At 41.7% G+C, this 72089-nt stretch overlaps 1 protein-coding gene across 1 annotated transcript; it reads left to right on the forward strand.

The window, feature by feature from the left end:
• Window positions 1-30639: 30639 nt before the first annotated feature.
• Window positions 30640-53531, forward strand: LOC148016029 (dihydroneopterin aldolase 2-like). Its single transcript, XM_087664116.1, has 3 exons — window positions 30640-30871; window positions 52839-53024; window positions 53127-53531. Exons 1-3 carry the CDS (start codon window positions 30804-30806, stop codon window positions 53329-53331), a joined length of 459 nt encoding a protein of 152 aa, XP_087520242.1. The 5' UTR covers window positions 30640-30803; the 3' UTR covers window positions 53332-53531.
• The last annotated feature ends 18558 nt before the right edge of the window (window positions 53532-72089 follow it).

Here is a 72089-nt window from a genome sequence, read left to right on the forward strand (position 1 = left end):
GGCCCTTTTTTCCATTTCTCACCACTCTAATTTCATCCTATTCCCAACTAATGCATACAATTTGCACAGGAGCGAGCCTAGCGCTCTTTTACAAGGATTTGGGAGCGCTTCCATATTTAATGGTGCGCCTTTTACTCTTTTGTTGCCTCCGGGCGACACTGAGACTTTTTGAGGGTCGTGCCCAAACATTTAAATTTTTCAGGGTCTGGTTACCGATCAAGGCGCCTTTTTGGCTATTTCCTTTTTTTTTTCATTTTTTGCTCCTCTGTGCTGCGGGAAACACGGTAACAATGATCCACAAAGAACGTAAAGGGTATCACTAGAAGATAATATCTAAACTTCTTTACAGCAAATTCCATGGCTAACCCTTCCCTCTTTGTTGTGGAATATTTCATTTTTGTACCAGTGAGTTGTCTTCTAACAAAGCTCACTAGATAATCAAGGTTATGCTCACCAAGTTGGCACAACACTATCCCCACAGCAAACTTTGATGCATCAATGTGCACATGGAAGGTAATGGTCCAATCTGGGGCTCCTAGGATAGGAGCTGAAGTTAGATCCTATTTAAGCCTTTCATAGGCTTACTGACACTCTTCAGTCCACTCAAATACTATCAAAGGCTTGTACAAAGTTCTAGCATCAATTTTAGCACAAATTGCCGGTAGTACCCTATGTGGCCTAAGAAGCATTGAACTCCCTTGAAGTTGGCCGGAGGGGAAAGGTCTACAATTACCCTGACCTTTGAGGATTTTGTGGCTATCCCATCCCTCGACACAACATGCCCTAAAATACAACTATGCTTCACCCAAAATTGACACTTTAAGGGGCTTAGTGAGAGACTATATTGCCTACACCATTCAAAGATTATCCATAGCTTTTCTAAGTGATCTTCCCATTTGGTGTGGGTGCATAAGTCATCAACAAATACCTCCAACCATTTTTTGAGCATGTCCTTGAAGATGGCACACATGAGGTGCAGGAAGGTAGTAGGGGCATTTGTCAACCCAAATGGCATGTCTATGTAGGCAAAGTCCTCCCATTCACTGGCAAATGTCATCTTGTGCCTGTCATATGAGTGGAATTGCACTTGGTTATAGCTTGAAAGCCATCTTGGAAACTGCAGGCTTCCTTTCCTACCACTCTCTCTAGCGTGTGCTCAGTGTATGGTAATGGTGGGTAGTTGTCCCTCTTTGTAGCTACATTGACCTTTTTATAGTTTATGCACACTCGAATTTTTCCATTCTTTTTTATGACTATCACTATGGGTGATACGTGGTCTGTATGCTCTATCTCATAAATAAATCCTGTATTTAGTAGCTTATCAATCTCTTCCTTCACTGCATGTGCACGCTTAGGGTTCATTGCGTATGGTCATTGCTTAATTGGTACTGCATCAGGGTCATGGGAATATTATCAATCACGATACTTGGATCTATTCCTCTTAACTCCTCTAAGGACCATGCAAATATGTCAAATAATTCCCTTAAAAGGTTTATGAGGTTAGTTTCTTCCTACTTAGTTAGGTCACCTACTATGTACAAGGTTCAAGGCTTGTCCCCTTCCCTTGCCAAGTTGACTTCCTTAACTTTGGCTAGTCCTTTGATGGGTTCACTTGCCTACCCTTTCCACTTGGCTCCTACCCTTTCCACTTGGCTCCTACCAACACTACTATTCAATCACCCTTCTTAAACTTTCTGAAGCGCTTGGACAAGTCCTAGGGTTTCTTTCATCTATTAGCTTCTAAAGACTTCAACAATTCTTCTCTCTTTCTTTAGCCTCTTGCACCTTAGATGGACAAGGAGGTCCCCCTTGGTCCATTTGGTTCTAGGTGATTGAGGCATTTTGGGGTCACTATTAGAGCATAACTCTGACTTGGATTTGTACTCGCAATCCTCACTTGAAGAGGTTGTCTCCCCTGTTGCTAAGACTGACTCTACTCCAAATAATGATGTGGTCCATGCTAGACGACTAATCCCACTTGCTCATAAACTACTAGCTCTAGGTATCTAGCCAATTTCAATTGCAATCTACCTTGGCAACTCCTTCGTTCACTCTAAAAGCATTGATCTCTCAAGTTTTGGAGTCCACTCTGATTTGGTCAATTACTCTCCCATTCGTGCCATATTCTATTGTCTCCACTTCATCTTCGCTTTCCTCATTGTTGGAATAGCAGTCTTCATACTCATCATTGGAATCCTTGTACTCAAAATGTGCATTGTTTTCAGGGATCTTGTCCTCAAGTTTTTGTCACTTGTAATAAGAGCCTAGTTGTACAATAGGTTTAAGTCATGTACCTTAGTCCATCACCACTCTTTACTCTCCATGATATACTTAAGGGGCTTTAGGTTTGTAGTTGGATTGCCAGCTAGCTCACTTAATAGGTACTCAAGGATTCTATGGAATTCTAGTTTGTTAGCCAAAACATGATAGGTGATTGGTGTCAATCGACTAATGGAGCTCATGGACATGATGCATAAGGGCATTGTGGGTAGGTTAAAAGTTGTGGCTTTTTTGGCTTTGCTAGCTGAGTCTACAACTTGTTGCCTATATTCATCCTCATCATCCGAGAATGGTAGATCAATGGTTGTCAATACATGCATCCAATCGCGCTCATCCTCAAGACAATGAATGTACTTTGTATAGGTCCATAATCTATTTTGGCCTTAGGTCACCCTTTAGCATGGCAAAGATGGAATCTAGGTCCACTAGTGAGGCTTTCCAAGTGTCCATCTCTACTCGCACTACTTCTAATATATTACCTAAGAATATTAGGTCATTGCCCCAATCCTCTATCACTCAAGCATTCCTCATTCAAGGTCTCCCTAGTAAGCAATTCTCCTTGTGGCAATGTTACAGGAGTTGATATAAGCGTGTTTAGCAAATTGCCAATCGTCTTTCCCTCCTTTGCTTCATGGGCTTCATGATAATGCTCTTGAGTAATTCATCTATTCATGGCATCCATGTTTTGCCTATGTTGTTGAGCATGTGATGATGTTGCCTCTCCTCCTCTTAAGTATGTGGGAGAGACTGATGGGCTCATGGTTGAGAGTTCATTAATCTTGTCCTCAATGATAGATTCAACATCTTGCAAGTGAGCTTGCACTTCTTTTATCAATTCTTTGACCTTGTCCATAGCCTTTAGTTGCTGGTTAGGATCGGGGTACTCTCCAACCTTAGCACTTCCCTTTTTCCTCATCTTAAAAGTATGTGTTTCTACTTCTGCATCAGTAACCTGCTTTCCCTTGGTTAAAGTAGTTGCACTCTCTATTTTGAACATTATTTTTGCATCGACTTTCTTCTCCTTCGTTGACTCTTCTTCCCTATAGAGGTTGCATTTAGATTGCTAGGTCTAGGTAATAAAATATTAGCCTACTTCATTTGGGCTCATTGCATGACATTTATGGGGATGGGTTTGGCATTCTTGTCAGGTGAATCGATACAAAAGTGCTCAAGTAGCACAAATGACACAATTGCCAAACTAGTGGAGGGTTTTTGCCTATGGTAATTGGCGAATAGGTGTGTGACTCCACATTTGGGACACCTCAAGTTGGCCTTCTCTCTATTTGCTTGCTCCTTTTCAGGGCAACGGGATGAGATATGCCCTGAATGGTAGCCACATGTCTAACATGCTATGGGCTCATGGTTCTAACCTCCTCCCATGCCTCTACCTCTTCCTTTGCCTAAATCCATGACCATGGCACAAGCCTAAAGTCCATCTATATGGGATTACCCTCCTCATCATCATAAGATACATAAGGGTTCGCGTATGAGTCTTCCTCTAGTGATTCCTCTACAAAGTGCATTGGGGTGGTATTGCTTGCCGGATGGGTCATTATAGGTCCTAGTGGTCTAGGAATTCCTATTGGGTTGATGTCAATCCTTGGAGCGATGAGTAGAGCCAAAGGGGCTCCCCTTCCAAAGTAAGGATGTCTAACTCCTAGATAGTATGGCTAAGTATAGGGTTGATGATATTGCAACCGTCTTAACAATCCACAACACATAATGTTATACTTGAATCTTTCGGAGTTGGCACAAGGCCGAGATCTAGGATTTGAACACTTAGATGGTAGGTGGTTCCCTCCACAACAATGCACACAGTGCACATTGTCATGCCCCTATGTGAACACAATATGTGAAAAATCTTTAAGTGCAACATCATCTGACTTTCTTATTGATCTAGAGAGTCAATGCTATATAGTGTTAGTGTCCATAGTATGGATAGTTCCAAAATACTAGATTTTTGGATAATTTTAGTTTATTTTTGATATTTTGGATATTATTTCTTGTAAATGTCCTAAAATGGTATAGAAAACTTCTAGAATAGGGTGACATGCAAAAAGCCTGTGGCTTTTTAGCCAATTTTGGGAGCTCTCATGAAAAAAAAAAGGGGCTTCCAAATTCACACGGCGTGCAATTGCAATTTTCAAATAGCAGCACTCTGGAGACCAGGACAAAGAAGAAGGAGCAATCTTGGAGAATTCTAAGCAGATGTCTGAGCAATAGAGAAGAAGCTAATGTTTGGTGCATGTTTTTGGTCTGTCAGGGAGGTCTAAGAGATCTAATGCTTGGAGATCACTTTTTTGAGTAGTCTCAGACAAGGATTTTGTTTCTCTTCTTCTCATGGTTTTTCAATACATAGTGCTTTGATTCATTTAGCTTTGTCTTTATCTTGTGTACCTCTTGTCTATTCTTTTTCTTCTCTTCTATCTCCTATTCTCTACTTCCTTCTCTCTCTGATTCCCAGTGGATATGACCTTTTGACTAAAACCCCTCCAACAACGTGAGGTCACAATGGCCTTCACAATGACTCCTTTAGTCTGGTCAACTCTAACTTTAGATCAGCTATCGCTTGGGTCTGGTCTATATTATTTCCTTTATCTTGCTTGCTAGGGGCTGATTTTTTGCTAAGTGTCACGGTTCTCTCGACATTTCTAAACATTTTGTTCTCTTGTTGCATAGCCCTAGAGCTTGTCTCTGTGACTAAGTCATCCACTTGTATAGCCTCCTCAAGGACTCTTACCAGCACATCCCTTTGCAGATTCAAGTTGCTCACTAAGGCCTTATAGAGTTATTCACTTCGAATTCCATTGATGAATATGATGAGATTGCTCTCTCATTGGGTTGCTCAGCTATAGGTATTCTCTTATATGGAGACTCCTCATGTGAGTGACATAGTCTCGTATGTCCTCTTTGTCTTTTTGGCTAACATTCATCAGTTTAACAATGAGGTTATCAGAGTATCCTGCCTCTGAGAATCTCTTAATGAAGAGATCCTTTAGAGTGTTGAAATTATTGCATTTGACATTATCTAGACTGGTAAATCAAGTTTGTCCCTTGTCTCCTAAGCAAATACGACCGAACACTTGTGTCCATTGAGTGGGATTGATGAGGTTGTTAGCCTCACACACGTGCTCAAAGTGCTCGACAAAGTTGTAGGGATCATTGCCTACTTGATATTTATTGAGTTGCTTGGAAACTATGGGTATCTTTATTTGGCTTCTGGTATTTAGGGTAACTCCCAGTCCAGCTAGCAATGATGTTGCCAAGGCTACCCCATTTTTCTTGACATTGATGTTATCTAGCAATAGATTCGTGAGCAACTTGCTCATTGTAAGATTTGCTTCTAAAGGCTCTTTTCCTATCAGCATTGCCTCCCGTTCTGTTTCTACCTGAGAGATGGCTAGGATCATGTGAACCTCGTTAAGCTCTTTCACACGAATCAACTTGAGTCTCTATTAGGAGCAAGCAGCCCATGATTAGTAATTTCAGTCACTCCTGAACTATTGGGTTTAAGTTCTGGGGACAATCAGCTATGTGGTCTCGTCTATAGATCTAGGTTCAAACTTGGAGTACGAGGCAACTAGATGTTGGCCCTAACAAGTCTTGGAGTGATCAAAAATGGTCAAAATTTGTGTTCTAGACAACCCATCTAAGTCCCAGACTCGACTATCCAAGTGGGCGTTGTGCGTGTCCGAGTGGTTAGACTCAAACTATTTGAGTCCGAATGGACTATTTGAGTGTCCGAGTGGACTTGGGTTGCTCAGACATCCAAGTCCAAGTGGACCATTTGAGTCGGACATTCAAGTGGACTAAAGCTCCTCAAGTGTCTGAGGCCTATGGGCCACCATTTGAGTGGCGGAGAAAAAATAATGAATGTCAAGGATTCGATCAAACCAATCCAATGCACTACCTATTGATGCACCCAGGGTTCTAACTCCATGCAATAAACATCATAGAGGACCAAGAGCATTCATGGAACACACAAGTGTACTAATACCATAGATTGGTGTTGTTGCTACCTCTTGACCAATAGCTCTCTATCTCTCTCTCAATCTCTCAGTGTGCAAATGAGCTCTCTCTTCCCCCTTTCTCACCTTTTGTTTCTCTTTTTTCTCCCTTGATATTAATTTTCCTTCTCGGGCATTAAAAATCTTTTATCCTTTCTCTCTCTGTTCCCATGTTTCCTGGTTATTACATAGGCTTATCATTTCCTTCTTTTTTCATATTCTCCAATCTTAATACATCTTACTAATGAAAAACAACATACTACTTATCTAACTAATGCTCCTAAATCTTCCAACATCTAAACTATCAAACAAAGGAGATCGGTAGATGTACTCTTAGCTTGGCTTCAAATCTTCCTACCATCTAATTTGAAATATTAGAGTTAGCAACAACAGTTTGATTCTCCATTAACATTGTGATTTTTTGCTAGCATATTATACTCAAGGGCCAAATCATCCTCCATTTGCAACACTTGGGACTCATGATCTTCACAAATGACAATAACATGTATAGTTGTATAGTCACATGTGTCTTAATCAAGGCACAACCATTCACCCTTGAACACTTCACTTGTTATACTTGAATGCCAAGCATAAGTTTATTGTACAACAATGTACTTGTAATTAAAAAGGAAATTTAGCAAAACAATCCTAAAGTGATAATATATTTAGTGTAGAGTATTAAATATTACCTAAAAGTCATGCCTCTTATTGTGACTCAATATTGTATTGTGTCAAGACTATGAGTGATTTGTAACATCCAAGTTTTGCCCAGAATTCTCATTAAAATCCTCTAATGCACTTTTTACTAGTACGTACTTTTAGTGCATCTCAAACCCTTACATTCCTTGAATATATGTGTAAAAATTTCAATTGGGACAAACTAGTTTAGGTCTATATTCTTTGAGCCAACCTTAGCCTATCAAGATTTTGTACATGCATATGCTCCAAGGTTCCATATTCTTGATCTTGGTTAGTATGTACATTGAATTATCAAAAAAAAACAAGCCCTTTATACGCATATGCTCAAGGTTTCCATATTCTCAACCTTGAGTCATATGTACTTGGAATCATAGAAAAAAACAAGGTCCTCTACAACCTGCTCGAGTGTATACCCCTCAAAAAGTTGTGAACCAATTTTGATATGGTACCACTTGAAAGCACTTATAAAGCTCTCAACATTTTGCCACTCACAACAATTCGAAGGGTATATTTCTCTAAACATGATAAAATTAGTTATGTAAATAAATTCAATTTACTCATCCTTAATGTACTATAAACACTTACTATTTACAATGTTTGGTTGAATACTTACTATGGGTGTGACATGTATTTGTTTGTGTATGAATACATGTTGCACCAATACCTTTGTGATAAGATGAGAATCAACTTTTCTTTGCATAAGGGCTAAAATTTTACCCTAAGAGTTCTTCAATGCATCTCCAAGTACATATGCTTCTACCTTGAAAGCTCCCTCCATAGTTGGATGCATGTGCACCAAGATGAATAATGATATATATCAATAATTTAGTCTCCTTCCTCATCTTTCCTATTATGCACTTCTATTGAGAGTGATTATTTTTCTCTCTAGCATTATGACCTAGGCAATAGATGCAGACAATTATGTTAAAACCTAAATGATATGCATTTTAATATTGGCTAATAATCACAAATATGTCATACTAATCAAGTATGGCATTAAGAGACATTAGAACTTTTGTATAATCTGATGCCAGGAGGCATAGTCACAGTGGATTCCGTAAGATTTTATGGTGGATTCTATAAAATTTATTTGTTGATCGGGGCTCATACATAAGGTGGATTCCTTGTGCAAGAAGTTGATGGGGATGCCTGTCCTTCTCAAGTGTTTTATTAATTAATGTGCACGTGGGTGATTCCACAACAGATGATTCTGCAAAATTCATATTAATTAATTAAGATTTTATGAGTTTAGAGTGCGCACTCTAAACTCATAAAAGCTTAATTCAATTGATTCTAATAAGATATAAAACTAGTGTTAGTGCCATAGATGTCTTTCATGGGAGTAAGAGAGTCAAAAGATAATACAAAAATATTATGAATGCTAGGTCTCATACTCAAAGCATCGAAAATAACAAATAAAATTTTTATTCTAGTTTACTAGTAAGTAAAAATTTAACTAAGAATTCTAGAAAAAAAAAATTAAAAGACTTACCTATCTTACCTTGATTGGAGATCTCTATCTTTACTAGAAAGCGTGAATTCGCAACAAAATTAGGAAGTTGAAGAATTTCCCAAAGTACTTTTAAGAAAAATTTGTTAGTCTCAATGTTTATCAAATCGAAAGATAACAACATTAAAGGCATACTATAATCGTCAAAAACTAGAGTGAGAATCATATTGAGGGCCTACTTTGAATAAAAACAACTTATATCTTCTTATGAATCAAGTTAGTCTATAACTAGAGAGTTGGAGCTTATAAGGAATTTTACAAAACATTTACTTATGACTAAGACTAAAATTTAAAAAGAAACATATTAAAGATAAGGCTAAAGTTGGATAAAATACTAGTCTCTTGGTAAAAAATAGTAATATTCAAGTTCTATGGCATATTTAGATATGATTATCTTTTAATATATGCATATTTAGACAAAACCATGTCTAATATAAGTTTTAGATCTTTGTACAAGCTAAAACTTTTTCTTTTGGGAGTATACTCAAAATCCAAATGGATTAAAAGCTATCCTACTAGGAAATTAGATGTTTGTATAAGTTGAAATTTACAAATTTCACCAAGTCTGGGTTAATTGCAAGATGTACTTTTAAGATAAATAAATTTCTTTGTATAGTCATGGTGGATTCCGTGAGATTTTATGGTAGATTCTGTAAAATTAATTTGTTGACCAGGGTTCATACATAAGGTGGATTCCTTGTGCGAGAAGTTGACGGGGACGCCTGTCCTTCTTGAGTGTTTTATTAATTAATGTGCACGTGGGTGATTCCACAGCGGGTGATTCTACAAAATTCATATTAATTAATTAAGCTTTTACGAGTTTAGAGTGCGTTGTGGCAGGCAACACCCACCCCATGGAACCCGCCTCATGTGGTATCACCCAACAATCAGCGGTCCCACAGTTTTGCAAAAGCATAACACGACACGACACGGAACGAGGAAGTGTAACACAACACGACACAAAACATGGAAGTGTAACACGTCACGGGGCAAGGTAACACGACACGATATCAAGGTAACATGGCATGAAAAATCACGAGTCCATATGAATGCCTGAATATGTATTCCCAAGTGCAACTAAGGCACGAGAATATTTACAAGAAAAGTCGGAAGGCTTGCAAGGCTAGATTTCACGTGCGGAGGGTGGAGCTATCAACACGCATCACACGACACCATCACGTGAGTGAGGGAGCTCAAAGGAGGACTACCCTCATACACACCGCACTCTAAACTCATAAAAGCTTAATTAATTTATATGAGTTTTGCAAAATCACCCACGTGCACAATAATTAATAAAACACTCGAGAAGAACAGGCATCCCCGTCAACTTCTTACACAAGGAATCCACCTTATGGGGTATGAGCCCCGATCAATAAATAAATTTTACAGAATCCACCGTGAAAATTTCACGAAATCCATCGTGATTATGCCTCCTGGCATCATAATCGAGCACAAACATCATAACCAAAGCACATATAGATATATATATTGATACAAAGTGAAAACTAAAATTAAAATCACCACATTGATCATCATGTTTACATAAAAGAGAATGAAATGAATAGCACATAAATACTCAAAAATATAATTTCATAAAAAAGAAAAATCATTATAAGAAATGGAGTTTGGTTTGACTCAATACATTGCATGAATACATGGGTAATACAAAATACTAGTTATAAGGACACAACCAAATGGTATATAGATTTGAATGGACACTTTCGATTGATGCTTAATTCTATAACTCATTACATTGTGTAATATATAAAAAACATGCTGTAGGAATTACATGGATGGTAGCCAAATTGCATGCAAATCCGAATAGATACATAGGACTTACACTTCAAAAGATTTCTAAATCTCCACTTCCAACACACCTAGTTTGTTTGACATAAAGGAAGTACTCACAACAATAATGTAGATCAAGAGTTATGTGCTTCATCTAAACCTTGTACTACACTTGCATGTTCTTAAAACATACCAATTCAATAGAGACTAAAAATAACTAATGATTTTTGGCAATACGAATGAAGGTAGATTGACCTATAAGCTAATTTGCAAAAGACAATATGAATCTTTAGGCTACTCTATAGTGATTGCTACAAGAATAATAGATTCTAAAGTTATGATAATCAAAACCTATTGATAACTTTAAATATGAGAAAATAAAGACGGAACTATTTAAAACATCAATATCTCTTACCCAAAAATGACTAATTCACATGAATTTGGCAACATAAAAGAGAGCAAATTTACATGTAAGCTGATTTGTAGAAGACGATATGGAATCTTTGCTCTACCATGTATTGATTGTAACAATAACCAATTCTAAATTTATGATCATCAAAACCTTTTGAAAATGATAGATATGAGAAAATGAAATATAAATCCCTCTTAGCACAAGGATCTAAATTGATTAAAGGATTGGTATGATTGTGAGATGAGGGAGAGAAGTTTGATCTTATCATAGATAATAGTAGAACTCACTAAACACATATCATATATATATATATATATATATATGTATGTATGTATGTATGTATGTATGTGTGCATACATTTATTTTTTTATTACTTACTCGCAATCACACGGAGACTCTTGCATATATGCGTGTCAACCTAATCAATGTATGGCTCTTTATTTGAACCATTGGCCTCATTGCTACCTCTTTCTCTCTCTCTTTCTTATCACACACTCACTCTTTCCCCATCAACAAGGTGATGGTGCAATGCTTTAGGTTAGGCCCTATTTTATACATGTGATTGCTTGAGGATAGGACATTGCAAGAGGTATCATGCATGGGTTGTTCTTTGTTTAGACCACCCTTCTTTCCTTTTTTTACACCTTGTAATGGCTTGCTCGAGGATAAGGCATTGCAAGAGGCATCATGCATGGCTTGCTCAAGGACAAGACATTGTAAGAGGCATCATGCATGGCTTGGCCTCTACCTAAACCACCCTTCTTTCCTTCTTTTATACTCTTTAATGAGTTGCTTCTTTCCATCATTTATACTCTTGAGTAACTTGGACATCAAGCCAATCCTTTCTTTAAATGTCACGATCTACCCTTGTACCTTTAATTATCCCACCCTCTTTCTTATGGCAATCAATACTTTGTATTATGTAGTATGATTTCCAATGGACAAACGTAAAAATCACTACAGATTTTGAGAACTTTGGAGACTGTTGGGGGTAAATGCGCCTCCGCCTAGTTGCCCATGTATTACTACACTGACAATACCCACCACTGCACATTACAGGTGGCGAGCACCCGTCACAATCACTTATTCTTTATTCTTTTAGTGATAGTTTGAATAAAAGAAGGCCCCGCCACACATTGTGGTTGTTGGAGTTTCCACTTTGAGTTTCACTCTCTCTCTTGCTCTTGCTCTCCATCCGCCATAGCTCTCACCGCCAAGCTGCTTCCTCCTGGGTTCCATTTCCCTTTCAATTCGTATCAGAGCAAAGGCATTGGAGCTTGCCCAGCATACTCTTCAGCCTAGATTTGAAGAGCTTCAACCCGAGCTTCAGTGGCAGCCATGGCACCTTCACTTGCAAGTATGTTTTGATCTCCCACCTCCTCCCTGAGCTTCTGGACTTCCATTGGCACCTTCCAGGGCTGCATCGGAGCCCCCTTGACATTTCCAAGTGCTTCCGAGCACCGTTGAAGACCCCCAAGTCCCCAGGAATAGCCAGCGCAAAATGCGACACATTTTTAAAGGGTTGGGCTAACCTGCTCCTAGCATTTCCCGCTTCTTCCCCGGCTTCCTGGCACTCTTGGCAACCTTCTCGATCATTGTTGGACTCCTCGGCATTAGTTCTTGGCTCTCGATGATCTATTCGAGTGCTTTCCCCCTTTAGCCATTGTTGTATATACAGTCCCAGGACTATCAAAACAAGGCAGCACTTGACATTTACTATTTGATGCTTCTTGGCATTGCTTGTTTCATGCCTATTGATGCCCGATGATGCCGGATGTTATGGGATGCTATGTCTATGCTTTGGGACTGATTTGGAGTAGATTTGGACACCGATTGAGCTTCATTTATAAGTAAATATGTTGCTATAATATAGTGGGCTGAAGCTCATTTACTTGGTGTATGCATTGGTTCTTGGATACGGGGTGGGGTGCTCACTATGATTTAAATGATCATACTAATGTATTTGGAGATTGTCAAATGCTTCTTTTTGGTTCTGGAATGCTTTTGAGCTCCGACTTGGTCATCCTTCACTGGCATTTGGCTTCAGTTGGCATGCTTTGGACCGGTCTATGCCTATTGTCATTGCTTGACATTTATGCTTCTTGCATTTATGCTTTGGTTAGATATGGATGCCACTTGGTTTGCCCATGCTTGACAGTTACTTGGAGCTTCATCTTCAAATGTATTTGAGCATTTTGGACCTACTGGGCATTACATTTGGTTGTCAGTTACCTGCTCTTTGAATGTTTTTCAAGCTTATGCTTTACGGGTCTGAGATAGCTTGGGATTTATGCTCCGAATGTTCCCTACTAGGATTTGGCATGTCTGATGCTATGTACTCCATGTATTAGAGTGTTTCTTGCTCTCTTTGCATCTGACTTTACTTCCAATGGGAGCCTCTTGGTATATTCGGATGTACACATAGTCTTACTTACACTTGAGCTTGAGTTTGTGGGACAATTACATGCATTTGCTCTCTTGAGAGCTTTATGTTTGCAGTTAGTCTGTAATGGGCTGATTTGATACGCCTATTGGGGCAAGCACCTATCTCATAGGTTTGTCAGTTTTGTATGCATCTTGGATGGTTATGTATTAAGCTTCTTGCTCTATCAGTTGTGCTTGTGCTTGGTCTCTTCTCTTACCCCGAGACCCATTACATGCATGACTTCTAGACCTATGAGATGTCTCTTGCCTGACAAGTTATTGGTTTGACAATTCTTGGTACCTTCTTGCCCCTTGACACTCATTGTTGGATGTATCTTGCTACCTGGAAGTTGCAATGACAAATGTATCAATGATTACTTCATTTTGGGACAATTTTACATACTGCTGTCATTTATTACAGCAAGCTGAAATCTATAGATTTCGACCACTTCTATGAGGGTGATGCTTACTATTTGATGTTACCTTGGTCATATTTGGTGGACATATGCTTCTCTTGGTGATATCCACTCTTTCAGCCAGTTTTACCAGTGGTTTTAGTTCATTTTATGCTAATTACAACAACCTGTAATTTTGCTTTTTTGCTTTGATTTGCGACAATATGGCTGGTCATTTGAAAGACATAGCTCTCTTTAACATTGCCAAGTTTGGTGGTACCAACTATGGGTATTGGAAGTCCTAGATATGGCAGGTTTTGGTGCAGATATTGTAGATTAAACCCTTGTGTTTCAAGGGTGTTAAACTCGAGGATATGGATCATGATGTTTGAATGGAAGTTGATGAGCTATGCGAGTCTACCATTATCTTATCACTCTCAGAAGAGGTCCATCATAATGTTGTTGAAGATGAAAATCAGAGTGCATGGGATTTATGGGAGAAGATTCAGGAGCTTTATGCACAACAGAGTCCTGCATCATAGATGTATTGGTTGAAGCAATTAATGAACCTTCGCATGAAGGAGGGGACATTCCTATTATCTCATTTTAGTCAGTTTCATGCTATCATGAAGAATATGTTGTCACAGAGTATTGAGTTCAAAGACCACTTGCACCCGTTGTTTCTGCTTGGCACCTTGCCTAAATCATGGGATGTCTTCCGTACTGCCATATGCACGAACAAGCTTGATAGGCTGAAAATCAAAGAAGTCGAGAGTGCTTTATTGACTGAGGAAATCAACAGGAGAAACAAGGATGCTTCCCGCTCTTCACATGTATTGACCGTTAGAGGTGGTAGATATGGCAGGCATGATAATGATCATAAGGACAGGGACTCTCAGAAGTCTAGGTCCAAGTCACATGGTCGCAGTAAGTCCCATGGATGGAAGTCTGACTTTACCTGTCATTATTGTGGGAAAGCAGGACATATTAGGCCGCAGTGCCATAAGATGCATGATGATAAGCACAAGGAAAAGGGAAAAGAGAAAGTGCAAGAAAAGTCTTTTGAGCGCAGTATTGTACTTGCAAAGTCTAGGAAATGGTACCACAAGTTTGATGCATTCATGCACAGGGCTACAGCCGCAGTGCTATGGATCTGTGCTTGTACACGAAGAAAGCCCGTGACGGTTCTTTATTGATTTTGGTACTCTAGGTGGATGACATGCTTTTAGTGGGGACAACTCATGAGGAGCTAAATGCTCTTAAGGCTCATCTCAAGAAGAGCTTTGAGATGAAAGATCTGGGACATGCCTCTCATATACTTGGTATGTGCATTATATGCGATAGATCTCAGGGACTACTCTATCTATCATAGAAGGAGTACATTCATAAAGTCCTTGGGCGCTTTCGTATGCAGGATGTTAAGCCTATTACCTGTCCATTACCTTCTCATATGAAGGTTTCACAGGCCGATTATCCACAGATAGATGAGCAGAGGGCTGAGATGGCCAAGATTCCCTATGCATCAGCCGAGGGCAGTCTTATGTATGCCATGATAGCCACCCCTCTAGATATAGCTTTTACAGTTGGGGCTGTGGCACATTGTATGGCTACACATGGCAAGAAACATTGGGATGTCCTTAAGGGTATCATGGGGTACGTGAAGGACACAACAGATATGTGTATTTGCTATGGCAGCCAAGATATAGGAGTCGTGGGGTCCACTGACTCTAATTATGCAAGACATGCAGATAGTAGGAAATCCACTTTTGGCTATGTGTTTACTTATGCTGGAGGGGCTATCTCTTGGATATCCAGGGCACAGAAGTGTACGTCCCTTTCTACTACAAAGGCCGAGTATATTGCAGCCGTAGAGGCTTGCAAGGAGGCTGTTTGGTTAGGCCGTTTGATTGCAGACACCTTGATATGATAGATGATATGCCTACATTGCATTCAGATTCTATGAGTGCCATTCAATTGGCCAAGAATTCGGTCTTCCATGCGAAGACGAAACACATTGAGGTGAGGTATCACTTCATTCGCGAGGTCGTTGAAGACAGGTCTGTTGACCTTGTCAAGATTCTGACTGAGTAGAATCCTGTAGACTTGCTCACGAAGAGCCTCACTACAAAGCGCTTTGCCTTCCTCAGGAGATTGATGGGCATTGGATGAGATGATGTCTTTTTCCTCATCCTGTTGTACATGTGTACATGTTGTACTGTCTTTTCTTTTCTCTCTCTCTCTCTCTCACTAAGGCAGATTCGCCTTTAAATGGGAGGTTGTTGGGGGGTAAAGGCACCTCTGCCTAGCCGCTCGTATATTACTATACTGATAGTACCCACCACTGCACACTGCAGGTGGTAGGCGCTCGTCACAGTCACTTATTCTTTATTCTTTTAGTGACAGTTGAATAAAGGAAGGCCCGGCCACACATTCTGGTTGTTGGAGTTCCCACTTTGAGTTTCACTCTCTCTCTTGCTCTTGCTCTCCATCCGCCATAGCTCTCACTGCCAAGCTTCTTCCTCCTGGGTTCCACTTCCCTTTCAGAGACAACAATATATGTAAAGTTTACTCAATCTATAATAGGAAGAGCACAAACATTCATTATTAACATAGGTATTTATTACCACTTCTATTGAGAATGTATAGAATTTCTTTGAAGTTTGAATTATAAAACTAGGGACGCATGAAATTTTTGGGCTTATGATTTTGGGGGGGAGGGGGCACAGAGAGAGAGAGAGAGAGAGAGAGAGAGAGAGAGAGAGAGAGAGAGAGAGAGAGAGAGAGAGAGAGAGAGAGAGAGAGAGAGAGAGAGAGAGAGAGAGAGAGAGAGAGATCCTCTGAGCTTTAGTGCAAAGCAGAGACAATGCTTACATGAAGCACCAAGAGAAATGCATTAACTAATAGTAACAATGGTACTTCAAAGTTTGGCGTTAAGACAGAAGGCACATACTTTACTCAAAGTTTGATCTCTAGAGAAGACAAAAGTAAGAGCTACAACAAACATCAAATCCTACTGTAGAATAGTAGAAAATAGAAAGCATAGAAAGAGAGACACAAGTAATTGAAGAGGTAAGTAGAGTGATAAAAACCTTCATTATTCTCACTATAGAGCTTCAATGGTAATGAAAATACATCAGAATAGAGAGGAGAGAGAATAAAGTCAATTGCTCAATTTTTGGGTTAAATTGATTTTGTGGGAGAAAAAAATAGCAAAATTGAAAATGGGCCAAAATAGAGGGGAGTATGAGGGTATTGATACTCAAATTTTACATATTATTCATTTTTTACTTTTTAAATCTCCCAATACTCCTTTTCTAAATTAAAAACCCGAGATTTGGAGAGAGAAGATTCATTCTTCATGGATGTCAATATCCTACCTTCCTATTGGACAATCCAAAGGGCCCACCTCTTAAACTATAATATTTTCAAGGGACCATTTTTTAGTCCAATTTTTCCGAATGCTTATAGTCAAGTCTTTCTATTCTTCAAATTAGAACCAAGCATGTGCTCTCAAATTTTATCAAGTGAATGAAAGATAATGCAAGTGGTACACAATAGAAGCTAAATTTTAAAGAAGACATTAACAAAGTAAATACGTCCCATAAATAACCCAAGGCACGAAAAATTAAGGATATAAGACTATGCACGAGCCTTAACAAGCTTCAAAGACATGCAAGAATTATCAATATCAAGGCCCTTACTTCTATGTTAGCTTGAACCTTAATAATGATTGATTTCCTCAAAAGGATGTGGAACTTGCTCCTCCAAGAATATAAATATTTACAAGCAAATGTAATTCTTCCTCAACCATATTTATTCCAACATCAAGGCTTGAACTTCAATTCCATTGGTTCAATATTCATGATATGTGCTCTAGTATAGAAACAATACTAAGAGCTGCCATTACCATCTAAACAACTAGCCACTCTCTAGTATTTTCATTTACTCTATATATGATTGGAAGGCTCATTGTATGCACTTTGTATAGTTATTCAAAAAAAAAAAGAGAGAAAAGAAAAAGAAAATAAAAATTCTTTCAGGGAATCTAGATCATACCTAGGGGTTTAAGCTAGGTAAATCTAGTTGCGCCATGCCTAGGGGTTTAAGCTAGGTACATCTAGTTGATTGATTCATGGGTACCTAGGGGTTTAAGCTAGGTACATCTAATAGCCTTGATCAGTCCAACAAACCCCCCTAGTCCTTCTTCTAACTTCCCTTGCATTCACTCAAGGCCCTTTGAGGTTAGGACACACCTAGGGAGGTCGACTCACTTATGGGCTAGACCTATCTCCCTAAGTCACATCCACTCTTTCCCCTTATGTCTCATTCATCTCAAAGTTAGTAAACCAACCTTGAAAGCAAGGCCAAAAAGGCACCTAAGGAAGAGATTACTAGCTTCAACTTGCCACCTCCAATTGACCCATTGGAGACCCTATCCTTTAGAAAATTCTCTCCATGACATGTTCCTCTCTCCTTGAAAGCGTCTCTGCACAACATATCTCCTCTCTCCTTGATATGTCATGTTCTCTTACTTTGATAGCACAAACTCTTCGTCATACACTTTAAAAATTAAAAGAATGAAAACTTTAATGATTACATACATGTGTAACGTTCCTTCACACTCAATGATGGCCTACAATGACCATGGAGTGGAAGTACCTTGGGCCCTAATAATCAACACACCAATAAACTTATGCCAAAACCCATTACACAATCTTGAGCTTTAGAATTGGGCAAAAACAACTTCTTATCATACACATCTATTACAACATGCAACTCCATGTTCACCCTTTTTGCTAATAGCATCCCATACCACCCTACTCGAGACGAGTGATCTCTCAGGCATGGACCATCACGATCTTGCAATTAGACTCATGTCTTAGCTATCAAACCAAATCCAAGCTGAGGGCTAGCAATGTAATGTGCCACACTTGTATCCTAAGAGTTTTCATCCCATACCAAAGACTCATACTGTCCAATGTATGAACATGACCACCATGGGCCTAGAGCTTAAGCATAGTGATCAAATAATGAACATGCACAAAATGAACATTGAGTCCTCTTTATAGCACTTAGCTACCCCTAATCCTAAAGTGCCCTTACTCTATTCATACTAATGCTACATGTGCTCATCTTAGATGTCTAATTACGTGACAATAGCTAGGGAAATAGTTAAGATGCCACAAGGCTTCTAACAGAAATATAACACAAACACACGTCTATTTCCTTTTCTTTAGTCTCTCTCTCTCCCTTCCTCCCCCTCTCTCTCTCTCTCTCTCTCTCTCTCTCTCTCTCTCTCTCTCTCTCTCTCTCTCTCTCTCTCTCTCTCTCTCTGTCTGTTTGTATCATTATTTGTTCACAAACATTGTGAACTTGGAGGTAGTCAAAGTGGACATACATATTACCATAGTTTTGGACTCTTAGCTTACAAAACAAGTTGATCTATTTTGATCAACACACATGTGCAACCAATGCATGTTTTTAAAAAAAATAATGAAGTAATTATTATGACTCATTGTGCTTTCAATCTAGTCTCACTACAAGATATAGACCTTATACCGACGTTTAAAGCGACGAAAATACAAACAACAAAATTTTCCCCCGTCATCGCAAAAGCGTCGTTATTGACGACGCCATAGAATCGTCGCTATATGCGTTGCTATTTGCGCAGCTATCTCCGTCGCATTTGCGACGCATATAGCGACGGTTACAGAGAATTTGCGACGCTCATAGCAACGCCAATAGCGACGCGAGCAGTAAATTTGTGACGCAAATAGCGACAGTAACAGAGGGAAAAAAAATTGTGGATATAGCACTGTGTGCTGTATGAGAGCCATACAAAATAGTTTCTGCACTGCTGCATACGAAGCGCTTGCAAACAAAAATAATGTATACTGAAATCATAAAAATGATACATGAAATAAATACATGATCGCATAAAATGCGATTGGTACAATCATGAAATGATATCACTAATACATAGAAAATGTCTACATAGATTAGACGACTAAAAACTAAAGGTGTGTGAGCTCTAAGGATCCAAGGGCGAGCTACAAATCCTCGTCCCCCGAAACCTCGTCCCGCCGCAAAGGAGCATCAAACGGATTCTGCAGAAAAAAAAACAACATATCAATCCACCATACAATAATGCATTCAAATATCTCATGGTAACTACGGACAAGAAAGATGAGTGACTTACAGGGCCGCCGCGTCTATACAATCGATCGATCAATGCCCTGAGACCGTGCCTCTCTGCATATCGAGTCTCAAGGCCTTGCGGATCGCGATTTGTAATGGAGTGCTGCAAAGAAAACAAATTGCTAACTGTTAGAAACATGATTGTCAGTACAAAGAATATTTCAAAAAAACAAATAAGCAAAACAAAAGAAAAACTTACAAAGTCCTCCAAATATGTCCTGTGGCCGCCACTCCCAAGATGATGCACCACTCCGGCCTCAATTCATGCCCTCGCCACCTCCCGCTGCTGACTCCAACGTCCTGGCGAATCTGTAGCCTCCTCCCTCAGTCGGCGCCAGTCGTCTACATCTAACCACTCGGGCTTTGGAGCCCCACTCTTGATTGCCTTGCATGCGTCGGATCGTCTATGTGACATGTATGCACGCATGCAATCCATCATCCAGCCCGTAGAGAATCTATCTACTGCGGCTAGCACCGGAAACTCCTCGTGCAAGGATGCTACTATGTAGTCCTTGCTCCCCTCCGGTATGTTCCTCCAATGATCCAGGACGTTGTGCCGAAAAACTTGTTGGCACAACTCCCTCATGCAAGCCATCACCCTCCTCCCCTCATCATTCATGATGATGGCTCCTGACCTACTATCCTCTAGGTTTCCATAACCCCTAGGAATCTGCCTAAGATGGGCCCTCTCCCATCTCCGTCCACGCTCCTAGGCATATCCAGGAGACCCCTGTACATCCGGTGTACCGACGGGGGTACTCTCTCCCGGAGTGCCACTCAAAGGGGTGCCACCAAAAGGCGTGCCACCTGCCAACGGCTGCGCAAAAGCCGGATTAACTGGAGTAGACGTCCCCACAGGTGTGACAAATCCTGGAGGTGATGCAGCTCCAGCTGAACGACGAGACGGAGACACCACGTCCGTGTCTCCACAGCAGCACCCCCTGATCCTCCTGCAGTCCCTTCCTCTGGCCCAAGTCGTGAGTGTCGAGATCGTCTGCTCGAAGCTGAAGCATCTAATCGCGCTGAAGCAGATCTAGCAGAGCGCCCTGAGAAAGAACGAGACAGCTCCTGGTCTGCCATCTCTCTGAATCTCGCGAGCTGATCTGGAGACATGCGTGCCATCATGTCCTGAAACTCGTCATCGCTCATCCCTCGACTCATCCTGAAAATGTCACTTGCACAGATAAAAAATGATGTTATAATAATCAATTTAAACTATACAAAGCACAGTAATATAAATCATTTTTGAAAAATCCCTCTTAAAATGCATATCTTATCTACCTTTATGGAAGATCTAAACAACGAATTGAGTAATACAATTCTCCAAGAATGAAGTATTCTATGGTCCCATGTTAATCTCTTGACACAACTCTGCATACACTGGAAGGTCGATAAACATGTCACCACAAAAGAACGAGTCTGCCTCGTTCTCAAAAAATTCTACGACTTCTGTATTTCCATCATTGTTAGCCGATGCGGGCTCCAAGATTGCGGTGGCCTCCACCCCTTGTAATATCGACCCCTCTATTTGCATATTTTCTTCATCTATGCCTGGAACATCGCTTTGATCATATACTCTCACACCTCGAGGAGTTGAAGGTATAACATACCACCATCGAGGTTGTCGGGGGTTTGGATAGAAGATTACCTGTTCACAAACACTTACAAAGCGAGTTCAAACCATTGTGACATAAACCATGTCGTATTACAATTAGCAAGCAAATGACTATTTGCACCTGTTCACAATGGGCTGGCAACACAAAGGTGTCACGCAAATCCATCCATTTTTTTTTGGAATCTATTTCGAGAAATCCAGATGGACCTCGTCGAACTGTTGCTCCAGTTCCTCCAAGTACCACTTTGAACCACTGCATATCGAATAGTATCATGGAGAAGCTACGGTAATCCACCGTAATAATACTTTGCAAGTTTCCAAAATACTCCATCTCATCCACAACCGTGTTTGGATCCATTGCTCATCGCCGGCTCTCTTGCTCAAACCTTGCCATGATACCACAGTCCATTGTGGAGCGCATTTTGTCAATACGCTCCACCCGGAAATGCCGTCCGCGCGACCACGCTGCACTATATATTTTGTACTGTACATTGAAACACTCAAATTAGATGTAGCAAGCAAATTTAGATACGACACATTCTAAACCCCTCATTACCTTTGGACTACATCCCCTCGAGAACTCCCACTCCTCCATTGAGACCTATGTCCCTTCACTAGATGCTGCGGTCAAGGCTCCATGCAACCATCGTGTTGACATAAACCGTGGCATCTCCTCCATGCCTTCGGGATATCGAATCGGTCGGTGACGCGTACTGCGTCGAAATTCAGCTCGCACTTCCTCACAATCTTGCCTTGCAATCTGGTACTTGGCGAGCCACGTCTCCATGGAGGCATGGTGCAACATACAAAAGCGATTCACCTTCTCTTCCATTGAGGCATCCATTCTTTTTTCTAACCCATTTCCAACCACCACATCTCCAGTCAGTCTATTATCGTCCTTCAGCATCCATAGCATTTCATTGTCTGGTTCCACCGTCGGTAGCCATTGTGAGATATGCACTAACGCCTCTGACACCAACCAACCTTCCACCATGCTACCTTTTGGACGAGCTCGTTGTCGCACAAAGCCTTTCAGGGTTTTCATGAAGCGCTCCAGGAAGAACATCCATCGCGTATGGACAGGTCCAGCAATCTCCACTTCGTCCACAAGATGCACAAGAAGGTGAACTTGTATCGTGAGCATGCTAGTGGGCATGTATTTCTCAAAGAGACAGACCGTCTCAACTGCTCCCCGCCTTGTGGATTCAATAGAGGACGTCTTAATCTCTTTCTGTGAGATCCATTGCACTAAAGTCGACAACTTGTAAATGGCCCCGCGAATTTCTGGAGTAAGGCATCCTGCGATCGCGATCGGTAGAACAAACTGCCACAAATGAGAAAGCATTATGAATAATGGCCACTTTTCAAATTGCAAAATGTCCACACTAATTAAAATCCATTCTGTTCACAGACCTGACATATCTTATGCCAATCATGGGATTTTAGCCCAGACATTTGGTTATCTTTAGAAAATGCGGACCTGAGAGAACGCATCATACCCGTCGAAGTGCGGATAGACTTGATTACTTACTTCACAATGCGCTCTTCTTTGGTAAACAAAACCCAGGGAGCGCAAGGAAGCTGCACTCCCCCTTCAACACTCGACTGCGGCCAAAGCGCCTCCATCTTACCTACCTCCTTTAAATCCATGCGTGACCCTATAGTGTCTCTCTTTCCTGTGATGTGGTCCCATAGCAAGCTGCCCACATTCTTGAAAATATGCATGGGATCCAACAAGTGGTTGACCTGTAAGTGGGTCCAATATGGCAACTCGTAGAAAACTGAGAACCATCGCATTCCATTTGGATGTGATTCCGGGTTTACCATTTTCAGCTCATACCAGCTTGTAGCGTTCATACGTGCTGGAAATTGTCCAAGAAAACCTTCCCTGAGTTCATGATCCTCCGGTAAGAAAGCAGCGTGTCCTTGATATACCATCTTCTTCATGGTTCGTGACCTTCGGGAGTCTAACTGTGGCCCACACAATGGACATGCATGATAACCTGAGGTAACCAGACCTGTAAGGCGAGCCACGACCTAGTGAATACTTGATTGAATGAAATAAAATATAGATATTACCAGCGAGAATAAAGGTCTGCTCACCTGAGTACTCTCCCAATCCCGAAAAGTCATGCATCGTCCACATGAGAATGGCTCGAATGTTGGCTGACCACCGACCATCGCGCCTACTCATATATTGCACAATGACCTCCTCCCACAAAATCTTAAGCTCATCGACTAATGGACGAAGATACACGTCCATATGTTTTACTTTGTAGTGGCCCGGGACGAGCAAGCTAAGGATGAGATGTCCTTTCTTCATAGAAAGCCATGGAGGGATGTTGTAGTTGACAAGCACTATAGGCCACACACTGTAAGAAGTCGAGTGCAGACCGAATGGGTTCACACCATCCATGGCGAGACGGAGCCGAAGATTCCTTGGCTCTCGCGCAAAGCCTGGGAAGGTAGAGTCGATGTGGCTCCATGCGCGCGAATCCGCTGATATTCGTTGAACTCCATCCGTGGACCTATTCTGCACCTGCCACGTTGTCAAGCTTGCCATGGCAGACATGCGAAACATGTGGTTTATGCGGGGGATGAGTGGAAAGTGTCTGAGAACTTTTTGAGGGATGGTTTGCCCTTGCAAGTCCTGTCGATACATGTGAGCACCACACTTTGGACATGTCTCCATAGTCTCGTATTCATCTCAAAACAATATGTAGTCGTTGATACATGCATGGATGTTATTGTAGTCTATGCCAAGCTTCCGTAAAACATGTCACGCATCATCACGAGACTCATGCATGGTATTCGTAGGTGGTAATATATGATATTTCAATAACCTGAAAAAAATCATAAAATACCTTGAAAAAACACAAATGTTTGCAATAATACTGTTTAAAAAAAAATCAATGAAACCTATGCACAAGGTACCTGAATAACTCAGTCACACTCGTATCGCTCCAACCGTATTTTACTTGCACTCTTAACAATGTCTTCAACCGAGATACTCGGCACCCATCATATAATGGTATGGATGCTTCCTCTCTAAGCGGGTCAGATGTCTCAACATCCATGGAAATCAATGCATCGATCATTGCCTCCATCTCAGGCTCCGAGATTGTAGATAGGTCAGGAAGGTTGTCTGTCTCCTCTGGCATTGACGGTATAGATGGGCCTTGCGAGTGGTCGATTAGCTCCTGCAATCCATCCATCGCACGTCCACGAACTCTTCTAATTGGCCGCAAAGGGTGCACTCCCCCTTGGGTCGAGACATCACTCCCTTGGATAGAAAGTTTGCCAACAATACTCAATCTTATTGTGTATGGTTTTCAATTAGCTTGAGGGTACAATGCATGATTAATATTAACTTCAAATTACCGTTTGCTGAAAATCCGCAATCGCCTGATTAATGATCTCAGATTGAAACTCGCCAAATCGTCGTACGTGTTCTATAGACAATCGGCGTTTTCATTTAATTGCTAACTTGCATTGAGAGCAAGGACATGGGACACGCTGATTAAGATACGTCTCGCGGTCTTGAACAATAAGACCTTCGTTTTCCATCTTATCTACATTACAACAAACGAGGCTTAAATGGATAGCTTTATGGAGATGTACGTCAAGTTGCAAATTGACCATAAATCTTGCATTGTATATAGTAGTTGAGAGATTTTCTGATGTTATATCTCGGACTTGTATCATGCTCAAGGATTTGTTTGTCCCGGTAGATAATTATTTGTTATATCTCGGCTTTGAGTATAAGTAATCCATTTTGAACATCATTGAGGATCTCTTAGTCTAATAATAAATCAGTCCCAACAAAAAGCATATTAGAAATGTGGTTTTTTTGTCCTAGGATCGCATATTAAAATTAATGCGCGTCATCTATGAAATTTAATAACTATAGTAATAAAATTTATTTCAATCAATTCTACTCATAGTCATAAGACCTGAGAGAAAATATCCAATACTCAATTTAAGGGTTTCTTCTTCTATAACAATACTTTTGGGTTTATTTTGATGAAGTACCGTAATGACCATTAGCTAGGTATCATTTTCTTTTAGTCCTTCTGTTGACTAGTTGGCATGATTTCTAATTCGTTATGCCTATAAAGTTAATACAAAAACAATGAATTATGCATATCATAATTAGATCCCCTACTTGGACATTATGAAGGAATTGACCATTTTTAAGCCATCTTAAAGAGTCACCAATGTACGTGGCCCATGGCAAAGCACATTGCATACCATTATCGATAAGTCTATTATCTTAAATTTCCTTCCCCTCCCTCTCCCTCTCTTTCTCTCCCTCTCTTTTTTGCTTGTTTAGGAGAGGAAATGAGAGAGAAAGAGAGAAAGGGAGGGAGAGGGAGAGAGAATGCACTCTCCCTCTCTTTCTCTTTCTCTCCCTCTCCCTCTCCCTCTCTTTCTCTTTCTCTCCCTCTCTCATTTCCTTCCCCTCCCTCTCCCTCCCTCTCTCTTTCTCTTTCTCTCCCTCTCTATCTATTTTTCTCTCTCATTTCCTAAACAAGCAAAAAACAAAGTGATTTAAACATTAAACAAACAAAAGGGAGAGGGAGAGAGACAATGCACTCTCCCTCTCTTTTTCTTTCTCTCCCTCTCTCATTTCCTTCCCCTCCCTCTCCCTCTCCCTCTCTTTCTCTCCCTCTCTTTCTCTCTCATTTCCTCTCCTAAACAAGCAAAAAAGAAAGCGATTTAAACATTAAACAAGCAAAAGGGAGAGGGAGAGAGAGAATGCACTCTCCCTCCCTCTCCCTCTCTTTCTCTCTTACTCTCTCCTTTCCTCTCCTAAACAAGCAAAAAAGAAAGTGATTTAAACATTAAACAAGCAAAAGGGAGAGGGAGAGAGAGAATGCACTCTCCCTCTCTTTCTCTTTCTCTCCCTCTCCCTCTCCCTCTCCCTCTCTTTCTCTTTCATTTCCTCTCCTAAACAAGCAAAAGAGAGTGATTTAAACCTTGAACAAGCAAAAGAAAGAGAGAGGGAGACTCACCAATGAGATATGGAGAGCGCGGGGCGGCTTCTCTTTGCGATGAAGGCTCCTCCTCTCCTTCGTGAACAACGGCGGCGGTGGCGGTGGCAAGTCTTCTTCCTCTTCTTCTCTCACGACGGTCGCTCTCTCCCTCGCTCTCGCTCTCAAAACTCGAAGCAAAAGAAATGAAAACCGCGCTCGGGTTTCGGCCGCGTTTTTTCCCTACGGCCCGTCACTATTGGTGTCGCTATTTGCGTCATTAGCGACGCCAATAGCGACGCCGCTATCCGCCGTCACTAATCGGCGTCGCTAATGGCCCAAATCCTTGTAGTGTCTTTAGATAAAACATTGGGTTACAAATAAGATTGTTACTTTTTGGTTAAAATCTATACTAATTATTTTTTAATCTACCAAGCAAAAAAATATCGGAGTCTACATGGCATGCGATGGATGCATCCCAAACCTCTATTTATTATCTCATTTTATTCTTTACTTTTCTCTACTATATATATATATATATATATATATATATATATATATATATATATATATATCGAGATCATTGCTTCAATTACGTACACCACCTATGACTCTCTCTCTACTCTTCTAATGGATTCATCTCTCTCTCTCTCTTTCTCGTCTTGTATGAAATTAAGGCATCCTAGTCCTTTTTTAATTATCTCTTTTCTATTCTAATTTTCTCTACTTTTTAAATAGATTCATGTCTCTCTTCTTTCTTTCTCTCTCCCTTGTCTTGCATGCGAGCTTGCATGTGGACCACCTATGGACCATTGTTTGAATTAGAGTCGGGTCACACCTATTTGAATTCTACTTGCTCAACTTTGCATGATGGAGTTATCAACCACTTGGATCTATTATTTGAACTTTGTTGATCAAATGTTAGAACTTGTATGAGTTAACAGAGTATCTTCAAAAATAGAGGGACGCCATTAACTGGTTGAAGTTTATACATGTGGCTTTACATGAATGGTCAATAAACTCTTTTTCTTAGCTTGGTATAGCTTGGAATTTGAACTAACTTTCGCCAGAACTCACGTACACAAGTCGATGACTTAGGTGTGTCTTGGCTCTTATATGCGCTACTTATGGCTCTCTCTCTACCTTTTTAATATATTTCTCTCTCTCTCTCTCTCTCATCTTGCATGCAATTAATGCATCCCAACCTTTTTTTTATCATGTCTTTTTTCTTAGTTTTTTTGTGATTTTTTATATGAGTTTTTGAGTTCATATGTATTAAATAAGAGCAATCTATAAGCATGATTTGCACTCATAAGCATTAATCAAGTGTAAGCAGTGTGCAAAATGTAAGCATGAATCACACCCGACCAATGCAAGCTGACTATATGTGGTTGTTTTTCTTCATTATGGGGTAGTTCAATGGGTGTAAATTTGACCATTGGCCTTTAAACCCCTAAGTAATTAATTAAAAAGTTACTCAAATCAATCAATCACACACACACACACACACACACACAAAGTAAAGACCATCATATTATATGACCTAATGACTCACACTTGAGTGGAGTAAGTTTAGATTCTAGGAAATGTTTTTTTTTTGGGGGGGGGATTGTTTAAGAACAATGCTTTATAGGTACCTTGCCAAACCTGTGTTTGCATGGGTCCTACGTGTGCAATGGCTAGTGTTTATTTATTAATAGTAGGTAGGTCCTTTCTTAGGTTCTAACCAAGTTGTGAACAAGGTGGTCATTTTTGTGGAAGGCTATAATTGTAGGATAAACCTAAAGTAGTCGCATAAATTGTAACTAAAATAGCCTCATCTAGTTTAATCTTTACAATTTCTTAAAAATTGTGATAGGTTTATAGAATATAACTAGTGCTCTGTGCATGCTTCACGCGCAAAGAACGCTAGGCCGCTTCATGACAGCTTCGAAGCGGCAACTTCACTCAACAATCCATTTCTAATCTCTCTCTTCTCTTTTTCCTCTCTCTCTCTCTCTCCCCCAAATTTCCTGTCTAATTTTTTTTTCTCTCTCTCTTTCTTTGCCTTCTATTTTAGTTTATTTTTTATTTTTTCATGTTCTCTCTCTCTCTCTCTCTTTTCTCTCCTTGCTTTTCTTCTCTCTCTCTCTCTCCTTTTATTCTCCCCCCTCTCTCCTCTCTTTTCCTTCTCTCTCCCTCTTCTCTTTTTTCCTTTTTTTTCTTCTTCTCTCTCTTTCTCTTCATTAACTTTTTAAAAATTTTCTTTTCTCTCTCTCTCTCTCTCCTTTTCTTCTCTTTACGCTTTTCTTCTCTCTCTCTTTCTCTCCTCTCTTTCTTCTCTAATTTTTATTCTCTATCTCTTTTTAAATTTTATCTTTTCTCTCTCTACATGTTCTCTCTCTCTTCTTCTTTCACTTTCTTCCCCCCCCCCTCTCAGTCTCTCTTAAAGTATGTAAATTTTATCTTTTTCCTATATATAATTCTCTCTTTATGTTTATATTCTCTCTCTTCTTCTCCTCTCTCTCTCTCTCTCTCTTTCCGCCCCCTTTTCTTATTCTTTCCTTTCTCTTAATTTTCCTTTTTTTCTTCTCTCCCTCTCTCCCTTTTAAATTTTATATTTTTCTTCTCTCTCTTTTAAATTTTATATTCTCTCTCTCTCTCTCTCTCTCCTCTCTCTCCCTTTCTCTCTCTCAAAAAATATTTAAATTTTAAAAGAATTTTCTTTTTTCTCTTTTTTCCCATCTCTCTTCCTCTTCCTCTTTCTTCTTCTTCTCTCTCTCTCCACTCTTCTCTCCTTTCCTTCTCTCTCCTCATTTTTTCTTTTTTCTTATCTCTTTAAATTTTTTTTCTTTTCTCTTTCTTTTAAATTTTGTATTTTCTCTCTCTATAATTCTCTCTGTGATCAAATTCTCTCTTCTTCTTCTTATTTTCTCTCATTTTCTTCTCTCTCTATCCCCTCTCTCTCTCCTCTCTTTTCTCTCTCTCTCTCTCTCTTAAATTTTATATTTTCTCTCTCTATAATTCTCATTCTCTCTGTTCCCCCTCTCTCTCCCTCCCTCTCCTCTTTTTTTTGCTATTTGTTTATTTCTCTCTCTGTCTCTCTTCTTATTTTAATTAAAAAAGTTTCTTTTTTCTTTTCTTTTTCTTTTCTCTTTCTTTTAACTTATATATATCCTTTCTCTATAATTCTCTCTCTCTATGCTCAAATTCTTTCTCTATAATTCTCTCTCTATAATTATTCTTCTTAATTTCTCTCTGTCTCTCTCTCCCCCTCTTATCTCTTTTCCTTTCTTCTCTCTCTCTCTCTTAAAATTTATATTATCTCTCTCTATAATTCTCTTTTTTCTTTTAAATTTTATCTTTCCTCTCTCTATAATTCTCCCACTATGTTCAAATTCTTTCTCTTCTTCTTCTTATTTCTCTCTCTCAATTTCTTCTCTCTATCTCTCTCCTCTCTTTTTCTTTTTTCTTTTCCTCTCTCTCTCTCTCTATAATTTTATATTTCCTCTCTCTATAATTCTCTTTCTCTTTGTTCCCCCTCTCTCTCCCTCCCTCCCTCTCCTGTTCTTTTTTTTGCTCTTTCTCTCTCTCTCTCTCTCTCTCTCTCTCTCTCTGTTAAATTAAACTTTTTAATGTAAACGTTTTATTTAATTAAAATAGAGAGAGAGAGAGAGAGAGAGAGAGAGAGAGAGAGAGAGCTTAGGCCCTACGCATAAGAGAGAGGGGGAGGGGAAGAAGAAAAATGTTTAATTAAAAAAAGACTATTCTCTTTCCTCTTTCTCCCCCTTCTTTATTCGTCTTCTTCTTTTTCTTCTTCTTCTCTCTCTCTCTCTCTTTCTCTCTTTCTCTTTTATTCTATCTCCTTCTCAAAGTATGTGAAAATCTATGTTCGAAAAACTTTAAATTAAAAAAAGCTTCACACACACACACACACGAGGAGAGAGAGAGAACCTAGGCCCTATATATGAGAGAGAGAAGGGGGAGGGAGGAAGAATTTAATTAAAAAGGGGATGGGAAAAAGAAAGAGAGAGATTATAAGTGAGAGAGAGGGGAAGGGGTTTTAATTAAAAAAAAAGAGATTAGAGGGAGGGGAAAGCTTTAATGAAAAAGGGAAGGGAAAGAGAAAATGAGATATTGCACTTGAGAAAGAGAGAAGGGGAGGGGGTTTTGATTGAAAAAGGAAGGTTTGAAAAAAGGTAGGCTCGAGAAGCCCTCTGGAAGTTCGGGGCTTTTCAAATCTATAACTAGAGTAATATAGTAGTAAGATTAAAATAGCCTCCTTTCAATCTAATAGCTAAAATTTAACTATAAAAAGCCTCATTTTAATCTAATCTCTACAATCTATTGAAAATTGTAATAGGTTTAGGACCGATGGTTGGAACCCAACCTAATTCAAACGCAATCTTATTCACTCGAAGGCAGATCGTGCCGCTATTCGTTGGCATCACCCCCTGTAAAGGTCCTTCGATACAAACCCTTGAGAATATTCGACAGGTTGAAGCACTTTGTCTGCGTCCAAAATGGCGGAGGAAGGTGAAGCCGGAATAATCTGTCATGCAAATTCAGCTCCATTCCCCGGCATCCAGAGGTCAGTGCATGCAGACATGTGTCCATACCTTTCTCTAAACCCTCTGATAGTCCTTTGAACACTGTGACCATAAACAAGAATGGTAGGATTAACTCAGATGAAAGTTGTTCTTGCAGCTTAGGGCGAAATTATATTGACTTTCTTAAGATGACTGCCAACGTTCATGCATGTGACGTCGCTAGTCTGGAGGGCAGTTGACTGCATAGAAGGTGGAATGGTTCTGTAGCAAACCCAGGCGGCAGACAGTTGGATCTCACTAGCAATGCGATCATGCAATCTTTGTTTGTCGAATTCGGGGCTGTATTAGGTCATGTAGACTGTTCTGAGCCCAAATATATGACGAGCAGTTTGCTACTGCAGCTCTTTGCCTAGCGGAATTCCTAGTTGGTGGTTCTGACCAATTGTGTGAAGGGTGCAATAGCCCGTTAGAGGGGATGCAAGGACCTCTTTGAAAGTTTCTAGAAGATTTACAAAATTGGTGCCCCTTGTGAAATTGTTAAGGGGTTTGGTTAGTGTCTGATCAAGCTGCTTTGAATTAAAGCCTTTGTGAAGACATCAACACATTATGCTGGGCAGGCAGCGGGGCTGGTGTGGTGGATGACATGGCAAGAGAGTTGCGTGGATGGCAATGGCAACAATCATGGTGTGGAGGGTTGTGAGAAGCAAGTCGCCAAAAAACAAGTGTTGGTTGGCAGCTTGATCATAAGTGCTTATGACATGGCTTTGTTGGGAGTCCCTTTGTGGGAGTAAGCCCCTATATGTACAATGCAATGGAGGATGAGATAACCTAAAAGGGTAGAAGAGATCCTCAAATAAAAAGAAGAGATCCTCAGTTGCCTCAGTGTCCTACTTGGGATAGCTGTGGAGGGTTGTGAGAAGCAAGTTGTCAAAAAACAAGTGTTGGTGGGTAGCTTGATCACAAGTGCTTATGACATGGCTTTGTTGGGAGTCTTTTTGTGGCACTAAGTCCCTATATGTACAATGCAATGGAGGATGAGATAACCTAAAAGGGTAGAAGAGATCCTCAAATAAAAGGAAGAGATCCTTAGCTGCCTGAGTGTCCTACTTGGGATAGCTCTTCAATGCCTATTCTCGACCAATCTCTCAACAGTGATTATCCACAAATGCTCTAGATCACCCAATCTCATAAACACTCCAATTTGTTGCTGAGACATATCTTCTTGCTCCTTGTAGTATGCACGAGCAAAAGGGAAGAAAAAAGATGTTGATCTGACCATGATGCACCATGTCAAGGAATGTAGGGTTTACAAGGAGGAACACAGAGTGTGTATGACAAAGATTGAGAATTAAAACTCAAAAACACAAAAGAAGAATAAAGTAATGAATCATGAGCAATTAATCATGTTGAATTCTGATACCATGGAGTGAGTCTTAGAGTACCATGTCTCTAGGATTGGCATTGAGGCGAGCAAGTCAAGTTGATGGCACTGATCAGGGCTTGTCCTTTTGAGAGAAATTGTCCTGGTTGATTAGACGGTGGCTTGATGGAATGCTTTAAGGAGGGAGCAAAACATAGTCCTTTGGGTAAGGGATGTCAAGGAAGACACCGATGATGAAGGGCCATAGTAGAGCAAGTGAAACACAGTCTTGAGGAGCTGTTGATGACAAAGAAGATGTGGATATGTCTCTGAAATGACTGCTGCTATTATGGTGACTGCTGGGCAGCCAGCTGAAGGAGAAAACACAAAAAACTGTCTGACGCCGAAGATCAACAGTCTACCAAACATAGCAGTAGGAGGGATGCAAAATGGTCAAGGACGCTGTGAATGATGTTGCCAGCTGTCAGAGGGGCCTCTACGCTGAAACACAGGTGTAGACAGGCTGTAGGCAGCTAGGAGAAGCTGGATGTCTGGCTGAACTGTGAACAGCAGTCAAAATGCAACAGCAGTGATGCTGAATATGATGTCAACTGATCAAATGCAGCAGCTGTAGATCAGGTGTTGAGAAACCCTTTACCTGTACTTTTACATTCTATGTTCTGTGTTTAGGGTTTCACAGTGGACAGCCCCAAAAGGGGTTGGGCACCCATAGTGGGGCACCACCCTAGACAGTCGGTGCCTTCCTTCTGGGTGCCACCCTAAACAATCTCTTACCTATTTATAGGCTGCCTTTGTCACTCATTCTTTACAACTGATTCATTCAGTCCGTCACCTCTTCTCTCCAGCCTCTCCATTGTCCTCACAACCCTTTAGGAGGACGTTGTGGTTCGCGGTTCGTGGCTGTCTTCATCATCTTCCTTGCGCTACGGCATCCTTGTTCCCTTTATCACATTCACTCCATGATTTAGATCTTCATCATTTCATTCATCAGAGTTTCTTCATTCTTTTCTTCTCTTCTTAGTGTTTGCCGAGTTCACTCTCTGTTCCTCCTTGCAAACCCTATTGTCTCGCTAGTATGTCATCTTTTGACATGGTATCAGAGCTGAATCTGCTCAAACAGCGGCAAAGATCCTCCACTTCAGTGAAGGCAAAGACCGGGTGTTGGGTTTGGCATTCACTTCTCTTTTTCTTTCGTTGCATCAACACCTTACTTGGTGGCTGCTTTCCCTTGTACCTGCTATTTTCTGCTTGTTGTTATCTGCTGACAATTGGTGGCTCCTCCCTGCTGCTAGCGGCTTAGGTAGATTGTTGGCGGCTCCTCCTTGTTGCTGGTAGCTCACTATTAGTCCTTCACTGCACTCATACCCCTTTTGACACACATTGTGCAAGGCACACTCGTATCCATGGCTTATTCCCCAACAGATGACCAGTCTACTAGGTGTTTCTAGTGCATTTCACAGTGGACATTCCCAAAAATGGGTTGGGCGCCCACAGTGGGGCACCACCCTAGACAGCCGGCGCCCTCCCTCCGAGCGCCACCCCACCCTAGATAGTCTCTTGCCTATTTATAGGTTGCCTCTGTCACTCATTCTTTATGGTTGATTCATTCAGTCCATCACCTCTTCTCTCCAGCCTCTCCATTGTCCTCACTCCCCTTCAGGAGGACATTGCGGTTCGTGGTTCATGGCTATCTTCATCATCTTCCTTGTGCTACAGTACCCTTGTTCCCTTGTATCACATTCACTCCATGATTCAGATCTTCATTATTCCATTCATCAAAGTTTCTTCTCTCTTTTCTTCTTTTCTTAGTATTTGCTGAGTTCACTCTGTGTTCCTCCCCACAAACCCTACTATCTTGTTGGTACGTCATCTTTTGACATCAGGTGCCAGCTCAAGGAGCACACAAGATTGCTAGGTGGCTAGGTAGCTGACTGAAAACACACAAAACGGGTTGCAACCAGTTGCTCTGATGTTACCAGTTGCTCTGATGTTGCTAGCTGAGGGATGATGGTTGCCATGCTGTTGATGATGATGCCAGTTGTTGAGATGGTTGCCAATAGTTGAATGATGGTCGTCGCACTCAATTCAGAGTGGCTTGAGACAGCCCTAGTTATAGAAACATGAGCCAACAAAATGTTCTCTTAGGTTGTGCCTGGATGATCTCAATTATGCTTGATACTTTTAGGTTGCGCTTGGATACTTGAGGTGCATTTAATATTTGAGTTTTGGGGATGTTTAATGAGTTGAAAAAGGGTGATTATGTTAGAGTGCAGCAACTGTGGAAGCATATGACTGGATTGAAAGAAAATGAATATGGAGAGAATAGAGAGAGGAAAGGAGACAGTAGAATGTGGAAATTTGTAGTGAATGTTGAATAAAGGGATTAGATTTGTACAATGGTCTGTCCAATGTATTTATCAGAGCTCTCTCACTTGCACACATTAAAATTGGACTAATGTATGACCTCGGGCCTCAATCCTTGCATCACGGAGTGCCATATGAGCCCAATAAGGAGGAGGTCAATACTCCTCTCATCGCTTTGCCTTTGCTGAAGTCTTTGGAACATGTGGCGGTGGGGAATCTGATGGAGAAGCAATCTCATCATATGTAGGTGGCTCGTCAAGAGGCATAGGCTTTGATGTGTCACCCAAATCTCCAAGAATAGAGTGCTCCTCACCTCTCTCTATAGAGCTAGAAACTCAAAGAACTGCACATCTCGGCTTGTAAGGTGGGATTATAAAGCATGTATTGTGATTGAGAGCTGTAGCCAACGAACACTTGTTTCTTGGATGTAGGCACGAACTTATGTCTTTATTATTTGGGATGTAAACATAAGCATCATACTTGAATAGTCTGAAATAAGAAACACTTAGTTTTAGTCCAAAATATGCCTCAAAAGGAGTCATACCAACAACGATTGATGTGGGTTGATTGATTTAGGATATAGACTATGGTGGCCATTGCCTTGGCCATAGACACTGAGTTGTCTACCAATGCTTTATTATAGTTTGAGCCATCTTGGTTATACTTCTATTATTCTGCTTCAATATACCATTTTCATGAGGAATATTGGTGTTTGTAAACTCTTGATGAATCACTTGATCCAAATAGAATCGAGCCAACTCATCGAAGACAAACTCTCCATCTTGGTCAAATCTCATGATCTTAAGCTTCCACCCTTAATGATTCTCCTTGAAGATAAGCCAATGCTTAAAGTGAGAGAGAGCATTCATTTATTCACTTTAGAGTTATCCTCCTCCTTTGTTTGCATTTTTGTGTTTTGCATTCGTGATTGAGTTCTTTGTGTTTTAGTCTCGATTGTACACTCGATGTTTTCTTTTGCAAACCCTAGTATATCTCCATGGTGGTTGCTCCTTCATCAACAACCTCTCTTCATCTAGAAGTGGTGAGCCTTACATAGGATCTGGTTGATGCGGCATTGATTGCCCGATAGTCTTGAGAGTGGATTATAGATAGTGGCACTTCCTGCCGCATGATCCCTTCTCTAGATGGTATTGCCCATACGCGTTTGATACATGGCCGGCCCAATGACATTCTTCAAATATTGTGAATATGGCTTTGTCGATTTGCACAACACCCAATGGCATCTCCCACGAGGGGTTGCAAACTGCTATTGTTGACTTGCTGTTGCACCTAGCCGCATCTTTGAACTACTACTGTAAACTTTTGCTTTGCCATCCTTCCTTGTGTCCAATGGTATCTTCCAACTGCTTCTGTCCACTTGCCTTGGTGCCGATCAAAGTCATGTTGCTTTCAATGCTCTAGAGGGCCCAAAAATAGCAGGTGACAGCAATTGGAGGTTGGCGCCAGTCATTTGTTAGGCTTCATGCAGTAGACGACAATAGATTGGAGTTTCGAGGTCAAGGCCGCAGCAAATTGGAAGTGTTTCTGTGATGAAACTTTGAATTCTCTTTTTCTACAGTATTATCTTTCTTCCTTCCACCTTTCCCTAGCATATTTTTGCAATTGACAAATGGTAGCAGGTCGGCCAGCAATGAATACCCAAATAATCATTATAATGGCCACAATAAAATGCCTAAATACCCTAGTAAAGTCTTGCATAGCATAGACTCGTATATGAGCTGACTAGATTGTAACCCTCTCTCAAATCATGGGTAATGTGATACAATACAATGATACAATGATAGTGAATCATTATAGTCCATACAACAAAGACCACCATAATAGGACCATGGATACCCAAACAGTGGGTGAACAAGCCACCACCAAGGGGCCTTGGAGAGAACTTGAGTGTCGATGTCGATCGTACCAGAACTTGAAAAATAGAGAAGACATAAGAGATCTTTGTGTTTGTCAACAATGTCTTGCAGTAGTATACAAGACCATCTTGTCAAAAATGCCTTTGAACATACGTGACCATGGATTCCCCGCCTTTGGCCAAGACCGCTAAAGTGGCCCCTCATGTGAGCTTGGACTATGAGCCAATCCCGCTCTTTGTCAACTAATAGGCTATCATGAACCTGGATGTCAATCCTAGCTCTAGGATTTGAACATGCTAGACTTTAGTCGATGCCTTAGGAAAGTCCCTCTTTGGAACTTGTGCACTTGTATACTTCTATAGATGAGGTTGACTTGTCCCATTTCACCACCCTCTCACACTCCCTCTGGCTTTGGAGAGTCGTGAGGGATGAATGTATCACCAGTACTAGAAAGTAGGAGGGGGGGGTGCCAAGCCCTTTCTGCTACTTGAAGAAGATGATCTGTGCCTTGGCCAGAGAATTTGAGTTGGAGTGTGCGCATGAGGATGACTCACTAGGGGAGTCCGGATCTTGCTTCCTTTTTTTCCTTGAAGTTGCTAACTTTTTGCAATCCTCATACAAATGTCCCTTACCATAGTGATAACATTGGTCCTTCGACTTCTTCTTTTGATCACCTCTCTTTGAAGCTGTAAAGGCCTCACTGGAACCACTAGACATGTTGGAAGCCTTTCTTGTAATTGCAAAGACGTCTCATGCTTAAGAAGCATCGAGGACATTTGTAGAAAACTTATAGGTGTCGATGACATTTGAGCCCTCAAAGCATTGGCTACTCCATCAGACTGTGGGGGGGAGTTGATGGAGCATAGTCCCCACAAGATGAGCCTCTAGAAGGGCGGACTGCATGTGTTGAAGCTGGTCTTGTACTTGTGTGACACGAAGGAAGAAAGACTAATAGTATCCTTCGGCTCGAACTTTATCTGTTGGGGTTGTCCATAAAGGGTAACGACATGTATAGGTAAAGTAGCCTCGTACAACATTTGAAGCTTTGCCCAAATCGCTGGAGAGGTCTTGCAGGAGGTGACCATCGGAAGGACTTATTTAGAGATGCAATGAAGAAGAGCAGAAGATGCACGGGCATCATCAGTATCCCATGTGAGCACCACTTCATAGTTGTCCTCATCAAAATTAGATGAAAGAGTAGGACGCTCACAAGCTCCAGACACAATGTAGTAATGTACCATAACTGCTTTTGCATAAACTATGGTTTCATAACATCACTCTATGTTAGGTAATTAGGGCCATGTAATTTGTCATTAGTAGAACAATAGGGGGAAGCCATATGGAGAGAATAGGAAGAGAAAATAAAGGAACGAGGAGGAGGAGAGAGAGTACAGCCAAACCAATAGCATAGATTGCACTAAATAGAGTTCACACGCAATGTACACAAGCTGATCACAAAAACACAATATTGAAATCACAAATATGTGCAGGAAACCAGCCAAAAGGTGTCGCTCAGCACTGTACCACTAGTAGATGCTGAAAATGCAGGTATGCTGAGCAAAAGATAGCAATCATCAGTAGCTCAAGAGCCGCTTGGAGCGGCACATAGGAAGCAAACTGAAAATGCAGCTATAGGAGTACAAAATGCAGGTCAGAGATGCATTGAATGCGGCAAACATAGATCTATAGGGCTGACAACAACACGATTTGCAGCAAGAGGAGGTTGCATGATCAGCAAAGAGCAATGGAAGACTTGAAATCAGCAAAACATAGCAATAGGAGTGTGGATCCTGAAATTTGATACCATTTCAAAGTGGATGCAACAATGGAAGCATAAATAGATGCTAAATAAATTGCTGAACACAAGGATAGAAGGGAAAAATGCAGAAGAACACTGGGAAGAAAAGAACTTAGAAGAATGCTCGGGAAATGGAATCCATATACCAAACACGAGAAAGTTGTGTACAATAGTGAGTCATTGGCTGCGTAGGCAAAGGCATTGGCTCCCTATCTCCAATAGAACTTGTAGGTGATGGATGTTTGACTTAGGAGGGAGCCCAGGATATAAAGGCAAAAAGAGTGCCATAAATGGCAACAAGTTGGCCAAAAATAAATGCCCAAATAATCATCATAATGGCTACAATAAAATGCCTAAATACCCTAGTAATGTCCGGCATAGCACGAACTCACACATGAATTGACTAGATTGCTAACAAATTTCAGCCAAATTGGGTGGACAACAGAGAAATTACTGCTGTAAGCCCTAATTTACAGCAGTAATTAGGGTTTAATAGCCACCTTGGGATTTGTGCTAGAAATTGAAGGTTTAGTATGTTGAAATTCAATTGTTAGGGATTCTAGAAGTCAGCCCATGCCAATTAGATTTCGGGCTAAATTTGACCCGGCAATGGTCAACTGAAGTCAGATCTTGGGGAAAATCAAGGGGTAAACTGACAAGAAACTTGTTGGTTAGTTGAGACAGCAAGGGGCTATTGGATAACAAAGGAGATCGAAGGAATCTCAAGTGTACTTCATCCAATTACAATCAATGGGGTCAACAAGTTATCCATTGCCCAAGATTAATGTGGTAAAGCATGCATTTCGGTTTATATGATTTGTTTACTTGCTGTAATTATTGCTTAATTAGGTTATTATTGTGAGAATTGCAATGGAAAGGAAAGAGAACACAAAGAGGAGAAGAAAGAGAGAGTGCAAGTGAGAGAAGGAACAATGTGACTGCAATGGTTGAAGGTTCAAGGCTGCAACGGTTAGCTCCAATACTTAAGGAGATGTGGATCCAAGGGTAGTAGGAAGAGTGCCAATGCCGATGAAGTCCATTGATGAAGAATGCTAGCCAAGGAGCAAGACTTCCTCTTTAGATAAAAATCCAATAAAAGGGAAGGCTACCAAAGGCAAATGAAAATGGAGTGGCCTTGAACAGATCACTCTTGAAAACTCTAGTTAGGGAAGGTTTAACCAAGCCTCTGACCCAGCTATGAGACGAAAGCGAGGAACTATTGAAGGTGCCATAAGTTGCATAGAAAGAATAGGTACCAAGGGCTAAGTGTCAAGGGATGGTGGTTTGATGATGAAAAAAAGAGGTTGCCACATAAAGGGAAGGTCCAAAGTAGACTGGAGGCTTAAAGTAACTCCTCACAATCTTGGGAATCCCCCTTTGAAACCCAAAGGACTAGGGAATCCATAGCTGTATCATCGGTATCATACCCCTTTGCACAATTGGGAATAGGTGTGGCAATAGAAAGCTATTTTGGAGAGCCTTGCACAATGGAAGGGAAATGGAGCATGGGTAATGTCACAAGAGTGGCTCTTGTAGAAGAATCCTCAATAAAGATGGCCGGTTTTGTGAAGATAACGTGGGTCCCAAGTCTAGGAAGGCCATGAACTCAGAGAAGATGGAAGCTGAAGTTTGGAACATGTAGCCCTAGGGCCTTAGAAATGGAGCTCGATGGACAGTTAGACAATAAGGCAAGGTGCCAAGACCACTAATAGGCACTGAAGAGATGTCCCTAACAACGATGATACCCTTTGATGGATAGAGATCTTGTAACAAATCACCTCATGGAGTCATAGGACTCCATGCATCACAATCAATGAGCCAAGGCCGCTCAGAAGGTGAGAGAGTTGAAGAAGGCTTGTCCACTTGATGAATGTGTAGAAACACAAACTTGCTGGTAATAGCGGGTGACGAAGTATAGGTAAATGAAGGATCCAATGCCACTCTTTACTCTTGATGTACTTCTTCTCGGGATGCGAGGTCTTTCCATAATGAGGACACATGGGATATCCTTGACACTTTTCCACAAATTTGTATTAGAGTCGGAAGATGACTCCAACTTTTGCCTCTCTTATTTTTTTTGCTTGGCTTGTCTTGTACTTGGAGATAAGGTAGCATAAGCATGGCCATGTGCACGGGCGTTGCAAGAATTTGTCTCATCGTGATGCACATCTAGCTCAAGTACCAATGGGATTAGCTTCTTCTAAGTAAAAGTCTCTAGGCTACAAGAAGTGAAGATTGGTGTAAAACACATCATACGTTAGTGATGAGAGATGAGCGAGAAGTGTCACAACTAGGTCCTCCAAAGAAATGTACGTACCAAGGAATGCAAGCTCTACAGAACATTGTCGTAGCTTCAACTTGAGAGATACTCCATGCCCAAAAGTTTTGATTCGGTAGAGATGCCAATCTCGTCTAAATCTCTGTGGTGGTGTAGATACGTCTTACATGCACGAGCGCAGAATCTGCACAACTCAGAAAGAGAAAAGAGGAGGCTTTGGTATTCAACCAGTCCCATAAAGCTACTGAATTTGAGATCACGGCATTGTAGGGATCCATGGTGGGTCAAGGTATAGGGACAATAACAAAATCCCAAAGCTAATAGGTGTTGAGGAGGCACTCCATTCGACATGACCATAGAGGGTAGTTTGTCCCATTTAGCTTGTTGGATGCAAGTAGAGAGGGTAGGATTGGTACTTGCTCAAGACATGCCGTCAATGCCTATCGGGGAATGGAAGCCCCAGAAGAGTGTAGAGGGAAAGAGTTATAAGATGGTGGTTGGTGTGAATAATCCGAACCATACAATCCTCCAAAGCATACATGTCAGCCATAGATGCTCTCCAATAAGTATTTACAAGAAAACAAAGAAGATGCTGCTATAGGATGGAAAATAACTGTCATGAGGACATGTATTTTTGAAACCTCACTTAACATGTGGATTAATTTTTAACCACATGGTTAAGTAAATGTTGCATATGTGAGGTATAATTGGGGTTAGAGTAAATTTACGAGCTCAGGACCTAAGGAAATCACGGGATGTCAAAGGCAAAAGTTGCTATAAGTTATGCCACATATGTACTTGGTGGTAGTTGTTGGCCTAGGTCATTCATTTGGCCATAAGTGTCAGTTGGTGACACTAGAGAAGTGACGTTTAATGGTACCTAACGTCAATGTGATGGCCAAAGATCGCATAGACATACTCGGGAATGGAAGTTGCCTAGCCAATTGAATTATTGGCTAATCAAATTATTTTTCAGGGCATTGAAATAATTATTAGATTAATTTTTAGTATTTAAATACTGACAATTAATATTTAATTATGGATAATGTTGGAAAAACCATTTGGGAAGGTTGCCACTGGTCAAAAATGCCCATGCAAGACTGAAAAATGTCTTTAGAGGTTGGAGAGAGCCATGAGTGAATTCAGCCTGCAAGAGAGAGGGAGGAGATGCTATTGGTTTGATTTGCAGCCATTGGAAGACCTCTGAGGCAGCCAGGAGTAGGAGAAGATCAATCGACAACAGGTGATAGCATCTACAGGTTGTTGAGATTGTTAGCCTGCTCTTTATCAGTCTCAGTCTGTCATCTCCTGGTTGTGAGCTCCTGTCAGAGTCTGACAGGAGACAGAGGAGCTCTGTCAGGTCATTTTGGTGGCTGCCCTAGTCAGCCAGCAGCCTTGGGTGTTTTACAGCCCAATCTGGGCTGTTTTTGTCCAGACTGCCCATTTTCTGGGCAGTCGGCCAGATCTGGCCAAAGTCGGCCAGATCTGGCTGGTCGGCCAAATCTGGCCAGGTCGGCCAGTTTGCTGGCCTGGGGGCTATTTATAGCAGCCCCCCCAGTCAGTCCAGCATTATGCTCTGCAGGTACAGCACTGCTCCCGTCGCCTCCGTCTCCGGCATTGGTTCTGCCACTGCTTCCAGTCTGTCCTGGTTCCCTCACTGACGCTCCGGGCTGCGTGCAGGGACTGTTCTGTCCATTCCAGTGTATTCAGCATTCATCTCAGTCAGTGCAGACTTTCTTCCTTCATTCTCTGCTTTCTCTCTCCTCTCCTCTGTGTTCGTGTTCTTCTTCCGTTGCGCACTCTCACATGGTATCATCGCCTGATTGAGAGCACGGAGGACATACCCTCAGGAGTGAGATACCCTGCTGCTGCTGCCAACAGATCAACCACAGCCAGGCGACTGCTACAGGAGGCTGTCCAGCCTGCGTTTGCTGCCCACGCTGACTGCAGAGGCTGCCACGTCATCCAGCGACGCAGCAACCCTGCGTTTTCCACCAGGTTGCCTCTCCTGATGCTGGGCGACCTCCCTACAGGCTGTGTTTTGCTGTTCTGTAGGTCGCTTCCACCTCAGGCGGCCCTTTTCCTGCTGGAGACCTCTATCCGGGCTGTTTCCTGGTGCTGGTGGTCTCTTCTTTGGTGTTCGACATCAGTTCTCTTTGCGTTTTGCAGATCCAGGTGTTAGCAGGCACTCTCTGCCTGCGTCTTGGTGGTTGGTGACCACATTGCTGGTCCTATTTCGACAGCAGCACAACTTTGTTTGGTATTTTGCAGATTGGAAGATGTCTTACCAGTTTTCAGGCTTTGAAGACTCAGAGGACGAGCTTCTCTCTCATCATTCCTCTGAGCGGAGGCAGGATTATCGTGAAGTTCGACATCGAGAAGAACCTCCTCGCACTCGTCCTTCTTCAGTCCATGCATCTCAGAGGGTTCCATCTACTGCGAAGGTTTCTTCAGTGAAGACTGCTTCAGATGTGCGGATGCCTTCCTTGATTCCCTCTATTCAGGTGCCGATTCTCCCTTCCTTTCCGAAGGAAGATAAGTTGGATGGTTCCAACTACTCCCTATGGTCGTGCAAGGTGGCTTGGATCCTTGATACCTTTGACCTTTGGGAGCTTGTTTCTTCGCCCATCGATCGACCCCCCGTGGATTCGTCCGATGGCACATCTATGGACCGTGCAGCCTTATGGGATAGGCTTAACTCTCGAGCCCGTTCCTTTCTTTTTATGAGTCTACATGATTCTGTTCTTGTACATGCTCACAGGTTACAGACCGCGGCGGAAGTGTGGACAAAGCTTGCGTCTTTGTATCAGCACAAGACATTTGCTCACAAGATTTCCTTGGAGAAGAAGTTGCGGATGCTCAGTCTTGATGGTTCTTCTTCCATGAAGGAGCACATCACGAAGATGGAGGATATGCGAGGCGAGCTAGCCTCTCTTGGTCGTCTGATATCGTCTGAGGATATGGCAATGATTTTGTTGACTCAGCTGCCATCACCCCGTTATGATGTCTTCTACACCAGCCTCATCACTTCGAGGACCCGTGAGACACTCCTATGGGAGGAGCTTTCCCCGCTTGTCTTGGAGTATGACGAGAGACTCAAAGAGGTGGGAGCCAGTGGCTCCACCAAGGCATTTACGGCCGGCACAGGTGGCGGCAAGAAGAAGAAACAAAAGAAGGAGAAGGCCAAGGACAAGAAGGAAGAGGACAAGAAGGATGCGAAGGAGAAGAAGCCTAAGTGTCCCCATTGTGGGAAGGGCACTCATCCCGAGGAGAAGTGTTGGCAGAAGTATCCCCATTTGAAGCCTAAGGAGAAGGACTCGAAGGCGGCCCCAGCCACAACAGAATCTGCGTTTGTGCATGTCTTTGTTGAGGAAGACACTGCCCTAGCTTCTACCACACAGGAGAAGCCTTGGCTTTGTCAGAAGTGGTGCAGCAATGGAAGCGTAAAGAATATGCTGAAATAAATGCTGAAACACAAGACAGAAGAAAGAATGAACACAGTAGACAGATGAGAACTCAGATGTATGCTCGGGAAATAGAATCCATATCGAACACGAGACAACAGCATACAACGGTGAGTCACTGGCTGCGTGGGCTCCTCAGCACCGGCTCCTCTCTCCCAGAAGGATCTCCACTGATGGCTGAAGTACAAAAGACTGTGGAGGAGGAGCCCTATAAATAGCCACAAAAAGTGGGGAGCATAAAATGCAGTCGGCCAGCATTTAATGCTGGTCGGCCAGCAACAAATGCTAAATAATACATCATAAATGGCCACAAAAATGTGCCATAAAATACTGCATAAAATGTCCAGCCTCTGCACACAGACTCACACCATGAGCTGACTAATATCTGCTAACACCCTCTCTCAGATCATGTGTGATCGGATACAATGAAATAGTACAATGATGGAGAATCATAAACTACACAACAAATAAACACCAGAAGGACCATGGATGTCCAAGCGGTGAGTGGCCAGCCCACCACCAAGAAGCCTCGGAGAGTATCTGATGTCGATGTCGATCATACCAACAACACCTGAAAATAGAGAAGACTCATAGCAGCTCTCTGTGTAATGTCACCTATGTCACTCAGGACATACAAAGCCAATCTGCCAAACATGTCTCTGAACATGTGACCATGGAGTTCCCGCCTTTGGCCAAACCACCAAAGTGTCCCCTCATGTGAGCTCCAGACGAAAGCCTCTCGCTCTCTGTCAAGAAGAACAGCTCAACATGAACCTAGAAATCAACTCCAGTCTCTAGGATTTCACTGCCAGATACCGTCGATGCGTCAGGGACGTCCCTCTCTGGAACCTGTGCACCTGTATCAAAATATAGATGAGGCACTGCAGCCCCACCAACACCCGCTCACACTCCCTCTCTGGCATCGAGGAGTCGTGAGGGATGACCGCATCACCACCACTAGAAAGCAGCCGAGGAAGGGGCCACCAAGCCCTTCCCGCGATTCGAAGAAGAGGATCCCTTCTGCGCCTTGGACTTCTCCTTGGTCGGAGGATCGGAGTCGGAGTCTGATGAAGGAGAGGACTCATCGGTAGAGTCAGCATCCCGCTTCGTCTTCTGCTCCTTCTTCCTGGAAGCCGCTAACTTCTTGCAGTCCTTCCGCAAATGTCCCTTCTTGCCACAGTGATAACACTGGGGCTTCGACTTCTTCTTTCCGTCACCCCTCTCTGAAGCTACATAAGCCTTACCTCCATAATGTGCCGGAAGCCGCCCCTGTAATCTCAAGGATGCCTCATGCTCAAGAAGCATCGAGGTCATATGTGTAAAACTGACAGGAGACGATGTCTGCGCCCGCAAAGCATTGGCCACTCCATCAAACTCTGGGGGGAGCTTGTAGAGGACCGTCCTGACAAGATGCACCTCGGGAAGAGCAGATTGCATGTGCCGAAGCTGGTCTTGTACCTGCGTAACACGAAGAAGAAAAGACTGAATAGTATCTTTCGGCTCAAACTTCATCTGCTGGAGCTGGCCATAAAGTGTGACGGCTCGCATGGTGGAAGGTGCCTCGTACATTTGCTGCAACTTCTGCCATACTTCAGGAGATGTCCTACACGAGGTAACCGCCGGTAAGACCGCTTTAGAAATACACCGAAGCAACGCCGAGTAAGCACGGGCATCGTCCGAATCCCATGTGAGCACCGCTTCCTCATGGTTGTCCTCATCAAAGTCTTCAGGAAGAGGAAAAGGACGGAGAGGTCGAGCAAGAGCTCCACAGACGATGTACCATAGCCGCTTCTGCACAAACCAAGCTTTCATGACAGCACTCCATGTGAGGTAATCAGGGCCATGTAACTTATCATCAGATGAGGTGCACGGAGGGGCCATCTGGAGGAGGTAGAAAAGAGAAGTAGAAGAAAAGAGGGTCGTTGGGAGAGTGAGCACAGCCAAAACGCAACCAAAAACACCAAAAATAGTGAGTTCACATGCAATATAACCCAAAGGCTGACCAAAATAAGCCAAAAGCTGCTGCACAAAGTCAAAAAATCAGTCAAAAACTGCCAAAAACAGCAAAAACGGCCTGAATAATCAGAAAAACAGACAAAAATAATGCTGTAAACAGCAAAACACAGGCTGCAAACTGAAGAAACAGGGTCTAAAGACTGTTGCCAGCAGGTTGATGAAGGAAACACGGGCAGCAAAGAGTGGAACAGCAGTAAACGCAAATCTGACCAGAAAAACGCAAAACGCAAATGCTGAAACACTGTCGCCAGCAGCAAATCAGCAGTCGCCAGCAGGAAGGACAGCCGCCTGATCAGCAAGAAGGGTGTAAATCCTGAAAACAGCAAGAAAACACAGCACAAATAGGTTGCAGCCTGAAATCTGATACCATGTCAGAAGTGGTGCAGCAATGGAAGCGTAAAGAATATGCTGAAATAAATGCTGAAACACAAGACAGAAGAAAGAATGAACACAGTAGACAGATGAGAACTCAGATGTATGCTCGGGAAATAGAATCCATATCGAACACGAGACAACAGCATACAACGGTGAGTCATTGGCTGCGTGGGCTCCTCAGCACCGGCTCCTCTCTCCCAGAAGGATCTCCACTGATGGCTGAAGTACAAAAGACTGTGGAGGAGGAGCCCTATAAATAGCCACAAAAAGTGGGGAGCATAAAATGCAGTCGGCCAGCATTTAATGCTGGTCGGCCAGCAACAAATGCTAAATAATACATCATAAATGGCCACAAAAATGTGCCATAAAATACTGCATAAAATGTCCAGCCTCTGCACACAGACTCACACCATGAGCTGACTAATATCTGCTAACAGGCTTGTTGACAGTGGAGCATCTTCACATATGACCTTCTGCCAGGATTGGCTTCAAGATATTCATTCCAGAGGGGGTACAGTCACCATTGGTGACAATTCTACAGTTCCTGTTCGAGGCGTGGGGACTTTACCTATGTTTTTTGACAGGCGGTCTTCCTCCGCCAAAGTTCTCTATGTCCCTGATTTGGGTTTTAACCTATTATCTGTGCATGGTCTTACTTAGTTAGGTACCCGAGTCATTTTTACTCAGGATGCAGTCACAGTGGAGGATGCTTCTACAGGTGATGCTCTTTGGACAAGTACACAGGAGGGTGGGCTTTATACGCTCACAGCCTTGGCAGCACGGACTTCCCATGAGCTTGGGCTGCTTTGGCATGCTCGGTATGGTCATTTGAACCTCGATTCTCTTCGCCGGGCTTCTAGGAGGCAGATGGTGGAGGGACTTCCTGATTTCCGTCCTCTTCACACTTTGTGTCCTAGCTGCTTGAGGGGCAAGCAGCACAGGCAGCCTCACCCGCAGGTTGCTTCAAGGAGGGCTACTTCTCCGCTTGAGTTGGCTCACACCGACCTTTGCGGACCTATGGGCACGGCCTCCCTTGGGAAGGCCAAGTATTTGATGCTGATTGTGGACGACTTTAGTCGTTATGTGTGGCCATATTTCTTGGAGTACAAGAGCGAGGCGTACTCCCGTTTCTGTGAGTGGCAGGTGTTTGTGGAGACCCAAACAACTTCCAAGGTTCGTGGCGTTCGAGCTGATCACGGTGGCGAGTTCACTTCTCACCTTTTCTCTCAGTTTTGCAGGGATCATGGTATTCGGGTGGAGTATTCCCATCCGAACACACCATCAGAGAATGGTGTGGTGGAGTGTGCGAATCGGACCATGATTGAGATGGCCCGATCTATGCTGGAGCATAGGAGTCTTTCTCATTTCCTTTGGGGTGAGGCGGTGGCTACAGCGGTGCATATTCGCAACCGCTCTCCGACTTCGGCGTTACAGGACATGACTCCGTATGAGGCTTTCTTTGGGAAGAAGCCTTCCGTGTCCCATTTTCGCATCTTTGGGTGCGATGCTTTTGTCCATGTGGACAAGAAGAAGAGGATGACGAAGTTCGACTCTAAGTCGAGAAAGCTTATCTTCGTTGGTTATAGTACGACCACGAAGGGATATCGGCTCTACGACCCGACGATGCGGAAGGTTGAGGTGAGCAGGGATGTGATCTTTGATGAGGCTTCGGCCTCTGAGGATCCGATTGATGGTTCTATTACAGATGTTTCTTCATCATCGACGGACCCCCCCCCCCCCCCCCTTCTCTCCCTTCCCTTCCTTCCAAGATGCCTCTTAGCACTCCCTCTATTCCTCCTCCTTCGGCTTCCCTTTCCCCTTTGGTGGATGTGCCTTCGTCTTCTACGAGCTCTTCTACCGCCACTTCGGGATCTTCACGGGATATACAGTCTTCTTCAGATGCGGAGGATCTACCTTCTTTCGGTGAGGGGGAGTCCCTCTTCGATTTGGGTGCTTTACAGGTTCCGGAGACTCCCCAGTCTCCCTCACAGCCGCAGGAGTCTCTCAGGATTCCTTTATGGTATCGCCGGCTCATGTAGGATTTAGGTGTTACTCGCTTTCCTGCTTCTTCTTCAGGTCCACGTCGATCAGCACGTTTACAGGTCCAGTGGGACAGTTCACTATGTGTAAACTATGCTCTTATGTCACAGATTCTTTAGGATTCCGAGCCTTCCACTGTGGAGGAGGCTCTTGCACAGGATATTTGGAGACAGGCTATGCAGGCCGAGCTCGATTCCATCGAGCGAAACCATACGTGGGAGCTTGTACCGCGTCCCGCGAAACGGAAGGTGATTGGTGTAAAATGGGTCTTTAAGACCAAGTATCTTGCAGATGGCTCCTTGGACAAGCATAAGGCTAGGCTTGTTGCCAAGGGTTTTGCTCAGCGTGCAGGGTTGGATTACTTTGAGACTTTTGCTCCTACAGCTAGGATGTCTACCATCCGAGTTCTTTTGGGCTACTCACCACCGTTGGCCTGTCTTCTGATGGACGTCAAGTCTGCTTTTCTGAATGGCGTTCTTGAGGAGGAGATTTATGTTACACAGCCTCCTGGTTTTCTTGTGCAGGGAAAGGAGGATCATGTCTACAGGCTGCGGAAGGCTCTTTATGGCCTAAAGCAGGCTCCTCGTGCTTGGTACCAGCGGATTGACCGCTTCTTTCTATAGAGTGGCTTTGCGCGCTCCGCTTATGATCCCAACCTCTACTTACGGGTTGTGGATTCCCTTTCGGTGTTCCTTATCCTATATGTGGATGATCTTATCATTACAGGGAGCGACACTCAGCAGGTGGAGCATACACGGTCCATTCTTCAGCAGGAGTTTGACATGACGGATCTAGGGATCCTTCACTTCTTTCTAGGTCTGGAGATCTATCAGATGGAACAGGGCATTTTTATCTCGCAGCACAGGTATATCTCCGAGCTTCTTTCGGAGTTTGATATGGCCGAGTGTCAGCCTATCTCGTGCCCCATGGACCCCGAGTCCAAGCTTTTGACAGCTGGAGTTCCTCTTACCGATCCCACCCGTTACAGGTGCCTTGTCGGCTCTCTTATCTGGCTGCTTCACACTCGGCCGGATATCTCTTTTGTGGTGGCCTTATTGTCTTCCTTTATGCAGACTCCTATCCAGGATCACTGGCAGGCTGCCTTGCGGGTTCTTCGCTATTTACAGGGGACTCGATCCTTCGGGATTATGTATGGAGATGGGATTACCGTTTCTGGATGGAGTGATTCTGATTGGGCAGGTGATGTGGATTCGCGACGATCCACTACAGGTTATGCTTTCACCCTTGGATCTGGTGCTGTCTCTTGGAGCAGCAAGAAGCAGCCTACTGTGGCACTTTCTTCTACAGAGGCTGAGTATCGGGCCCTATGTTCGACCGCTATGGAGGCAGTTTGGCTCCGTCGCTTACTCGCGGAGATTGGCTTTTCCCAGACCGGACCTACAGAGCTGCGTGTGGATAACCAGAGTGCTCTTGCTCTGGCCAAGAACCTGGTGTTTCATGCTCGCACGAAGCACATTGAGGTTCAGTATCACTATGTTCGAGAGCGGATCGTGGATTCGGAGCTGGTGGTGGTCTATTGTCCTACGGCGGCCAATGCAGCTGATCTCTTTACGAAGCCGTTGCCTCAGGCTTCTTTGCTTCATCACATGCGGTTCTTGGGTCTTCAGACTCTCCCAGGAGTTGAGAGGGGGTGTTAGCCTGCTCTTTATCAGTCTCAGTCTGTCATCTCCTGGTTGTGAGCTCCTGTCAGAGTCTGACAGGAGACAGAGGAGCTCTGTCAGGTCATTTTGGTGGCTGCCCTAGTCAGCCAGTAGCCTTGTGTGTTTTACAGCCCAATCTGGGCTGTTTTTGTCCAGACTGCCCATTTTCTGGGCAGTTGGCCAGATCTGGCCAAAGTCGGCCAGATCTGGCTGGTCGGCCAAATCTGGCCAGGTCGGCCAGTTTGGCTGGTCGACCAGTTTGCTGGCCTGGGGGCTATTTATAGCAGCCCCCCCAGTCAGTCCAGCATTATGCTCTGCAGGTACAGCACTGCTCCCGTCGCCTCCGTCTCCGGCATTGGTTCTGCCACTGCTTCCAGTCTGTCCTGGTTCCCTCACTGACGCTCCGGGCTGCGTGCAGGGACTGTTCTGTCCATTCCAGTGTATTCAGCATTCATCTCAGTCAGTGCAGACTTTCTTCCTTCATTCTCTGCTTTCTCTCTCCTCTCCTCTGTGTTCGTGTTCTTCCGTTGCGCACTCTCACAGAGATAGGACAATAGTAGGGAATGACTGATTTTCTTTAATTCTTTACATCTACAAGATGTTGAGACAATGCAGTAGCAGTAAATGACAAATTTTCTTCAGTTCTTCGCGAAGAAAGTATGAATTTTCTCTCTCAGCATTCTCTCTCATCTCCCAACCTTTCTATAGGCTTGCTTCAAAGATTACAGCATTGAGATTACTAGAGGCCAAGAAATTTCAGATTTCTCTGTTGTAAACCCTAATGTTTGCAGCAACCTCAGGAAGCGGGCCAAAAATTGGAAGCTCCAAGACTTGGATTAAACAAGACTGAAGCTGTTTTTAGTCAAATTCAAGTGGAGGGACCAACAAATCAATGAATTTGGGGCATTTTCCATCTCCATCAAAGCGGGTGAAGGGCAATTGACTGCTCAAATCAAGGGACAAATCAGATTGAAGACTTGTTGGTCGTTTTGGGAAGCAAGGGAAGTCGGAATACCGAAAGGAATTGGGAGAATCCCATTGTACATCAACTTCTTCTTTAATTAAGTTAAATAAATACTGAAAGGGGCTCCAGTTTTGGGGCCAACAGGGTGTCCAATGTCCAAGATTATATGGTAAAGTGTGCATTTTAGTTTTGTGAATTTGTTAATTGCTGTAAATAGTGCTTAATTAGGTTATTTACCACCCTATCCGAGGAGGAAGGCTGGTTTCAGCAACCAATAAGAGGTATCCTAGAAGTAATCAGGGTCCATTGGGCCACTGTACAGAAGAAGATTGACATAGGCAATGTAAGACGGGGAGTATCTGATACCAAAAGTAACATACAATGTTGGGCAGAGAGGGATGGCTGCTGTAAATGCAGATATCCAGTTAAGAAGAGACTAAAAGGACACTTGTCTCACGCTGCCCAACACATGTAAATGGTTGCCTAGGTCAGAAAGGCCCAGCCCAGAATGAAATGCAGCAACAAAGAGAGAGTTTCTGTGCCTGAAAACAGGCCGTCCACTGTGCAAAATGTGCTGTCCAAGTGCTTTTAAATGCTTTTTCGGGCTTCTTTAAGGAGTGTAATCTAGGCACTAATGCATGTAATTTGAGATTAATGCATGCCTTAATTTTAGTGGCACAACACACTGTACCAAGAAATCAGAGAGCAAAATTGGTGATCTCTGATAAAGGGACGAAAAGAAGTATGGCTGCAAATTCTCGGGAGTCATGCATACCCATTGTTACTTCCTTTGATTAGAGTCTTGTGTTTAGAAAGAAAGAAGAGCTTTGACAAGAGCATTGGCCTTGAGGCTCGAGAAGGTGTGCAGATGAAGAAAATTAGCAGCAAAAATGACTTCTTTTGGTGTTGCTATAGCAATAGAAAGTCTCATGTCTATATCCTTCTTGTTGTACATGATATTAGCTTCTATTTGGGACCTTGTGTGCTTGAAACATTGAGAATAGGTGGGGCATGCATGCTGTCTTTGTAGTCAAATGTGTCCCTATTTCTTTAAATAACTAGATATTGGACTACAATTTTATACAATAGAAAATCCCATAAAATGATCCGCAGTAATTTGATTGTGCTTTTTTTCTAGTGCTTTGTGTGTGTCCATGTGGTGTGCTATATGTTATGCCTTGCCTTGTGTTACCTGCCAAATATAGTAATGATCTAGTAGAGGGTTATAATGGCCTGCTCCCTTATTTTTTGATGTCTTGATGGCATTTGTGTAGTCTGTTTCTGAATTTGAGATTGGGAGAGCTATTAAAATTGAAAACAGACACATTCTTGAACTTCTACATTGAAACTACCATGTATATTTTAGATGATAAATAAAATCTTTGATCTGTAGATTTTTGCTTCAGTACCAAAGTTATTGTATATCTCTTCAATAGTTCAGAATCTTAACATCCAAAGTGTTGTAGGATAATATTATCATGCTTGTCATAAAAAAGCATTGCAGATTAAAAACCAAGGCTTAGTTGAAAACAGAAAAGGGGAGGCGGTTAATTGATGCCAAATTATCAACTCTATGAAAGCTTACTTTTCCTTCTTGGCATTATAGCTGGCCCTAATTTAGATTCTAGTTGTATGCTGTAGTCTCCAATCTGCATTTATAGTTCTACAGACAAATGTTTCTTTGATTGGAAACTCACTTTTAAAATCTGTGTGGAAGCTTGATGCTAGGAGGTTCAGAGGTTTTTTCTTCTGTGACACGAGTGTTTATGGGGGTGATTCGGTGGATGTAGTACCAAATTGTATGGTGATAAGCTTGTTCTGAGAGGTGTGAAGTTTCATGGTTATCATGGTGTCCACGAGTCAGAAAAACAAGTTGGACAAACTTTCTCAGTTGATATGGATGCCTGGTTGGATATGCAAAGAGCTGGAAAAACAGATGACCTGGATGATACTGTGAGCTACACTGCTCTTTACAGGTGGGAATTTTGTAAGGAAATTCTTGAATCACATTTTGGTATGCTCATCTGAATGGCATGTTATGTGCTCTCACTAACAAGAAATGATTATTGAATTTTCAGGACCATAAAAGATGTAGTAGAAGGAAATGCTTTTGACCTTGTGGAGACATTAGGCAATTCTATTGCTGAGGAAGCATTCAAGAAGTTTCCCCGCATTACTCATGTACGAGTTCGCATTGGTAAACCTCAAGTTGCAGCTGAGAAAATGGCTGATTTTCTAGGTATAGAGATTTTCCGAGTATCACCACTCACAGTGTGTCATTAGATGTGTAAAACACAGGTGAGTGTTCTACAGTCAAAGAGAATACTCAAGAACTTCGATATTTCTACTTATTTTGTAAGACACTTGTCTTTTACACCATGAAGTTGTCTCCTCCCCTCCTCCATGGTGGCGGCGCCACATTGTAATATTTTCGAGGCCAAAAGGATAATATGCAATAAGGGCAAATTTTTTAAAACTTATCCCCTCCTTTCCCTAGCCGACGGTCGTGCTGGAGGAGAGGGAGGGGAGGCACGATGATTGTGCACCGTGCTGGAGCTCATGGAAGGCTTGATGCTCATGCATCAGGCCACGTGGGGGAGGGGAGGTACCTCTCCCTCTCCCTATAAAACCCATCGCCATGGGAGCTGGAAGGAGGGAGCTAGGAGTCGTGATGCCGCCAGTTTGAGGAGGGTAAGGAGTGTTACGCTGCCATTAAGAGGGAGTTGGATGAGAGAGCGTAACACTGCAACTGAGGAGAGAAAAGTCGGGAAGAACAGTTGCCACAGGCTGCCGAAATCGTGTGAGGGAAGGAGCTGAGATTCGTGAGGCTAAGGGCTGTGAGGGAGTGATCAGGCATGGTGAGGGAAGATGCCGTCACATCATTGTTGAAGGCCACCAGTTGCTGCGTTAGCGCCACCGCCTGGAGCTGAGCACGCCTTCAAACACTGTCGCTGCTTTAGCAAGTCATCAAAATTATCCCCTCTTTCCTCCGCGTGGTTTTGACAGCCACAGAAGCTTCCAAGAAGCTTCTTGGAAGCTTTTAAGGGGGCTCCCTAAGCCCCCTTTCATATTGCAAGTCCCACAAAGGTTCATTTTAGCCTCGGGGTCCTTTAGAACTCCCTTTCTATTGGCCTTCCCAAGCAATCACTTAGATCCCCAGAAATTGGACCTTTTCTCCTTGCCTCCCCCATAAGGCACACTAGTTGGATTTTAAAGGCCTTTCCCTAGCCTTTCCACACACGTCCTCAAATCCCTTCTCATGGATTTTTCCCTCCCCTAGCCAGTTTTAAGCCCTTTCATAGCATGTCCACAAGGCTATTTAACCTGGCTTCCTTTTAAATCCTTCCCACACAAATAGCCATTTTAGAAATTCCCGTGGATTTCCCCCCTCACAAGTTATCTTAAAAGTCCTTCCTAGGGAGTTTTATAAACCCTTTCCAAAGGGGTTTTTATAACCCGTAATTTATGCAACCTTTCCCCCTTTGCATACTACCAAGCTATTTTTTTCCCCCTTTTCGTGTAGACAAATTGCATCCCCGGAGCTTCAACGAAAGGAAGGGGAAATTCATAAGTTCCATTTCTAAGGCCTCTTCCAAGCTCCCTTCCCACGGTTAAGCCTCTTTTTGTGAAGAACCCTTGTATTCCCGGAACTTTTACGAAAAGAAGGGGAGTTCATAAATTTCCATTTCTAAAGCCCAATTCCAAAAGATGCAATCGGTCAAGGAAGCCGAATCATAAAGGGAGTTTCGTGTGTGAAGGAGATGGACCAAGATCATAAGTCTGCGGCCAAGGCGAGAAAGTCGAATACGCGATGGCCCCTAAGAAGGCACAAGGCACAACCGCAGGAGAATCATCTCCTAACATCCATGTGGACATTTCACCACAAGCCCAGGTTTTTCTTCCTAATTTTGATTGACGTCGTAATATTTCAATTGTGCATGGATCATTTATGGAATTAGGATGCACTTTTCCGATTGAAATACCTTGGCTGAATTAAAGGAAATAACTTTGATCAAAGAATCGGTCATTTGTATTAAACGAATGAAAAAGAAGAGCATAAGATCTTTATGCATTCCTGGCAAGTGGTTATTATGCATTGCAAAGTAACGAACTCAGATTAACTAATGGCTATCTTTATAAAATTGAAATTACTGATGTACACTTTCGATTATGCATGGGAAAGAATAAATCATATATCGCATTATTAGGCATCTTTCCTTCGAAATGATTCATTAAAAGGTCGCTAATAATCCGTAGGAATTTACAAGGCATGGAAATGGTTCTTAAAACTGCGTAAAGTAGATTAAAATCTAGTCAATTGGCTTAAATCTCAATCAACTACGTAAATAGTTACGAAAGGTTGTACAATGCTTATTCAGCATACGAAAATCTCATTTAGAAAAGAAGTTAGAAAAAGGTTGCATGGTTCACATAAAACCCTATCGCTTAGTAGCATGAATTCTTAAATGCATCAATAGAAGTTATGTCGTAACTTAGTATATGCTTTGGTTTTAACCAGAAAAGTAGGGTTTGTAAATATACTCAAACGTAGGAAATGAATCATGTGGTTATGAGAAGGGTATCGTAAATATCTCCAAGAATAGATAAGTAAATTGGTTTACTCTAAAAACACCTAAACTGCAAGCAACTCGTTCAAGAAGGGTTAAATCAATGCAACATATTTTAAGTGCTAATTGGGATTTAGCACGTTGAGGACATGACCTAATCGCTCTTATTGTCAAAGCTGAAACTCTTATATCCTAAAAGACTTGTCCTCATTCACGGAATGTAGGGACAATATGACACACTTGCGAGAAACGATCTAGGGTTTTTACGCTAAGGATCGCTTGCTAAAAGAATGAAACTCGATTTGGATTTGGACCTTTAGGATCGACAATATCGACCTAGTGCAATCAGGAACGGATTGTTATGAAGATATCCTAACCCTGTTTCCTATCTAATTATGATTTCGTGATTAGACAACGCCATTCGATGGGTAAAATAGTTCCATGATTTTGATGCGACACTCGCGTAATAGGTTGTAGAGTCGCATGATCTTGTGATTTGATCAAAAGGAGATGGTCAATTCCTTGGAATGAGATTGGCAAATTCTTACGTAAGTTTATCTTGCAAGAGGAGAAATAATTGTCGTGATATAGTACCTTTCTTGGGTAAAGTAACCAAGATACGAGGATTAGATATTTACTTGGAAGCAAAAGACCAATTAGTAAATTGGAATAACATATTTACTGCTAATAGAACTTAAGGTATTGATTAAGTTGGGTTAGTAGGGTACGGCCCTAACCCAAGGATATAAGGTTAACAAACAAACCCTTGGGGATCTTGCCAAGTCGCAATTGATCCTGGATCGAGTGTTGGATGCATTCGGAGAGAAAGATTCACTCCTTAGAAATTGGCCAAATAAACGACCACTGGAATTGATTGTGCTTGTAATAGTTTAGAAAGCACTGTTTGCATTGTTTGCTCAAGGAACTAAAGGATGAAAAGATATCTAATGCTTCAGGTTGAAGGCCTGAAGGGAGAGGCAGCTTCAGTTACCCCCGATTGCCTGCCTGACCCTAACCAAGGGGGTTGTTGACCGCGCTGGGAACGTGGACCGAACCCGCCGCGAGAGCTCTCTCTGTTGAGCTCTACTTGGAGCAGGAGGACGCTTGGGTGCCAGGGGGGGCTCTGGCCGTAAATCCCTCGCCTTCCGGGTCCTGCACAAGAGGCTAACGTAACTTGGGATTGGATCTCGAGGCCCGCATACTAGTTTACGGGTGGAAGCTTGGAATAGTGATCCCTGAGGATCACTGGATAGCCTTCGGGCGGATTATGGACTAGCCTACGGGCGGAACTCCTTGTATTTCAAAGATAAAATGATGAAATGTAAAAAAAAGAACTTGCTTGATATTGTTTTTCTATGTCACGTGATAAGATTACGTGAAGGAACCAGTGCTTAACAGGATTAATTAAAGAAGCTGATTGTTATATGTCAAATTAATGTGTTAGATAATTACATAACTAAAACAAACCGAGGAAAGTGCGGAGGATGGGCCATGGGTCCGTCCTACGGTTGGGTGGTCCTGGTTAGCCGGGAACTTTTCTAAAAAAAAATCTCGAAGAACAGCGGGATGATCATCATCATCAAAACGAATAACGAGAACGATGACCTAGAGTTACGTCTTACCCGATTTACGCTGTTTTAGGGGAATGGAATGGGACTATGCCTTATGGTGGTAGAGAGGTTGAGCTTTGCATCCCTCTCGTTTCCCATTCTCCTTGAACCAAGTGCAGCGTGAATCCGCTTCGGACCTGGCGTTTCTGCGTAAAGTAGTTCACTCGGGTCTGACGCTAGTTGTTGTTAGCTAATGACCAATCAGGAAAACCCTAATTCCGGTCCTAAGTGGGAACAGCCAGGATACTTCCGCTACGTGGCAGACACGGAAAGACCTAGATCGCAAAACCCATAACATTCCATGGGAGTGTCGGGGGGAGTTTTTTAGACATCCTTTCCGATGGACTGCTAAGACGTGTCCTGGATGATACTAGGGGACACGTTACACACATGGAGCAACCATCATTTTGGCCTCCCGGCATGTAGGGTTCTTTATTGAGTTACAGCAGCTGGGTCCCCTGCTCTGAGTTCAAGTCGACATGACTCATGGGAGTTGAGACTCATGAGGAGCGGTGGATTGACCTGTGTCTCCCTCGTGGCAATGTGGTCCAAGATGTTGGAAGGCAAATACTTGTGAAGTGTACTTAAGAGGGAAGGGAATATAAAGATCCCCAAAATTTGGACATGTAGTGGGATCAATTTGTCAACTTTTTTGTCTTGATGACTCCGAATCACAACTCTTTTGGTTAGGGTCAGGGTTCTATGTAATGAGCTGATATTGGCAGTTAAAGCCAACTGTTCTTAAAATAAACTATCTACAGGCATAACATTTTGAATGAAGATGGAACATATGCTCATTTGTGTGCATAATCTTTATTGATGCTCAGCATGACAGTTTTGAAATGATACGTGCACCAATCCTTATTATGCTTTGAATAAAATGATACATGAACAGTTCTTTGAGTGTTTTCCTCCCCTTTGAAAATGTTTTGTAGTGGTTGTTTTCTCTTGGGAGAATAAAGTTGGTTGAATAGATAATTAACAAGGGTGCATGAGAACGTGCTTAAGCACTTAATTGTACACACACACACACACACACACACACACACACACACACACACACACACACACACACACACACACACACACCCACCCACCAAGGCCTAAATTTGATGGGATGCCAAATAATTCATGTGATAGCTAAATTATTGAAATACCTTTCATATATTTGTATCAAGTCCTTAACTATTTAGAAATCTAAGTATGTTATACATAATATTAGTGTAAAATGGCATGTATCATCTTAGATCATGTAATTTGACAGACGCAAAATTTATTTACTTGTTTTAACGAGCAAAAATGCCAAAAACATGTTGAATAGTTGTCAAATTTAGGCCTTGATCCCCACCTCTCCAAAATTCGATGTTGATGGCCTATCATTGAGTGGCAAGATCACCACAAGTATGACAATGTAGATTAGGCTCATTTGTGTAAGCTATTAAACCTTGGAGTTGTGAAAATTAGACTAGATGAGATTTCCTTAAAAATTTTGTTGAACTTGCAAGGAGTATTTAGTGCTTTGGTTGAGCCAAACATACGATCATAATGATAATTTGATTTGTAGAAAGGAGCATATAAACGATGAGAGAGAGAGATAAAGTTAATGCATGTCCTAGTAGATTTTGGTAACCTTATGATACTCTGTGCTACAAGTTCTCAACCATTACAATGGTGTACCATAAAGATTGCTTATAAATGAGTGAAAATTCTTTGCTTAGATGTTAACAGAGGAGCATGTAAAACAAGTAGTAGAAGCTTTATCATGAATAGCAATCATAATCAAAGAGTTTATACAGTTCACAGTTTGCCAACATGGAATAAAGGAAAGCTAAAGTAGCATTATATGTGCTAGATTACGAGCACAAACTATTTTGGCTTTAAAATGCTTGGTTGTTTCATGGTAGTATATTGGACATGGCTAAATAGTTGAAATTAGGTCTACTAAAGTGCATCATATTTTTTAGGTTTGTTATTAATTCTTAATGCGACCATTTTGTTATATACTATCAAGGTAGAGGCATTTTCCACAAAAGGAAAGTCACAAAGGAGTCTAGAAAAGCTTGCCACAGAACTAAGATAGTAGTTTTAAAGCATTGTAAGCTACCTTAAAAGTTTGACTGTTTTAATAGCACTCCCAAGAATACTCACAACCTCCTTAAAACAAAGAGAGAAGGCATATTCTATACCTCCATTCCCACATCTAGCTTTCTAATGAAGATTGACATTAATATCATAATAATCCCCTTGAATATACCCAAAACTTGATGGGATTTTTCCTCTGAGAGTCAAATTTATTGGTATTAGTGCTATTAGAATTGCTCCCAATTTGTTGCCTTTATAGAGAAAGTATCAAACCATCATAATGAGTGAGACTTGATTCTTAGATTGTTGACAAGTTTTTTGCACTAATCCAATTTAGAAATCTCATTAGGTTTGGGGCATAATCTTCAATTAATTCTTGATTATGGTAATCAACAATGGATTAGTTCTCGTGCTAGAAACTCGCTCACAAGCACTAATCCATCATTAAAAATCTTGGTCATGAAAATCAATAGTGGATTAGTTCTTATGAGTATCTTTCATGACCACAACTATTTCCATTTGATTTAGGCCAATGTAGCCCAGTTAGCTACAAACTTGTGTATCAACACACCATGATCTTTGCAAGGGGTTTACTTTTATAATCATGCAATCAATCTATGATATGGCATTTTGTTATACTAAAGTAAATCAAACTCTTTTTTGGGCTTTCTTATCTATGACTATGCATCTACATAGAGAGCACTATACAAGGTTGGAGAAGTTATCAATATCCCCATGCCCTTTTCCCACTAGCTTTGGTAGGTTGCATTAGGGTAAGACCCTTTTGGTGTCAGTTGGTTTGTAGTGTCCTTTTGCCATAAGCTCATGTAGGTTGCATTTGGCTAAGAACCATTGGGTGTTGGTTGGTTTATAAAGTAATGCCACTAGCTTGGGTAGATTGCATTAGGGTAAGGGTGCAAGTGATATCCCAATATAACACGACACAACCTAGACAAATTTAGTAAAGATGAGTGTGAAAAATATGATCATATATATACTATTTACTTTTGAGATGAGGTTGGAACTATGTATCAATGTAATATTTATTAAATATTCACATCATTCAATTCTTTCTTATTTAATATTTGTAAAGCAACTAAAATAATTGATCCCAAGCAACAACCACATTATGGGTTTCATGCTTAACTATGTCTACTTGATGTAAAAATCAAAATCAACATGCCCTACATACTTTATGATAAAGTGGGGTTGATGCACATGTTAGAGGGAGCACACTAAATTTTCTATTACTATTGGAAAAAGTACTATGTAACTCCCTAAGATGTCACTAACTTGGCCCTTTTACCTTGTGGTTTCTACAACAACATGCGTCTCTCTGCAGGAGAGCTTTTTGAGTGCGTGTAGTTCCTTGTGCCTTGTGACCGGTGATTGTCTATGCAAGTACTAGTGGGAAAGTTAACTTATGGAAACAATTGCTATTCCATACTTTGCATTGTTTTGCTTTGTCATAGTGTTAGTTGCTAGTTAGTGGACCAAATTGTGGCTTGGATTCCAAACATATTTCCCCTCCTTTTTTCTTTCTATGCCATCAATTTTATATGTTACATAGTTTGCATTGCCTATGATGAGTTCAATGTTTTTTTACTTTCATTGTCATTGTGGCAATTGCTATCTCTTGTCTTATGTAAATTCTTATCTCTTAGCTAATTTTGTACATTTGGCTCCTCATTTGCATTCATTTGAATTTGGATTTTGTGGATTTATACTTGAGTGTAATTTATGGAGAAGTTTCTTTTTGTAGTTGTATAATCTTTATGTGTGCATATTATTCTTATGTTTTGGTCTAAAAATTCTATTATGCTTCTCATCCATGATGCATCTAGGTAGAGATTCTTGTATCTCTTTCTTTGTTGGATGTTGGTGGCTAATTTTTTGTAAGAATCCTAAAATGGTTGATCATATATATATCACATTGATGTCCTTAAGGTGTGGTGTTATCCATATGTTGAAAGGTAGAGCCTGAGTGGAAGCACGTAAGCGAAAGAAAGAGCAAAGAAAGAGCTATGGTGGATGGAGTAAGAGAGGAAGAGAGACATACAATAGTCACAATATGTGATTGACTTTCCCTTATTCAAATGTCACTGAAAGAATAAAGAATGAAGTGAAGTGATGGGTATCTGCTACTTACTTGTAGTGTACAAGTGTGGGGATACTATTAGTATAATGAATACGTGGGGCGGTTAAGCATAGGTGCCTTTACCCCTAACTACCTCCCACTTAAAGGTGAATGTCTCCCTAGTGAGGAGAGAATAAGAAAAAAGTAACAATGGGCAATTGTACATAAAGTAAAATAGTACGAGGAAAGACGTCATCTCATCCAATGCCCATTAGCTTCCTAAGGATGACAAAATGCTTTCTTGAGACTTTTAGTGAGTAGATCTATAGGATTTTGGTTAGTTGAGACCTTGACAAGGTCAATAGACTTGTCCTCTACCACTTCACTGAGCACATCTCAATGTGCTTTGTCTTCACATGAAAGATTGGATTCTTGGTCAACTGAATGGCACTCATAGAATCCAAATATAGTATAGGGACCATATCGGTAACACCAAGGTTTGCAACCAAATGGCCTAACTAGAGAGCCTCCTGATAAGCCTTAGTGATTGCAACATACTCTGCCCTCTATAGTAGAAAGGGCTGTGCATTTTTGCACCATGGACATCCAATAAATAACACCTCCAGCAAAGGTGAAGACATAGCCATAGTTGGGGACTTCCTACTGTTTGTATGCCATACATAACCATAGATAGTGTATCCCACGACTCTTGTATCCTAGCCACAATAACATATGCACATCTTTACCATGCCCTTAAGGTACCTCATGATACCCTTCACGGCATCCCAATGTTGCTTGCCAAGTGTAACCATGTAGCACACCACAATTTCTACAACAAATGCTATGTTAGGACGAGTGGCTATCATGGCATACATCAAATTGCCCATTGCACATGCATAAGGGATCTTAGCCATCTCGACCTTTTTCTCATCAAATTATAGACAATTGGTATGACTAACCTTCACATGAGAAGGTAAATGACAACCAATAGGCTTAACATCCTACATATGAAACCACTCAAGGACCGTTTGGATGTACTCCTTCTGTGATAAGTAAAGGAACTTTTGGATGTACTCCTTTTGGGATAAGTAAAGGAGACCCTTCAAGTGATCGCACGTGAGATGCGCATCCCAAGAATATGTGAGTCTTGTATTGTGTCTTTCATCTCAAAGCTCTTCTTGAGCTAATTTTCCAAGGTGTCCAGTTCATTATGAGCGCTCCTAGAAATCAACATAGAGTGCCAAAATCATAAGGCTGCTATCAAGAGCCTTCTTTGTGTATAAATACGGATCCATGTCACCATGAATATATCCCTAGGAATGCATGAAAGCATCAAACTTGTGGTACCATTTTCTAAGTGCTTGCTTAAGGCCATAAAGGCTCTTTCTCAACTTGCACACTAGGTGCTCTCTACCTTTTTCCTCAAAGCCCTTACCTTTGTGGATCTACCCTTTGGGTTAGATAGAGTAGTTATATTGGTAGCAACTTGAGACACAATGCATTGAGTTGTGAGGTATGGGAGTTATTAGGGATCCCTATTTTGGGGTCTAGGGACCATGAAAGAAGCCCCTAGTTGGGGGGGTCTCAAGGGGGTCATTTTGCCCTTGATGGGGGTATGAGGGTAGCACTCTTAGCTGATGGTACAGGGAGTATTCCTTGGCCAAGGTTCATAATATGGTCGGACAGGTTGATCAAACTACCTTCTTAGGTTATAAAAGGAAGACCCCTCCCAAGCCATCATCAATTTATCTTTCACCCAGTTAGATTTCTTCTAAACTAGCCTTCACCTCTTCACCTATCATCTGTCTGGATCGCCATCTAAGATTCATAGTGGAAATGCAGGTGTAGACATCGCCATCTTTGTATTACTTTCTTTGAAATTAAAGAAGTTTTGTTTTTCCTTATATTTACTATGTATTCTCCACTCTTGTTCAAATTCTGTTTGCTACACTATGTAATTTTTATAGACACCATGTAAGATTTGATTTTACTAGATTCACATAAGAAGATATTGAAGTCATCTAGGGTTTTGATTTAATTGGATGCTTTACTTCTTTTATGTAATGTATGAGTGATGGGAAGGACATCCCAAATGTGTACTAGTAGCTTTACCTAGATGTCAAGTGGTGGTGCTCATTGTATATTGTAATACAAATTGCTTACTTTGCTATACACAAGTATATCTTATTCCTAGAATAAATTCCTACAAATATTAGAGTGTCCATGTATGACGAATGGCACCACATAGATATCTCTACATACGATAAGGAGTAGAGAGTTACTCCTAGGGAGAATTGATGTATGATGGGTTTCCCATTTATTTATGCATGGTGACTCTTCTAAAAGTAGGCATTGTACCTATGGAAAAGTTGAGATCAACATGTATAATGTTTACACCAAGTTGCCTTTGATGTCCATGGTTTAGTAGGAGTGAAGGTGACCTCTTTGCTACCTTATTTTTGAGGATTGCAATAATATTTGTTAATGAATATTGAAATGGCAATTGTGTGTGGTTTTACGACACAATCGTTCATGACTACCAATAAATATGTCATGATAATTTAAAAGTGATAAAATAATTTATTGTGTGTGAAAGAGAGATGGGAATAAGGTAACCACCCAAACTCGCATAGTAAGGGAACCTAAGGAGTAGGTAGGTGTCACATAGAGGGACCTAACCATTGATTGGTTCCTTGTTATGCACACCATGAAGGAGAGCTTGAAGATCAATGATTTCAAACTTAAGTCCTAGAATATCTTTTTTAAGGAAGGACATAGCTAATCTCCATATCATTGCAATTTCAAATTTGTTATTGCAAAAATGTTTTGATTGCAGTTTTAATAGACAATTAAGCCTTCCAATATAGTAGTATATAGGCAAGATTGGATTTCAAATAGAATGCCATTGTATGCTCAATTAGAATCGCCTCTATGAATGAATGCAAATTGCTTAAAAAAGGAGTTCATTCCTTTTGCTAAATCTTCTTAATAAATGCCCATTTTTGGAGATCAAAATTTCTAAGTTGAGAAAGGATGCATATATTGAAATATAATGACCATCTTGTCATGGCTATGAAGTCTTTTGGATAGATGGAAAATGTAGACTCTTTGTCATCGATTGTAGTGTTGAAAAGATCAAAGGGTTTGGAACATTGATTAAGAGTAGATTATACAAAAAACAAAGATACCGAGAGAACAATTTTAGAATATCCCATCATTGTTTCTTCACTAAAATTTTTAATGATCCCTTAAACAAGGAAGTTGCATTCGATTTTGCAAAGGCGTGCTCATTGTAGAATATGTAAAGGTTGCACCACATAGGTGAACAAGAAAATATGATAGTATAGGTATACCAAGGATTTGTTTGCTAATTTTCCCATTCAATGGATATAAGTTGGATTTATGAGCCAATTGTTCATGAAAATGACATCTTGTAGATTAATAGGAAGGAGTTTCCTTATGTTGTACCAAGATTCAAAAGTACACTTAGACAAAATTTCAAAAATGAGATGTAAGTGGATTTAGCACATTGAGAATCCCAAGAGATTATTGTGGCCAAGGTATCTTTGAAACTATCTAATCCTTCATGGGGGATGGATTCATAATAGTTTTGGATGTTAAGTTAGCAAGTTATTTTTTGGGGAGGTTTATAACTAATTCCATAGTGGAGTCCATAATCTAATAAGATTGGATGTGTAAGGAACCACACATAGCTTGAAGCATTCCCTTAGTAATGAGGCACATAGAATAGTGGGTACAAAATAAAGACATGATAAGGCATTTGTAATCCATCTAAAATTTGACAATAAGGAATGGAACTAAGGAGGAAAAAGATTGAAGTTTAAGGTTTTAAGTGTGCTTTGAGTTCTTGTAGTGAATGGTAAATGTGCTCTTAGAGAAGAAACGTGGGGGAAAATTTGGCCCATTAATCATTTGTTCAACTAATTGCTATAAAGCTTTTTGCATATGAACGAGGGATTATTTGGTGCTTTATCCTCGAACTCATAATGAAAAATGCTTTGCAAGTATATCAGAGCTTGGGAATGCTTCCTCAATTTGAAGAGTTCAAGAATTGAAAAAAATCTCAAGTTTATTGTGGATGAATCGAGAGAAGGACTTGGTTAGGTTAGGTATTTGTGAAAAAATCATTTTGTTGAAGGTTAATAAAGCATCAAGTAGAGCTCCTTTCACATTGTAAACATTAGGTTAAAGAGAAGGGATATGATTTAGGCTTAATCTGATCAAATTTTTGAAACAATGATTTTTAATAATGTTGAGATTACTAGTCATGACATGTTGATATTCTAGAAATGAGAATTTAGGATCTTGGAGATGCCAAAAGCACAATATTAGGGCCAAAATGCTTCAAAAAAGGCACTTGGCAAGAAAATGATTAAGTTGCTAATTAGTTGAGATTTTAGAAGAATGAACCCTCCAAATTCAGCCATTCATATGTGATTAATGAGAGAATATATTGTTCATTTAAGAGGTCAGCATTGAATGCCTAAGATACTTAAATCATGTTTCTTTCTTTTTGAATGGTTAAACATTTAGCTATCACGTTTTTTCACAAAATCACGTATGTTTTATCATCTACAACTATTTGAATAATCATTTCTCATATTCTCTTGTGTTTCTTAGTTCTCATAGCCTACTCATACATTGCCATAAATTTTCTTACCAAAATCACATCCGTTTCTTACTACTAGGTTGCTATGGTCTCCTTTCATCTCCTTTCACAAACCCTTGAGAAGGGGATAAACAATCAAAAGAGTCTATGCCCAGTGGACCAAGACCACTTGCTTTTGACTTAACTATAGAGATATGGATCTCTGGGGACTTGAAATGAGATTGTCCTGATTGGGTTGATACATTTAAACCGTATCTTTACTTCATTCCCCAAGTCATCTATTCAGTAAGATACTATTTCAATTGAATCCAAGCTTTTTTTTTTTCTATATGTTCAAATTGATTGTAGATTTGCTCATGAAAAGTCTCTCAGCAGAGTGTTTTATCTTCCTTAGGAAGTTGATGGGCGTTGGATGATATGAGGTCTTTTCTCATCATGTAGTACTTATGTACATTTGTACTTTGTCACTTTTTTCTTGTTCTCTCCTCATTAGGGGCACATTCTCCTTTATAAGTGGGAGGTTATTGGGGGGTAAAGGTGCTTGTGTCTAGTCGCTCGTGTATTACTACAATGAAAATACTTGTATACCTATACACTGTAGGTAGCGGATACCCATCACTGTCACTTCATTATTTATTCTTTTAGTGATATTTGAATAAAGAAAAGGCCAGTCACACATTACAACTATTGGAGTTTCCATATCTTCACTCACTCTCTCTCTTCACTCATACATTACAACTATTGGAGTTTCCACATCTTCACTCACACACACACTCTCTCTTTCTACCATAGCTCTTACTTCTGTTTATATGCTTCCCCTCCGGGCTCACTCCCTTGACTTGCCATATCTTTTTGATATTTTTGGCCCTAATACATAATTCTATCTATAAAACATCATTTGGGGTGATACAAGGCTTGTTTGAATGAAGGGAGGAAAGCCCATAAAAATGAGATAGACAACCATACTAAGCTAGGGAGGAATATATCTTAAGCAGAAAAGAAAAAAACCTCTTATAGGATAGTTTTGAAATGTATTTCCTAGAATAAACTTACCCCTTCTTAGTCTTGTCGACTTAGAATTGCATATAATTATAGGATTTTGAAGAAGTTTAATTGACTTTAAGATTTTGAAGAAGGCTATTGACTAAGTGTGGAAAGATGAGTATTGATACTTTAACGAGGTTATGAAATCACTATTGTGTTGATAGTGTAGCTGGTTGTGAGTTAAGATAGAGAAGCATATTGAGATGCTCAAATTGGAAAAGATATTGACCATTCAAGGAAATGTTGCAAGAGTGGTAGTTCATCTTATTGCTCACAAAGGAGGCTCAATGAGATAAGCCATGATGCTTGAGGGGACAATAGAGCATATAGACAACCACATTGCATTGAGTAGGGCATAGAGAGCGCATTAGGGGAAATATAGACTCAAAAAGGGACCTTTAGCTTAAGAGTTAATGACTCTCTTAATGACAAGAGGTTTGACTTGGACCAATGGAAGAGGAGATGGTGTGTATATTTTATTCACTCCCTTTTTTCCCTTGTCCCTAACACTTATGGGCTTGTCCCCATTATGCCCCCTTTACCACACTCTTCCCACTTTTACCACCCCATATTAGGTGGGTCCCATTGGGTGTCCAAAAAGCTGATCTAAAATGTGAAAATCCCCCTCGAAAGGGCCTTTTTCCCTCCAAAGGCTCTTCCTATGTCATGTATAGTAATTTTTTTTTTAAAATTTAGTGTTTTTTTGTAAGAAATGCTTCTAATTTAGTCATTCTTTTATCCTTATTTTACAAATCTCCTCATATTTCTATGCTCACATAGCCATAACTATACAAACCCTAGCCATAACCACATAGTATCCAGCTTCTCTCTTTCTTCCATCTCCATATCTACCACCATTTTGAAGTCTTTTTATTTGCATTCATATTTTTCTAAGTAGCATTCTTCTTAGATACATTTCAATGGTATCTAGATGTAAGAAAATGTGACCTCATGATTTCATATTTTCTCTCTATGTACATAATAAAAAGATAAGAATGGAAAATGAAAAGGAGCATTTTTGGAGAAGGATTCATAGGTTTACATGTAGCCTTCAACAATAGAGTCTCATTTAGTCCATCAACGTGGTGTACTACATAATCATTGGAAGGGTAGAGCACTTGGATTTTGGGAAGCTCCAAATGGTGTCTTGTTGAATTAGTTCAATGTGTATGGTGAAGGACTTAAAACTACCTCTTAGGACTATTCGTGATGCCAGGAGGCATATTTCACGGTGGATTCCGTGAGGTTTTACGGTGGATTCCGTAAACTTTGTTGACCGGGACTTACGCACAAAGTGGATTCTTTGTGCGAGAAGTTGATGGGGACGCCTATCCTTTTCGGGCGTTTCATTAATTTAGTGTATACATGGGTGATTCCATAGCGGGTGATTCCGCAAAATACATATTAAATTAATAAACGTTTATGAGTTTAGAGTGCGCACTCGTAATAAATTAAGGTTAGGATTGATTTCTAACCAGTTGATTTATTTATGTAGCTGAAGATTGCTAGGTATTTACTTTTGTCGGTTTAATTGTATTATTTTACAAACGATTGTGAATGCTTTAGTTGATGTGTAGAGATAGCAGCAGTGGTGGAGGAAAGCATTGGAGGATAGTGTGTATTCGAGTTATCACTTATATTTTGATGGGCGCATACCTTAGGCATGGCGCCTATATTTTGTCGCGCCTATTTATTGAGGCGTTGGATATTTATTTATTATTTTGTATGCGCATGGGCGCACGATTATGATATTTGTATTTGGACATTGTATTGGGTATGCCTGACTCTTTGGGCACCCGCCCATTAGCTTTATTTCTATTTTGTGCTAAAGCAAACTCAAAAGCCAAAAGCACGCTATTTTGTAATTTGGGCTATTATTTGAGCTTGAAGATGATTAATACATAAAATACATGCTTTGTGGAGTACTCACACAAGGTATGGGGGGAGATTGCACCCAATTGGTCTCTTGTTCATGTCGTGCATGCTTTCTACCTTGAGTTTTGTGCAAAAAATAGAGTTCTTTTATTCTTGGGGACCTTCCGGCATTCACTACGCGAGCATACAACGTTCGATCTACGCAGCAGTGGTATCAGAGCGAAGTTGAGATCAAGAGCTTCCAATCGCTACCCATCTTGTGCGAAGGCGGAGCTCCTGGAACAATCGAGCTCTACGGTCAGTTTCATCGCGAACGGTCGATACGGGTGGATTCTTGGTGGTCAAGAACCTCTGTTTACAGTCTCTGATCGTGAAGGACCGGCCTGTAACAGCGGAGGACCACTCCTATATCCTCTTCTCCAAGTCGTCTTCTCAGAAGTTCAGAGATAAGTTTCATAATATCTATAAATCTTAAAAGCTTCAAGGCTAAGATTTTTAAAAGCTTGGCTCATCATTTTTTTAATTCAGCGGCATCAGCGGCCCTTCTCCGTGATTCGCGGCGACAGAAAATGGCCCCCCTTTACAATTCGACGATTTTTTATCACTAAGCTTAAAAGCTTAGTTACACAAGTCCTAAATCAAATAAAGTTTCACAACTCTGCAAGTTTCGTAAGTCTGCAACTCTGCAAGTCCGGCAAGTAACCAGAAGTCAGAACCGACTTGTGTTCAAAACTCCCATAAGGACTATTCCTGCACAGAAGCACCGAACTGCAAAGTTGTTTCCTGGAAGGTTCTGTTCGCATATGCAGACTTGCTGAACCAGTTTCAGCACACGCAGAAGGTCAAAACACAGATTTTTCAAAGATTTCAAATCTCGCAATTGCCAAAGACGAAGACCGTGGAAGCCAAACAAAAAAATATAAGCCTTGTACACTCGATCTTGAGCTACGCTTATCCCGCTAATTGGATTTTGAGAGTGTGAGGTCTTTTGAAGTTTTGCAGTATACAAGCTTGGATGCCATAGAGCGAGCCAACTCCAATAATCTCAAGGATCTCTTCGTCAAGAGATTCTCCGAGCCCGGATACTCCGATAACCTGCTGGTGCGCTTGATGAACGTCAAGCAGAAAGAGAAGGAGGACATCCGAGACTACGTGACCCATGTGAGGAGTCTCTTCAAGAGAATCCCTCTAGGCGAGCGACCGACTGACAGAGCAGTTTCAACTGTATTCATCAGCGGAATTCGAGATGAGCAGTTCTATAAGGCTTTGGCAGGCAATTCAAGCTTGCAGCAGGACGCGGTCGCTAGGGTGTTTGAGGAAGCCATCAGAGTTGATGATCAACTGAAAGAGTGGGGCTCCAGGAGCTCAAATCTCGAGGAGACCAACTCGCGAAGCTCAGAGAGAACATCAGCCTCTAGTGAGCAATCAATCCCATCATCCCAAGATAAGGGGAAGGCCATCGAGACAGACCAGGGCTTGGCTGAGGTCAAGATGGAATTAGCCAAGTTACAAGACATGTTGAGAAGACCAATGCACCCGTATGTACAATGCGTGTACTTTGGCGGAAACCACTTATCGGCCGAGTGTTAAGACCCTAGGTCAAGACCTTGCGCTAACTGCGGTAGGTTCAGCCATGATGTCGTGCATTGTAGATTACCAAGAAGACTTCCATACTTGCAACCCTACGGCCAGCCTTATCTAGCGAACAGGCCACAGCCATTCTTCGGAAGGGGAGCCCCATTGGCTCTTTCCGCACCTAACAATATGAAACCAACCGTTCCTAGAATGGACATAAATTCTACAGGCATTCCTAGACCGCTTGGACCTTACTGAGCGATGCTCCAGTACACTACGTGGAGGAGTCGAATGATGAAGAGACCTACATATACCCTTACGTCTCACATGACAATGAGAGCAACACGGTCCTCATGGATTATCGACTCGTGCCGGTGATGGCGTTAGGACGAGGACGAGGATGAGGTAGAGGCCTAGGAGGGCAGCCACAGGATCCAGTCACCTGTTGGACTTGCGGTCACCCCGATCATGTTTCATCACGCTACCCTGAAAGAGAGTAGCAAAACAGAGATAAGGCCGACCAAAGGTGCGCAGAGTGCGGAATTACCCATCTTTTCATAGATTGCCCAAAGCGAAAGCCATCCTCTAGCTTAGCCAATGTGCCATCTGTCCCATTGGAACTATTTGACGTCGAAAACCTCGATGGGGAGGCCACGCCTATCCCATTGCAGGTCATGACCCGAGCCCAAACGAAGCAGGCCGGCATCTCTCTGCCAGGACCTAGCAACCTTGATGTAGCCTCGATAGGGAAGAAAAGCCGCAGGCGGAAGAAGAAGAGATTGTAAGCTAAAGTAGCACTAAAAACCGAGAGTGCTATGACTCTGCCTATGGGAAAGAAGGTTTTAGATGCAGAGGTAGAGACTTCAGCCCCTAAGACGACCGAAAAGAGAAGTGCTAAGGTAGGGGAATACCTACATCCGAAGCGACAGTTAGAGGCCATAGAAAAGGTGAAGGAATGGATGAAGAAGGCTCAAGAGTATCTCAAAGATGCTGAGCCCATCATAGAGGACGAGGTTGATGACCTCTTCAGCGTAAGCGTGCCGACACCTCAACCAAGGTTGACAGAATAAACCGCGCCACAAGTAGTGCTACGGAGACCAAGCATAGACGCGACATAGCCGCAGATCAGCTGCGGCCATTGGCCCGAACAGTCTAGGCTAGGGGAAGGACGAGTATCTAATGATCTCCTGACTACGCTAGTGACCACCCCTGTAACACTTAGCCTGGGAGATCTACTTAAGCAGCATCCTACCCTATGGTAAGACCTTAAGTAGTGGGTTGAAGGATCACAAGAGCAGGTCACGGCAGACCCTCGAAACCAGGATGCAGAAATGTAATTGCCAAGTTTGACGTTGCACTTCGTACCTAAATCCTTGCACGTCAACGCCTTTTGGGAAGGCTCTGAGATGCACGCGGTCCTGCCGGTCCTAGCCCTGGGTGACACAACAAGAAAGGGAATCATAGACACGGGAGCTGGGGTCAGTGTGCTTAGCCACGCAGTGCTTCAGACTTGGGGAAACCCGCCTGTCGAAGCTGCTAGGTTTAATGTCACGCTAGCAAATGGTATGATAGTGAAGCCA

The sequence above is a fragment of the Lygodium microphyllum genome, chromosome 23, assembly GCF_053477565.2.
Source record: "Lygodium microphyllum isolate KBCC chromosome 23, Lygodium_microphyllum_v1.1.10, whole genome shotgun sequence".
Taxonomy (NCBI): Eukaryota; Viridiplantae; Streptophyta; class Polypodiopsida; order Schizaeales; family Lygodiaceae; genus Lygodium; species Lygodium microphyllum.

What these genes read in the sequence shown, in the direction of transcription:
- LOC148016029 (XM_087664116.1), top strand. Translation starts at nt 30,804, where the DNA reads ATGGCGGAGGAAGGTGAAGCCGGAATAATCTGTCATGCAAATTCAGCT. An exon ending in CCATTCCCCGGCATCCAGAG is followed by an intron (nt 30,872 to 52,838) that starts GTCAGTGCATGC and finishes CGGTGGATGTAG; the next exon opens with TACCAAATTGTATGGTGATA. An exon ending in AGCTACACTGCTCTTTACAG is followed by an intron (nt 53,025 to 53,126) that starts GTGGGAATTTTG and finishes TTGAATTTTCAG; the next exon opens with GACCATAAAAGATGTAGTAG.